Here is a 72,089-nt window from a genome sequence, read left to right on the forward strand (position 1 = left end):
AGTGCACGGGAGTCAAATTCGTGACATACGTTGTTGTCAAGTGATGTATCACAACTTTTTCCCCCTTCGCTAAACCGGGGGTGGGCATGGCCAGCGGGGGATGCATCCGGCCCACAGGCCACAAGTTTGACATCCTGATTTAGTGTCACAGTTTAGCATATGCAGATATTATTCTTAGAAATTAACATTCACAGTGATCATGCAGTCTAGACTCTCTAATTTCTGGTTCGTTTCTAATTGAAATCACCAAGATTAAAAACCTCCCTCAGATAAGCAAGACAGATGATAGCAAATCTTAATCCAAAGCAGGCAGAATTCTGCCTTGATAAACCCTTTATATTTAATTCTGAAAGGGGACTGTGACTTCAAGCCAGGGCCATGCTTAGTTCCTCCTTCTTTGCAGTTGTCAGAGTCTTGGGGGCTTTTTTTGGACACACAGGAAGTTGGGTTTTCATTTGAGCTCCGCTGAACATAACCCAAAACAATGACTCTGACAGTCTGACTCAGCCAGAAGGTCAATAACTCTGTGTACACAAGGAAGTGGTTTGTCCTGGGGAATTGGGCAAAAGAGCTGTTTAAACAATAAATCAGGGCACTTAAAGAGAACTATCTTGCTTCATACCAGGAATCTTCATTGTTTATAATTTAAGATTGAACATATGGTCCAAACGTCCCAATCTTTCTTTGCATTAATATTTTCTCCCTGACTTCTCAGGATTTGTTTAATCCTTGGGCCATTGGAATACCATTGGAATGATTAAATTCTTAATGGCAGCCAGCTATGTGAGGAACTGCTTTGACCCTGCTAATAAATAATTTGTGCTAAACTGTTGCACTAAAAACAAATGGCTTAACTTTTGCAAAACATCTGCTGGGATAGCAAAACAGAGGAAAGCCCAGGAGAGATTCTAACATGTGGATGCAGAGGTTACAGATCTCCAGATGTTGCTGAACTACAAAACTCTTCACTGCAATAGCCAGGAGTGAGGGATGCTGGGAATGATAATTGAATAGCTTTTGAAAAACCATCTTTTCCTCATCTTTGTTACTGGATATGTACTGAATCCTTTCCTTTATCTCTATCTCAATAAGGTCAATAGAAGCATGCTATTCCTGGTCCATTGTTGTATTGTTGGCCCTGACTATAAACTGAAGATCTTGTGCAGTTCACACGGAGAGGTTTTCATTTGTTTCCCTACCACATGTCTGGTATGTTTCTTCAACATTCCTGAGATGCCAGTGGCTCTATTCCCATTGGATGGAGTCTTCTGCTGCTGGCTTTAGTTTAGTTTAGTTTACTTTATTGTCATTGCACCTCATACAATGAAATCAAGCACCATCTTCAGCGCACATCATGACCATGATCATGAAAATAAACACAAACACACATCCTTCACCCTTCATACATTGAACTGGAAACCTCCCACACCACACCAACACTGCACTATACAGTAGAATTCAAAAGAGCTGCTGCCCTGGGATAGAAGCTTTTTTTTTCAGCCTATTTGTCCTTGTTTTTATTATTCTGTACCATCTGCCAGATGGTAATAGTTCAAATAAAGGGTTCCCAGGTTGAGATGGATCTTTGAGAATGTTTTGAACTTTCTTAAGGCAACCGAGGAGTTTTATTTCTCCTGAATTTCTCAGTCATCCCCCTCTCTTTGAAAACTCTGTTTGCTACCCAACTTATCCATCCACCCAAATTGCAGGCTATTACCCTGCAGTAACAGGGAGACATGGGATCAAATAAGAATACACTGATGCATTGACTTCTTTATGTGTTGTGGTGCTTGACCTAAGATCAAAATTGCTTGGATCAGCCCTATAATCTTTCTCATGAAAAGAAAGCAGCCATGGAATAGTTCTGTGAAATATAAAGAAAACTATAAAGAAATTTGTGCTTTGGCTCAGCAACATTAAAGCCCTTCATGGCATGGGTCCAGGCTATTTGAGGGCTGTCTCATCCCACTAGGATTGGCTCATGATCCAGTGTGGGATTCAAATTTTTTTACTACTGGTTCTGTGGGCGTGGCCATGCTCATCAAGGCACGCTCACAGAACCATTAGTAAAAATTGGCATGGTTCGGTTGGCATGGCAGGGGAAGGTTACTGTAAAATCCCCATTCCTTCTCTGCCCCACTAACCTGCTTTCCAGCTCTGTTCTCCTTTGCAGGTCAACAAAAGAAGACCCAGCCAATCAGCTGGGACTCAGGAGGCAGAGAACAGATAGGGGTGGGGCCAGTCAGAGGTAGTATTTGTGGGTTCTCCAAACTACTCAAAATTTCCACTACCAGTTCTCCAGAACTGGTCAGAATTGGCTCCCTCTGGTCTAGATACATTTTTATGACTGCAAGACACCCAGAGTTACTTTGTGGTAAGATGGGTGGCCAATAAATTTAATAGATGAGACGGGGGCCAAAGAGAGGTGGAGGGAAACAGAGAGATATGATAGATAGATGATAGATAGGGAAGCTGCAGGCAGGCAGGCAGGCAGACCCACCTGAAAGGGAGCTAAAAGAAGGGTGCACAAAGGAACCAAATATCAGCCCTACAAGGTAGACTGGATTGAGAAACCAATGCTACTAGATCAGAACTAGTATACAGCTATACTAACAGGATATTATAAGACTGAATGTTGTTCCCTCTCTCAAGTTATCTTTCTGTGAACTAGGGAGGGGCTTTTTAAAATATGTTTTCTCAGCTTAGTTTCTTGCCCCAGGTTCAAGCACCATTTGTCTGGCCATTGCTTTGTAGCAGGTTTTCTTCCTGCCCTTCAAGGCCACTCCTTATATCCTCTACACCAGGGGTGAAGAATGATGGCCCTTTTATGACTTGTGGACTTCAACTCTCAGAATTCCTGTCGGTTCAGGAATTCTGGGAGTTGAAGTACACAAGTCAAAAGGGCTGTTAGGAATGTAAGTCACCTAACAGTTGGATTGGAAAATATATAAACCAGGATAGACATTTTAATACTGTCTCTTTAAGAGAATGCTAAAATTGTAATTGGGGATGGTTCCTCAAACGGCCATAAGATGGAGCCAGAAACCTGGGTTGTTGTTGTCCTTTTCTGGAGAGTGTTACCATTCCTGCATTGACTGTTGCTGATCATCATTAGTCTTGGTTTGATGCGAGTCTTTTACTGAACTGTTTTTGATACTGGACTTTGATATTTGGATTATCCCTGGACTGAAAACTGACTGCTTTAACCGTGAATGACTTGGACTGTGTTTGGACTTTTCTTAACCATTGACTGGAAGTAAAAACCTACATTTTTACTATACAGTGTATCTGTGTGCTGGTTGTGTGTTATTCTTCACCACTATCACTACGTCTCCCTGTGTGCACTCATTATCCTAATGGGGAATTACCTCAACAAGGGCCATCATTTCCCCACCTCTGCTCTACACCAACCTACTCTCTTTGGTGTTGAATTTCAGCTGTACTAACTTAGAATTCTGGAAATCCTATGACACTTAAAAAGATAACAAAATGGGGGATGTTGTTGACTTCCGGTTTGAAAGGCTTCGGTGGTGGCAGGAATCTGCAATCGTGCGCGGTTCCTGCTGCGCTCGCCGCTGGCGTGCCCCTGATCCAGCTGGATTTGGGAGTTAATAGTCACCCTGTAGAGGTGACTGAAGATAGAGGAGGCCCAGCAGGGGTCCGGGGGGATCGCAACCCCCCTCCTCAGATGGTTTAACTCCTTTCTCCAAAAGCGGTGGAGCGGCAGTCAGCAATGGCCACCACAAAGAAACTTTCACCCGGACAAGACTGTGCAGGAGGAAGCTGAGAAAGTGAAAGTTTTGGGCTGAACCGGGATAACAAGTAACACCTAAATACCCTGGAAACTCAACTTTCTTAAAGATACATTGTTCCCTAAGAAGATCGTAAAAAGCGGTGGAAGAAAGTTTAAAAGGAACTTTTTTTTCCTCACTCTCCTTCCTTACAGAAATAGCAGAAGGAAATCAGAAAACCCATCCTGGCAATAGAAGGTAATCAAATTTGAAAATTAAAGCCAAGGGGGTATTAAAGATTTCTGAACATTGAAATCCAAAAATTTAAAAATTCTTTTTTTTTGTTATAAGTGGGAAGGGAGAGGTAAAGAATTGATTTTAAGACTTTGCTGGAGGAGACTGCTTGGAGCTTATAAGATCAGAGATAAACTGTAATAAGACTTCTAAAAAATACATTTTGGAACTTTGCAACTTTGCAATTGATTCTACCCCAAGTAGAGAAAGTATAAAAAGAAGAAAGTGCTAAATGAAACAGTTTGTGTTGATTTGGATTGCTTGGTGACTTTGGAACTTTTGGAAACTATTTTTTGAAAGACTAAAAACTTTTGGGTTGTTTAAAAAATCTCATAATGGCATTATCTGTTGAAGAATTGAAAATGGAATTTCAAAAGTTAAGAGAAGAGGAACAAGAAGGGAAGGGCTCTTCTGGATCTGTTTTTCACTTTTTGGAAATGGCAATTTTTACCTACCAAGAATTACAACAAGAAGAAAGCTGGGATGATGAAGAAGAAGCCATCTTTAATGAACAAATAACCTTAGTTGAGGAAGAAAAGGGACAGAGGGGAAAGAGAATGGAGATTTTAAGGCTTAAAAAAACAACCAAAAAAGGGAAAAATAAGGTGAAAAATCGATACAATGTCAGAAAGCAACAGAAAAGAGGAATACAACAGAGAGTGGAGATTAAGAGAGTGGAGATTAAGAGATGGGGGGGGGAAAAAGCTAGATTGGACAAGAAAGAAAGGGAACATGGGAAGAGAAGTTACAAAGACTTGAAACAAGATGTAAAAAAACCAGATCTTTTTCAGAGACAAAGGGTAAAATACAATTAAAAAAGGGATTCTGCAAAAGCACATAAGATTGTATTGTAGTATTCTTTTTGGAATAGAATTAGAAAATTGGAATATTATATGATTTAATAAAATATTAAAGGGGGTATGTAAAATGTTTAAGGTTTAATGATAGAGTTATGGATTTGTTATGGATTATTGTTTCAACTATATTATAAACTTATTATTTTCTTATTTTAAAATGTACGTAGAATGTACTAAGCAGAATCAAAATGGAAATTATATATTATCTTAAGTGTTAAATTTAGGGGAAAGATAGACCCCAGGAAGAGAAAGTTTAAATGAAATAGCTTGTGTTTACAGAACAGAGTGGAGACTAAGAGGGTGGAGACCAAGAGACAGGGGGGGTAAAAAGATTAGGATTACAAAAGAGACCCTGCAAAAGTACATAAGATTGTATTGTTGTATTTTTACTTGAAACAATGTTAGAAAACTGGATCTTCATATGATTTAACAAAATACCAAAGGGAATGTGTAAAAAGATTTAATGATAAAGTTTAATATACTATGGGTTATTGTTTCCATTATATTATAAACTTATTATTTTTCTATCTTAAAATGTACTAGATAGTTTTAGAATGTGCTAAGCAGAATCAGAATGAGAATTATATATTATTTTAAGTGTTAAATTTAGGGGAAAGATATAAAGGTGGCATACTTCAATTAGTGATCACAGGAGAAATATTGTGTTAACGAGAAAAGAAAAATAGATGATTGAAACAGAACGGACAAAAGATATTAGCATAATGATCTAAATCAAGATGAAATAAATAAAATAGAATTAAGAGAGTGAAAAGAGGGGACAAGCCATATAGAAAATATAGAATGTTAAATAAGATATGAAATGGTAAAGAAAGTGAGCATGAACTTGATTTAAGTCTGTACCAAAAGATGCAACCCGGGACTAGGCCGCTTTCCAAAAAGAAGTTTTATGTTTTTATGTTTTGTGTTTTGTTTGTGTATGTTGTTTATTGAAAATTAATAAAATTCATTTTTTTAAAAATGGTGGATGTTATCCTGAATGATCCTGAATATTTCCTCCTGAAGACTTGAGTTGTGAACCAGGGAGACAGTTTCTTGCATATGCTACAGGTAGTTTTCAAACTATGACCAGTCACTTAGTGACAAGTTGAAGTTATGACATATCCTTAAAAAAGGGACTTATGACCTGGATTTGATGTTTGCCTCACCCTGTGTTCATGTGACTGCATTTCTTCACTCAGCAATCAATCTGTATTTATGGGTATTTGCAGCATCCCACACAGTCACATGACTTTGGTTTTATATTTTTTATTATTATTATTATTTATTTTATTTTATCATTTTATTTACTTTATTTTATGTATGTATGTATGTATCTATGTATGTATGTATGTATGTGGATCTTTGGTTATTCGGGTTTTGTCCCGTGTAAAATTGGAAGTATTTTGGCAACGTTTCGACGAAATCTCATTCGTCATCTTCAGGCTTGTGTCTTTGGCTTTGTGCTTCTTGGCGTAATGTGAGCTTGCAGCTGTTTTTTCTTTTAACTTCCAGTGGGAGTGCGGCTTGACTGGGTGGGGGCTTGACTGTATTTTCACACACATACAAATACTCACGAAAACCTCAGAAAACAAATATGTAGATATATATATGTATGTATGCCGTTACTACACAGGAGGCTAATGGAAAAGAGATCAAAACACAAACGACCCAGGAGATTACAACATAGGACCCAGGATACCACAACAAAAGAACTCGCAAGCCCATCACACAACCCATTACCCAAGCCTTTAAAACACAAGAGGCTAATGGAAAAAAGATCACTACAAAACAAACGACCCAGGAGATTACAGCACAAGTTCCAGAATATCTCCACAACAAAACTCACAAGGCCATCACACAGCCCATTATACCAACATCAACTCCATCAACCAATCAAGAGGCATCAGTGCAGCCAACCAGCCCAGCACACCAGCCCCCAACACCAGTATTTATAGAGAGACGCCAGCTCTGATCAGACACTGCTTGCACTGGCACGAAGCTGAAAGCACCAGCCTGAGGATGGCGAGTGGGACCTCGCCAAAACGTCACCAAGATACTCTTAATCTTATACGGGAAAAGACCCGAACACACCAAGACCTACAGATATATGTATGTATGTATGTATGTATGTATGTATGTATGTATTTGTTTTCTTAAGTTTTCGCACGTATTTATATGTAAGGTATTCAACTTTGTTCGGGTATTTTCCCACATCATTATAATTGTGCTTTTAAAGTTGTAGCAACGTTTCGGCAGAATCTCATCTGCCATCATCAGGCTTCTGTATAGTGTTCGTCTGTGAGTCAGACTTTCACAGCCGTTTCAGTTTTAAATTTGGGGCTAGCCTACTGCTTTGCCAGAAAGGTTTTATCTTCATCCTGATTGGTTGGGAGTCTTGGTCTGTGTTTATTGGTCTTGGAGGTTGCTGTGTTCTGCTTGATTGGTGTTTCTAATATCTTCTCTCTGTTTTGTAGCTTTTTTTGTCTTGATTGGCTGCCAACATTGTGTTTTCTGTATTGGAGGCTTTTAGTGCGGCTTGGCTCCGAGTAAACGGACAGCTATCATTTATTAGGAAGCTAGGTTTCATTTGGGTTTCTGGTTGGGGTGTGTCTTCTATTAGTCTGTCTAATGTATGTGGCAGGGCATGATGCACAGGGGACTTCATATATGCCTTGGTTTTCCAGGTCAATTTTAATGATAGCTGTATTTGCTGCTAAACAACTGCTGTAAAAAGGACATAAATTAAGGCCCAGTCATGTGATGATCTGCTTTATAGCCATCATGGTTAAAGCTTGAAATTGTAACTCAATTGCAATGGACTACCTATAATTGTTCCTAATTCCACATCAATGCCTTGTATTTCAATTATAAAATGAGTTGCGATCTACCTGTGTAAGCAAACAATAAGAGAACGCCCATGGCAACAGTCTCCAAGACGCTTTGGTGTGCAGTGACATGTGTCAGCCTATTGCTGTAAATCTTCTGCAATTTACAGAAGGAAAGAAGTGAGATTCAAAATGAACACAAGGAAATTGTTTTTAGTTACTGGAAAAATGCTTATTTCCTTTGGCATCCTAAGCCTTATTTCAGGAATTATTGCCTTTTTTCCTGTTTTTTCGTATAAGCCAGGGTTTGTTGGATGGAGCATTCGCATTGCTTCTCCCATCTGGAGTGGATCTATGGTAGGCAGATTTGATAGATGTCTCAGAAAGAATGTTAATGTACTTATTTAAGTGACTGGTTTAGAGGATAACTTAGCATCTAAGTTATTAAAAGTTTATTATAGCAATGTATTTGGAAATACCTGACAAATGTTTGAAGCTTCAATATCATGGTTCTAGAATGCACTTTTCTAAAATACTAATATGCAACTGGGGTGATTAATTTCTAGTGAAAATATGCAACTAGGGTGATTAATTTCTAGTGAAAAAGTTACCCTAGGAACAAAAAGGAATGTGAAAGCCTTTTTCTTCTTTCTAAACCAGAGATGCACAAATTCTTGATAAGCTTGGTTGCAGTTTTCAGGGTCTTCAAAAAGCCGTTCCTAAATATAATTTGTAACATGATAGCAGAGAGAAATTATGAAATGTAAACCAAAGAGTAACTTCATTAATCATATTTATTTTTCATAATTATACACATCACATGAAATCAATTCCATTTTTTTTGCCCTGGCTTTATCAAACAAATGCTTTTAAACAGTATGGCTCAGATCAATTGTAGCTCAAGGCCAAGAGAAAGCATGCACTTCTTCTCTGAGGTACAGAGACTGTGCAAATATTTGAAATAGTAAAACAAAACCCATTAGATGAATACGTGTTTTACATGTGGATGTTTACTGGCTGAATCAGTGTAAACTACTTTAAAAAGATGGATAGAATGTGATAGAAATAAAACTGAGAATGTGAAATTACTCAACTTGTCGGACAAATCTAAAGAATCTGTAACATAATTTCTGATCCAGAAATTGTTAGTATTTCTGTCATTGAACTTAAAATTGCTTGTCAGTTTGTTTACCGATAGTCCTCTGTTAATGACCAGAATATCATTGGTAAACAAGGCAGTTGTAAAGCATAACTTCATGTGGACTGCATTGCTTCATGGCCGTTGTGTGGTTAAGCAAGGAAAATGTTAGTTAACTGAGTCCCAGGCGGCTCACAAGCAGATAAGTGGATTCACAAAGGCACAGGGTTAATAGTACAATGTGGTGCCTGTCAGCTATGGAATCCTTATTCATCACTGCCACATAGCTTGAGAAAGGGGGCAGGGGATGACATTAATTGAGTAGCTCTTAGTAGACAAAATAGAATTCTTTTGACAGTTCAAGGTCAAAGAGTGTGGTGCAGAAAGAATTAGAACTTACTTTGGGATTGGTTCGTGTAATGTGATGATGAGTAAAAAAGGGATGGTTTGTAGGTTGGGATATTGTGGGGAAGTCCGGGAAACTTTTAGTTTCAGAATTCCACAGATGTGCCAGGTGCTATTCTAAGAAAAGTATTTTTGAGATTATGCTTGTCTTGGAGTTGCTGACAGGAATGGATGTTCCCTGGAACACCGACATTGCCAGTGTTTCAGGGCTAAGGTACCAGGCTCAGTCTGTTTCATCTTTTGCATTGTAGATGAAATGGCTCTAGGGGAACTAAAGTTGGAATAACTCTCAAAAATCAAGAATCAAAGAGAGTTTTTGGATTTCTTTTTCTTAGAACTTCATTCTAGAACCTAGCAAGGATACGAACTTCCAAAAGTGCAAAACAATCTACTGTGTGTAAAGCTACCTGTTCTGACCCAGCTCCCCAAACACAACAAACCCTTTATAGTTGAAGCAATGATTCCTTTATTAGGAGCCCCAGCAGCCCCAGCAAAAAGTTTCTCTTTCACCTCAGGCTAACAAGTCTGTCTGGCAGCAGAGATGAATAGTTGTCTGCCACATCTATTCATCTCCATCCCCTGCTATCTCCAGAGCTAGGGTGGGGCTTTGCTAGCAGTGGTGGCTCTTCCTTCCCAAGGATCGACCCATGGATTCCCACTGCTCTCCTCTCCTCTGCCTTCGGTGCATCCATGCGTCAGGCACTGGACCCAACTGTTCCTCCTCTTCCTCATCAGCCACCTCCAGATCTGGGGGCTGTTGACTCTCCATCTGAGGGCTGACGGAGGCCCAGGCTCTACATCTGTCTCTCTCTCTTTCTCTCTCTGCCAACTCCATTCCCTCTTCCTCCCTGGAGCTCTCAGGTTTTCTGGATGCTGACCCTGACTCCCACACCTCCTCTTCCTCCTCTGATTCAGCCAACAGGCCACAACACTATCAATTTAATTCTGATATTCACAGTTATCTAGAAGAGGAACCTTACCTTATTGGGCCTGTGATTTTTCTAGATATCAGGATAAGATAGGCCTACCAAGAACTCTTGTGAAAACCATTTGTGCCATACTGATAGACCTCAACGTACAACCACAGTTGAGCCCAACATTTGTGTTGTTAAGTGAGTTTTGTTCCATTTTACAAGTTTTCTTGCCACAGTTGTTAAGCAAATCATCACAACAACTCCATTGTTAAGTGAATCTGGCTTCTCCGTTGACTTTGCATGACAAAAGTTTGCAAAGGATGATCACATGAGCTTGGGACAAAGCAACAGTCATAAGTATGAACCAGTTGCCTAGCATCTGAATTTTGATCACATGATCATGGGAATATTGCACAGGTCATGTGAAAAATAAGTCACTTTTTTCAGTGCCATTGTAACTTTGAATGGTCACTAAATGAGCTGTTGTAAGTTGAGGGCTACTTGTATTGTTTATTGACAGCGGAGATACTGATAATTGAGAATCAACAGTCAGTACTTTGATGCTCATGAAAAATATTTCGACTCTGTCTTTGGTAGTCTTGTAAAATTTAGCATCTATAATAGGGGATTCCAACTTGTGATCTTAGGGCCAAGTACATCCTGCTCCCACCGTCTTAAGTATGTCTCTCTTTATTTCTATAGAATGTTCCTGCCAAAATGTATTTTCAAGTTGACTGAACCGGAAAGCATTAAACACGCAGGGAAGCACCATAGAGGAAACATATTCTATAGATATTTTCCCCTGGTTTGTTCAGACTCTGTTTTGGCATTAAAATAGATATGGTAATCCTAATGGATGATATTCAGCAGGAGGAACAAGATATCTTTGTACAGCTTTGGATACACTGACCACAGTATCATTTTAGAGTACTCAATAAATTGGAGGTCAGAAGCTCAATTTTTCTAAGTACTCTCAGATAGACCATTTAAAGGTCAAGGGCTGCTCTATACCAACTTTTGAATTCGCTGAAAAAAGATGGTAGGGCTGTTATGTCTATAAGCTCATTTCTGAAGTGTTTCCCTTAATTTCTAGCAATTAGGAACTGTAATTGATTGGAAGCAAATTAAATTGACCTGCTATGACAGCTCCATAAGTAGATCATGAATTACTGATATTTTGCCTATATTATTTGTTTATGTAGGGATGAGGACTTTTTTTTTACAGGAGGAGATGAAGATGTGGTATTTTTTTCCAGAAACGAGGATGTAAGTACTATAGAAGTTATGGCTATTTTGTAGTCATAGGAAAAAAAAAACCCACTCTAGGAAATATTAAAATGAAACTCCAACATCATGTCTAGTTTGACTTAAGATGCTGAGTTTGGGCTTCCAAAGGGTTCTTGAATCTTTCTGATGTTCTGTATAGGTCAACATTCAAGAATATCATTGCCAACAGCTTCTAGGGAAGCCAAAGTGTTAGCCAAAGTGTTGCTGGGTTTTGTCTGCATTTTCTCTGCTGGTTTCCTGAGAAAATTTCTTCAAGAAAAGAATTTTGGAGAACGCTGTACTTTATTTCTTAGATTTAATTAATGATGAGGTGGTCAGAAGCTATGTCAATATTCTGCCGTTTAATCTCTCCCGATGTTCTTCCATCACCCATATTTCCATTAAAGGAAATTTTTCCATTTTCCAAGGAAAAAGAAGATATATTGAGAAAACTCTTCCAAGTCAGCTTTTTCTGGAGAAGTACTACTACATTTTTTCAAGGAAAAGTCCTACCAGCGAAAGGCCTTGGGGAAAGAAGAGAAGAAGAAAAGAAATTCAAAGTAGATCTTTTCTAGTTAATGGGTTTTTAACTGCTGTTTTGTTTTTGCTACAAAGACACACCTACTGCACATGTTTCCTAAGAAATTTGCTTCCTCAGGCAAAGGAGGATATGCTACCTCATCCCATATTTTATAATAGCCAGTTGAAATTTAGTTCAGTAGTTCTAATATGTTGGGCAGTATCTCCATTGTGCTTGAGAAATCAGACTGCTTAGGAACAGGACAGACAGTCTTCCAATTAGAGGTGGTATTCAGCAAGTTCTGACCATTTCTGGAGGACCAGGAGTGGAAGTAGTTCAGGATAGTTGAGTAGTTTGGAGAACTGGCAAATACCACCTCTGACTGGCCCCGCCCCCCTCTATTCTCTGCCTCCCGAGTCCCAGCTGATTGGCTGGGTCTTCTTTTGTTGCCCTGCACAGGAGAACGGAGCTGGAAAGCAGGTTAGTGGGGTGGGGAGGGAATGGGGATTTTGAAGTAACCTTCCCCTGCCATGCCCACCAAGCCATGCTATGCCCACATAGCCACACCCACAGAATCGGTAGTAAAAAAATTTGAATCCCACCACTGCTTCCAATACACAGGAAAACTTAGGAAAAATAGCCAAAGCATATTGACACCTGCTGGAACCAAGAACAATACAATAGCATTAACACTTAGACTTATATACTGCTTCACAGTGCTTTGCTGCCTTCTTTAACCAGTTTACATGGTAAGCACATTGCCCCCAACAATCTGGGCCCTCATTTTACCGAGCTCAGAAGGATGGAAGGCTGAGTCAACCTCGAGCCTGGTGAGATTCAATCTGCCAAATTGCAGACAGCTGGCAGTCAGCAGAAGTAGCCTGCAGTACTGCATTCTTACCACTGTGCCACCATCGAGTTACTTTAGAGTAGTTTAGAACAGTTTCTTTATTGCTGCTCGCCTATAGACAGAAATCTGGCCAGACCAAAGCATTTATTTGCATAACTCCTAGGTATACCCTGCTAGAGGAAGCCCTCCCCGCTTTGTTCTTTTCCTGCATAGCAGAGATTCCAGGCTTCTGTGCCTCTTTGCTCCCTGGGGAAAGATCCCCACACATTCCTGAATTATGAAATACATTCCACACACACCTGTGCATCTTCTGCACAAGATGCTTGCCTTAGATCACAGTATCAAACTCACTGCATCACCTTGCCAGCATGTGACGTATCATGACTATTTTTTCCCTTTGCAGAGCTGGGGTGGACATGGCCTGAGTGTGACTCATCCAGCCCTTGGGCTGCCAATTTGATATCCCTGCCTTAGATTGTCTAATACAGAAATGGGGAATGATGACCCCTTGATGACATGACTGGCTCAGGAATTCTGGGAGTTGAAGTCCACAAGTCATAAAAGGGCCATCGTTCCTCACCCTTGGTCTAATGGAATGATCCAGAATACTTGAGGCAGAAATCCATGAAATAAAGTTATGGCAGAATAATTAGGCAGCAATCGGGAAGGGAGGCAGGATATTTAGACAGGAGTGGGACAGGAAGGAAGGGGTGGGTGGATGTCTGACAAAAAGATGACAGGAACTTGAGAAGGAAAAATAGAACAGGTAAAGCGGGAAGAGGCATATAAGCAAGAAATCCATCATTTTAACAAGTCTGAATTTTCCGTATTGTTTTGAAATCTTCAGCCCTACTGCTGCTGACTTGTAGCTTAGAGTGTTTTGCAAAAGATGAAAAGGAAAACAGCAGAACCTGGAAAAAAGGAAAAACAAAAGAACAAGAAGAAAATTCCGCAGAACTATACTTTCGCAATTTTTGGGTGGAAAAGCAAGTGAGATTTCTTGCCATGACACTGAATGCAATGTGGAAACTGATAATCTAATAGCTTAAACTCTCCTCCTGGAGTTGGCCCAGCAGCCATGAAATAATCTCTGTTCTGTTTCTCTTTGTTCCCTCCACCACATGTGTAAATGAGGGAGTCTGGGTTGGAAAGGCAGACAGTGAAAAAAAGCTTCCCAAATGTTCTTATTCTGTTGCGTTATTTGTTCTGGCTAGAAACTCTGCAAGCATTTTTTTTACCTGATATATTTTGCCAACAGTCACTCATGACTCCAGATGTTTCTGCTTTTGTTCATGGGAACTTTTTCATGGTGTGGTAATGCCAAGATCATAATTTCAGGCTTTTATAAATTATCTACTCAAACTCTTATTTTAATGTTGCTGTAAAGACCACAGCAATGTGAACAACTGGATTTTTAGACTATTGGAATGAAGCATGGGAGGGGGTGGTGAGGTGGGGGCATTGGGCAGGGGGGCGGGGCAGGGTGAAAACCTAATCAAAAACTATAAGCCAAATCTATATTCATCTGAGTTCAAAAATATTATTGGGTAAATGAATTGAAGTTGGAACCAATGAATATTATATATAAGGGAATGTTACAGAAGGAGTGTTAATAAATTTACTAATCACACCCCTCACATTGGTTCAGGGGCCTTGGATGGAAGGAGGAGTCACCTATGTGTGAGTTGAGTGGTTCTATAAGTTTGATTAATAACATCAAGAAAATATTTAAGAAAATATAAATGGAACTCAATCTCTGGGAGTTTTTGTTTCCTCAGCACTTTTTGGAATGCTCAGGGAATCATACAGCATTAAAAGTCACATGAGCAATCAAGGAAGTGGCCATTTGAAAGAAACTTGCCTTTGGAAAGGCTCTCCTACTGTTGCTGTTACTGCAAAACACTATGTCAAGTGCAGGGAATCATGAACTGGAATACTGCTCCCTAAGCCACTGCAAAACCACTAGTGGTTTAGTGTTTAGTATGCAGTACTGCAGGCTAACTCTGCCCACAGTCTGGACTCCTGGGCTGCACAGAGTTTGTACCTATTTATAATGCTTAGGTAATATATACACTTGGCTTATTGCTTCCAGTTTTGGTTGCCACCATATAAAAAAGATATCTAGAACAGGAGTGTCAAACTTGATTTCATTAAGGGACACATCAGGGTTGTATTTGACCTCGGGAAGTTGAGTGGGCATTGCTGGGGTGGGTGTGGCCAGCTCAATGTCCTGCAGCCCTCTGCCAACAAAAATAAGTTCGATTTTTGTTGGCAAAGGGCTGCAGGAGGCTGTCACATCCAAAAACGGAGCTCACACATGGCCCTCCCGAGTTCCATTTTCACTGGCAAAGGCACCATGGGCCTTCTCTATTTCCAGGCCAGATCTAAGCACCCCATTGGCTGGATGCAGCCGGCGGGCCTTGAGTTTGACATCCCTGCTCTAGGAAGAGGGTGGAAAAGAGCAACAAAGATGATTAGGGGACTCGAGGCTAAAACAGGACTAGGGGTTACATGACAGCACTGTTCCAGTATCTAAGGGGCTGCCAAAAAGCAAAGGGGGGTCAGCCTATTCTCCAAAGAACCTCCAAAGGCAGGACTAGAAACAATGGATGGAAACTAATCAAGGAGAAAACCAATCTAGAACTAAGGAGGAATTTCCTAGAACATTTAATCAGTGGAAAGACTAGCCTCCAGAAATTGTGGATGTTCCAACACTGGAGGTTTTTAGAAAGAGATTGGACAACCATTTGCCTGAAATAATAGAGTTTCCTGCCTGAGGACCTCCAAAGGTCCCTTCCAATTCTGTTATATATATACATCTACATCTACACATACATACACATCTTAAAGAAAATAATATATGTAGCCAGTGTAGAACTGCGGAGTTCTTGATGTTCTCTGAGCTTGGTTATTTTCCTTGCAGATCTTTCATCTCTGAACTAGGTAACATCATCATTGCAAGTGAATGTAGGGTTTGCTCCCTGTTTATGTATTTGGTTGATTGCTTACTTGTACCCTATGACTATCATTAAGTGTTGTACCTTATGATTCTTGAAGAATGTATCTTTTCTTTGATGTATACTGAGAGCATTTTCAGCAAGACAAATTCCTTGTGTTTCCAATCACGCTTGGCCAATAAAGAATTATGTTCTATTCTATTCTATTCTATTCTATTCTATTCTATTCTATTCTATTCTATTCTATTCTACTCACAGTAACTTGCGCTGCCAGTTTTTGTGAGGATATGGTTTTCTCCCTGATAGTTCCTAGATTAGGGTATTATTTTCAGCTTGATTGTTTGCTTGGTGTTGATCCTTGCTTACCTGGGTGTAGGCTGCTGAAAAGGATGTGTTTTGGTATTTTTGTTTTCTTAGCTTTTTGTTATATCTTTGAGCAATATGTAAATATGGTTTATCTCTATGTATATCATTGATTTGTTTGAATGCCACATTTCTAAGAATTCCCTAATGTTTTTGAATTTAGCTTGTTCAACAGTTTCCCACTTGAAATTAGGATTGAGTCTGTTCATGTGTTTTGAGATTAAGGAGTTTTCATTGTGCCATTTCACTGCTGGAAGGTGACATGGATGTCTTCTGCTAGTCTTCTGCTAGTCTTCTGCTTAACATAGGGGCTCTTTCAGCCCTTACAGTTGTCTTATTTCATCTCAGGCCAGAAATTCAGAAACTAGAAAGAGCAATAGCAATAGCCCTTAGACTTATATACCACTTCACAGAGCTTTACAGCCCCCTCTAAGCAATTTACAGTGTTAGCCTATTGCCCCCAACAATCTAGGTCTTCATTTTACCCGCCTCGGAAGGATGGAAGGATGAGTCAGCTTTGAGCCTAGTGAGATTCGATCTGCCAAACTTCTGGCAGCTGGCTGTCAACAGAAATAGCCTACAGTACTGCATTCTAACCACTGTGCCACCATGACTCAAGAGGAAAATTATTAATTTAAATTTTAAAAGAATAAAACTTTAATAAGAAGATAAATTCATATTGATCTAGCCCAATGCCAGGCCACATTGATTGGCCCACATTATTTCCAACCAGCAAGTCGTTCTATGTGCATGTCAATCTCAGGGGACACTATTATGTTATACATGACTGCTGTTTTTTTTTTCTTGAGCTACTGGGTCTTTTAATTTACTTAAGATGGCTTAGATGGCTTTAGTTGATAGTGTGTGCTATGGTAATGCTGTGCAGTTGTAATAATCTGTTGGTTGTTTCTGAGATGTTTACGACAGGGGTCGCCAACCTTTTGGACCTCAGGGACCACCAAACTCATAATTTTAAATCCCAGGGACCACTAATATGAATTTTGACTGATGGTGGCTTGCTGACATTGGTGGGAGAGAGAGAGAGAGAGAGAGAGAGAGAGATCTGATCTAACCTCTCTTTCTCTTTCCCTCTCTCTCTCTCTCTCTCACACACACACACATATACACTCTCTCTCTCTCTCTCTTTCTCTCTCTCTCTCTCTCTCTCTCTCTCACACACACACACACACACACAGAGGCAGGGGTAGGATTCAAATTTCTTAACAACCAGTTCTGTGGGTGTGGCCTAATTTGTGGGTGTTGCTTGGTGGTCATGTGGCTGACTGGGCATGGCTTGTATGTAAATATTATAAATATTTATGTAAATATTGAATTTTTTATTAAAAAAGAGCAACTTTTACCCCAAATCAGGCAAAGCAGGCAGGCAGATTGAGTTGCTCACAGAATCACAGATTCATTCAGAGATCTATCTTTCTGCCATTGGCTACCTGAGTCTGCACTGCATAATTGAAGCTTCAGTCCTAAGGAAGGTTCAGCTCTGCTTAAAAGCAGAGCTGAAGATCTAAAGATTAGCTAGAAGGCAAGAAATCCAATGGTTTCCTGCTTTCTAGCTAATCTAAATCTCCCAGCACAGCAGAACAGCTGATGGTCAGGGGGAAAAAAAAAGGAAAAATAGCAACTTAGCAGGCAGGTTTGCCAGGTAAGGAGTGAGTGGGCGTGTTCCCCTGCAGCTTGGATTAATTGCTTTGGGGGGGTGCTCTGGGAGTGACATTTCTCTGCAGACCACCAACATTTTCTCATGGACCACCAGTGGGCATCAGCCCATCGGTTGGCGACCACTGATTTATGATACCTGGCAATGTTATCCTTTTCATAGCTTGTGTTGGTTGTGCTTTGGTGGTTTGTGTGGTCAGGCACTCTTTGATGAAAGTTGCATGGGTATCCATTTTGTTGGAAGATATTGTATAATTTCTTTTCCTTTGGGTGGAGAGCTATTATCTGTGTATTATCTATCTTTCTGTCTGTCTGTCTGTCTATCTATCTATCTATCTATCTATCTATCTATCTATCTATCTATCTATCTATCTATCTATCCACCTTTCTATCTATCTCCTTTGCATACATTATATCTTGGGGAGAGAACATGTATGCGTACAAAGTTATTTTGGATTATATTTCTACTTTCAGCTGAATCCATCAGAAGCTAGAACAGGTGCCCTTCTGAATCCTGATCCAAAATAATGCATGAAAATATATTGAAGCCAAGAAATGGATGTCAGTTTAAAGCTTAACACTCTTAGTAAATTCATGAATGGGATGAGATTTATACTGAGTACTTTCAGGCTGTCACTCATAGCAACTATGCAACAATTCCGGAGTTCAGCTATCATTAAAAAAAAAAAAACACACCTGCTGAACTGATTCAGTTATTTTATCTTTAATTATACATTGTGAACTCTTTATTCCAGAGAAGATGTAAGCAAATATTTCAAGTAGGTGAACATGACTTCGGGGAGAGGGAGATATTCAATACAAGCAAGACTTCATCCCTTTGTAATGAAATTCAATAAGCAATATCTGTCATTTCTGATTGCAGAAATAATACCACTGGCTTGAAAATAGAGTCCCCTTACTTCCTGGGAAGTGGATAAAAGAAAGTCCTTAAAGGTGTGATTTTTGTTTCTGTGTACAAAAATCCCTGATGGCAGAGATATTTCCAATCAGCAAGTCATTCTTCATGTCAGTCCCTGAGGGCAGTTCATTCCCCTTTTCTGGTAATGTAGACCATTGCAATGAATAAGGAAAAATAATATCCTCCCAGACTTTAGTCAATCAGTCACTTTTTTAATCCCATCTTGCTATCAGTCATCAGAGCCAAAATGCAAATAATGATGATTCTAAGGTTGTTCCCTGCTGTCTACAGGGACAATCATTCTTGGTCATTCTTGACATTTCATAAGTTGGACAACACCAAGTGGTTATCATGCCAAACTGATGTGCTGTTGCATAGCTACTTTATCGAAGTAGGAATAAATATGACATTAAGATTGCCTAGAATAGCAAATGGATATCTTCCCCCACTTTATTCTTTAAAATACTATAAGAGAAATGGATGACATGATCCATTTATCTTATAATATATATACACATATATTATAAGCACTAAGCTCCATATTTTCAAGTACGAAGATGAAAATACCGTGTGCTCCCTTTTCCCAGCCTGGCTAATGAACTGAGACTGCACTCCTAGAATTCAATAATCTGACTGGTACTTACTTCGGTAAGGTTGCTCTTGCTTTGAGAATTATATAAAAAGAACATCATTTATCAAAACAACGAGAAAATGTATACCGTATATCTGTGAGCTTTCCCTTACTGTATGGAGAAATGGACAAACACCTTATTACTATAGATAGCCTACGTAGGTTTTCATTGAAAATAGAGTACTCATTAGAAGTAGAGAAATTATTGTGTTGTATCCCCAACCTTCTTTCTAATAAATAATGGTAATTAGAGCTTTCAAATTCTTGTTCACTGAATTAGCTCTTTTCTATCTGGAGCACCAAAAAGGAAAATTAACAGGTAGGATCAAATTAAATAATAATTTTTCTTGTATTTGAACCATACTATGGGGGATAGAATAGAATAGGGCTGGAAGGGACCTTGGGAGTTTCCTAATCCAACTCCCTGTTCAACCAGGAGACCCTTATATCCGACAAGTGGCTGTCCAGTCTCCTCTTAGAAACCTCCAGTGATGAAGCACCCACAGTTTCTAAAGGCCACTCATTCCACTCTTTAATTGTTCTCACTGTTAGGGAGTTTCTCCTTACTCCCAGGTCACTTCTGTTCTTGATTCTTTCTCTCCATCCATCCATTGTTTCTTGTCTTGCTTTCCGGTGCTTTGGAAAATAAATTGGCCCTCTTTTCTTTGTGGAGAGCTTCTCAAATACTGGAATATCATGTCACCCCTAGTCCTTCTTTTTTCTAGACTAGCCTGCAACCATTCAAATCATGCAATCATTCTTCATATGTTTTAGTCTCCGGGCTTATGCTTTGCAATCACATCCATCCTGTTGGCAAATTAGTTGGCTAATTTTTACTATACCTTTCCATAATCATTGTTTCCAGCTTAACCACCTTCAGATGTATGCAAACTTCAGATAATCCCATTCCTTCATTCTTATTAAACCCATGATACAAAGACAGAGTGCTGTCTTTGGAGATACACCCAAACATTGGCTAGTCATTTTCAAATTTGTGTATATCTAGAAGGGCTATAAATTTGTTGTTACATCCCTAGAGCAAATTTTTATTAAACTGAGTGATTGCTGTTCCTGGTTTCCTGTTTCATTCTGTGTTTATTTTTCCATTTTGGGATTAGTAAAATCTCAAACTTAATGAATATTGAACATACTGAAAATTCATTTGCTCTCACTATTTTTCACTGATGCAGGAATTTAGAACTCAGACTAATAGAATTTATGAGTCAGATCTGCAGGAGGTATGTGGTGAAGGAGAAAATGCATTAATAAGCTATCACATGATTCCTTACCACAAGATATCTCATTGGAATAATCACTGAGAGTCATTATAGACTTCAAATACCATATCTAATCAATTATGGTTGAACAGGAACCTAGCTAAATCTGAGTACCAGAAAAAACATATAAGACTTTTTCATAAAATAAAAGAATTTTATACCAAACCCCAAAGATATTTTTTCAAAAGACAACTGGACTTTATTTTTTTTCCTTGAAAATGTTTTGCTTCTCATCCGAGCAGCTTCTTCAGTTCTGACTGAAAAAGCTTATTGGATGAGAAATGAAATGTTTTCAAGGAAAAACAAAGAAAGTTCAGTTGCCTCTTGAAAAAGCACCTTTGGGACAACCATGACCTGCATGACTGAGAGTCTCCATAGACATCAGTAGCAAATCCTTCCTGTGCTTGATGTACAAAGTTTTTCTGATATTTGCTTCCTTGTGCTATTTTTTTTAAAAAAAAGTCTGTTCTGCAAAATACTTCAGAAAGAACAAAGGGACTGTTAACGTTGTTCACTTTATGATATAAATTCATATGTTTTCCCCTCTGTCTACAGGCTGTTATTGCAGGTGTCCTTATTACTCTGGCTGAGAAACAATGGACCTCAAGATACTTGGTAAATTTATGTGGCTATTCCATGCGAGGTCACATTCTAGACAGAATTAAACTAGCATAGATACAAACTGGAAAAGCATGGGGTTTTTTTCTGCCTTAGGCTACAGATCATAGAAATAAAGAAAGATTTTCAGTATGCACAATTTAAACTATTCCACCAGGTTTACAAAACTGGGCAAGAGCTAGAGATATTTATTTCCTGACTTGAAAGAACCAATAAAAGCCACATCAAACAAATCAATTTATTTTAAACAAAATAAATATTTTGCTGCTTGTTTAATGCATAGGAAATGAATAAATGAGGTATATACATTTGGAGAATATCAACATGAAAGTTCATCCTTATAAGTTCCTTAGAATATGGGTTTGAGGGCATCTCTTTGTCCTCCCAAAGAAATGTAAGGGTTTTAAATTTTTATTTTAAAGAATGTATGTGTTCTCTCATTCATCCATTTTAATGACTATTTATTATTCTATAATATGTATGTATGTATTGTTAGGTATGTGTATGTATATTCACAGAGACACAGAAACTGCTCCATAAGATTCAAAAACATTGCTGAAAAAAATGTCCATTCAATTTTTTTGTAAGAAAAAGCCATAGTTAGAATATGGGACTGTCAGCATCATCAAGTATCTACCAAAGGCCATAAAAACTCCTGAGGTCCTTTTGCCAATTTTGGAGTCACATAGCCTACCATTCTTTCTCCTGCTTTCTGCTCTTGACTGTTTATGTGCTTTTTCTGATTTAATAATGAAAAAAGCAAGACAAAGAATCTATTAGTTAAAAAGAAGAAGATGGACCACTATATCAATACACTCCTTGGTCCATTCCAAGTCCAGTTTAAAGAACTTAAAGAAAATGAGATATTCCTTGCATCAAATAAGTAGCTAGCCAATGGACAGTACACTGAAATGACATTGGTCATCATCTCATATACCCAACAGAAATACCCAACACGGGTATGTCTATTAAAACCATACTTAGAAATGAAGTATGGTTTTAATGTGCAAATTCTATATAGCTCAGCATTCCCACATTTTTAAGTGATGTATTCTGTCCCTCATTTTGGAAGTGCTTTCTAAAAATGTTATTACCTTTCTCTGTGTCCCCAGGTATGGTTGAAAAAGTGAAGCTAGTGGCTGCAACAGTCTGATTAAACCTATAAGGGGTGTGTGTGTGTTGTGCATAGTTTCAATCACAATGTTACAGCCACAAGCTTCACTTTTTCATCCAAAGCCTGAGGAAACCCCTGTTTCTTTGAACAGTAATGCAAAATTTATATGAATGGACAGTAATAATACTGGTAAAAAAGACTTGGAATGGAGACTTTTGGGGGCCATCCTCCAAAATCTTCAGCCAACATAACAGGAAAACCATACTTGTGAAAATGTTCATGGCTTGATTGTCTGGTTTCTGACATACGTGAACATTACATAGAAAATTGTCCAATGCAATATTATTTTGGGAAGATGTGAAATGTGAAACCAAAAGATGATTTAGTTTTGAAGTTTATAGCCTGTGTTTGTGCCAATTTACACAACAATGGATCTTGCTTCTTGGCAACAGGTGTTTAAAATTGCAATTTAACTTTCTAAGTTGAATGTGTTTCTTTTGGTTTTTCGTAGCGTTTGTGATTCCAAAGGCATCAAAGAGCAAAACAAGATCGAGAGATACATGAAAACATTAGGCAAAAAGATTGCTTAGGAAACTTTAAAAAATAATATGACTATTTAGTCTATTATGTGATGGCCAAATGTGACAACAAACTTTTGTTTCTATTGCAGTGGGAGGCTGCTTTTGCCTTTAGCATCTTCAATGTCATCAGCTCTCCTCTTCAAGGCACTATTGCTATGGCATCTCTCCTTCTAGGTCCCTATTGCTATTATTCTTTTGCTGGGGTTTCAGGTACAAACTATCTCAGTTATGCCATTTCATCAGTTTTTCCTTACGGCAAGTTTGCTTCTTCGTGCAAAGATCCATTACATTATGAGTGGTATCACCTGGTGCTGCAAATGCTGGACTTCATCTCTGGCCTTGCCATTCTAAGTGCATCTTTGACAACTGTGGTCAAGCTCACAGCAAGACTCTTCCACTTTGGACATTTAAATGTGAGTATTAATCCAGAGCTGGAGTAGTTATTGCTTATTGCATTAGGATTCGTTCATATAGTGAGGGCTTTCTCCCAGATCCCATGGATCAATTAAAATCTTGTCCATTTTAACACATCCTTTTGAAAGGTGGCTTTTTGTCCTTTTCCCCGTGGCGTTTTGTTCTAGAACAGTGGTCGCCAACCAGTGGGCCGGGGACCACTGGTGGTCTGTGAGAAAATTTTGGTGGTCCACAGAGAAATGTCACCCCCCAAATCACCCCCCCCCCAAAGCAATTAATCCAGGCTGCATGGGAACACGAGGCTGCGCCACCCACATGGCCTGCGGGAACACAAGGCTTGCGTCATTTGAATTACAAACAACATGAGGTAGTGGGGGAAAGCGTGGAGTGAGGAACTTGCCCCAATCTCCCCAAGCACCTTGCCTGGCCACCGGGCTGCTTCTTTTTGCTTCTTTCTTCTTCTGCTTTTGGTTGCACGCAAGGAAAGCAGCAAAAGTCTTTCTTTCTTTCTCCCAAACTCTGCCAGAAATGAGTCTTTGGGACTCTGCAAGGCATCCTGCTCCAAGAGGCTGTGCCGGTGTGATAAGTCTCACAAAGACTCATTTCTGGTGGAATTTGGGGGAGAGAAAGAAAGACTTTTGCTGCTTGGTCTGCTTTCTTTGCATGAAGCCAAAATCTCTCTCTCTCTCCCTCTCTCCCCCTGCGAACAGAACTGGACATGGTATCCTGCGATCCCAAATAAAGATCGATCGATTGGTAGGAAAATGGGGTGGGGAATTTCCCTGCAGACTTTTTGGGGGATTTTCCCAGGGTCTCTGGTCCGCAGTATTTAAAATAATGAGTTTGGTGGTCCTGAGGTCCAAAAGGTTGGCAACCCCTGTTCTAGAATGTCTAGAAGATCATAAACTTAGCTACATTGAATTAAATTTGCTTGCTTAATTGCTCATGTATTCTTCTGTTTACTTTTCTCCCTTTTATATTAGTTAGTGTTGAAGTGTTAGTACCATTTTATAATGTCTTGGTAAGACCACACTTGAAATACTGCATCCAGTTTTGGTTGCCACCATATAAAACAGATGTTGAGACTCTAGAAAGAGTGCAGAGAAGAGCAACAAAGATGATTAGGGGAATGGAGGCCAAAAACACATGAAGAATAGTTGCAGGAATAGGTTTTTTCTAGTTTAATGAAAAGAAAGACTAGGGGGTGACAAGATAGCAGTATTATAATATTTGAGGAGTTGCCACAAAGAAAAGGGGATCAACTATTCTCTATCTGAAGGGAGGGCAAGAAGCAATGGATGGAAACTAATCAGGGAGAGAAGCAACCTAGAACTAAGGAGAAATTTCTTGAGCTGATTAGAATAATTAATCAGTGGAACAACTTGCCTCCAGAAGTTGTGGGTGCTCGAACACTAGAAGTTTTGAAGAAGAGATTGGACAACTATTTGTCTGAAATGGTATATGGTTTCCTATCTGAGCAGGGGGTTGGACTAGAAGACCTCCAAGGTCCCTTCCAACTCTGTTATTCGGTTATTTAAAGGATCCACCTGTTCCCAATAACCCGAGGCCATTGTGAATACTTTTATTTTATTTTTAATGATTTATTTTGTCAAGCATGTTTTAGATAACAGATATAAGTATAAACATGATAATGAATACATTAAATGGATATGAATAAAGGGGAACATTAGGACAAGGACGGTAGGCATGCTGATGCGCTTATGCACGTCCCCTACAGACCTCTTAGGAAAGGGGTGAGGTCAATAGTAGACAATCTGAGGTTAAAGTTTTTGGGGTTTGGGGAAGAAACCACAGAGTCAGGTAGAGTATTTCAGGCATTGACCACTCTGTTCCTGAAGTCGTATTTCCTGCAATCAGGTTTGGTGCAGTTTACCTTGAGTTTGTATCTATTATGTGCTTGTGTATTTCTGTAGTTGAAGCTGAAGTAGTCATTGACAGGTAGGACATTGCAATATATAATTTTATGTATTATGCTTAGGTCAGACCGAAGGCAGTGTAGTTCTAAGTTGTCTAAGGCTATTCTTTTTAAATAAAAGTTTTATTTAAGTTTTCACAAAACATACAAATACAAATAAAATATCTTTTTTTTTTTGAGAACAGCATGGCCCCGGGTTATCACTTCTCCATACAGACATAAACTCAATACATATTTATCTTATACATTCTAAGCCATATCTTATAACTATTTCCACATTTTTTTCAATAGCTTTTCCCTTTCTTTACTTCCTATAGCCTTATTTTAAATTATCTCATTCCTTTCTTAATTCAATTACATATCTTTTTCTAATTTTTAAAATCTTTCAAATCAATGTTTTTATACTTTCGTCTGTCCTGTTTACAATTTCATATTATCTTTTCTCATAAAACAAATTTTCCCCTGTAATTACTAGACTGGAGTGTAACACCTTTATATCTTTTTTCAAATCTTATTTAAAAATTTAAGTTACATCTTTACAGTTATAACATTCATTTTCTAATCTCTATTTTATAACACATACCTATTTTCAATCGAATTCTGCTTGGTACATTCCCTTAAAATAAACACTAAATTCTTTTTAAAAAGTATATATGTATATATATCTGTGTATATATGTATAATAATAGTAAATGGAATAATTCAAGTACAGCTCTGCCATTAATATTAATAACAATCTTTTACATTTCTATTTCTTTTAACAAATATTATCTAGTAATATCAGTTGTCTTTCACTTTAATCATCTATATTTCATATTTTACTTATTATTGTCTTTAAATAAAAAACCAAACAATAGTTATTAACAGTAGTCAATAAAGTTATTATTCTTATTCAAGTTCATCTTATCAACTGTTAAAAATCTTCCATGTTTCTTTTCAGTTTTTTTTAAATGTTCTTTTTAAATCATTGAGAGCCTTATTCTCTTTACAAACAAATATTCCACTACACATCAATAGAATTGTTTTCTATCACTTTAATCTTCTAACATATTATATAACAATGCTATCCCATACACCCTTCAGAATCCTCTCCTTAAGTTAAATTTTAACTATTGTCTCTGTGTCTTTTAAATAGGTTTATACCTTTAATTCTTGTACATTTTTCCTGTACCTCTATATCTTGTTTCTGTCTTTTGTAGCTTCTTTTCCTTTCCCTCTTCCCTCTTCTTCTCCCTCCCCTTTTTATTCCCTTTTCTATCTGATTCTCCCTTCTGTGATCCTCCCTTCTGCTTCTTCCTGATATTATGATTACTTTTCAAATTACTCTTTTTTTGGTTGTTGCTTCAGTGCTTAAGTTTTTAACTCCCTTTCCCCGCTTTCACTTTTTTACCCCACTTAAAATTGCTTGGTCATTAAAGATGGCTTCTTCGTCCTGCCCTTCTTGTCCTGCTAGCATTTCTTGTTGTTTTTCATAGTTCAAGATCTCCATTTCTAAAAATTGAAATACAAAGCCAAAAGATCCTCTTCCGTCTTGTGCATCTTCTTTTTGTTCTTTAAGTCTCATTTTTAACTCTTCAAGGAGTGATGCCATTTAAAAAAAAAAATTAAAAACCCCCAATTGATTTTATTTTATTTCCTTAGGATCCTTCATCCAAAGTTCCAGGAATCATCCAATAATCCAAAGCTGTTTCTTGCTTCTTTTCTCACGTTCTCTTTCCAGGGGCTTTGTTCTCTTGTAACAAAGTTTCAGCTACAATGTATCTTTTGCAAGCCTTGTTAAAATTCCACTATCATTTTTTTAAAAAAAATTCCAGGTGGTCTCCTCCATTTTCCAGATTCCCTCTTTTTCCTTTTTCTCTCCACTGCTTTCTTTCTTTTTTAAAAAAAAAAAGTTTTAAAATTATCCAACAATCTTTCATCCCTTTGACACTTTATTTTCAGCTAGAAATAGCCTATTAATGTCAAAGTGGATTAGTATCAATTTCTTATTTGAATCTCTTCTTCTTAATGTACCAAGTCAGTTAAAACTGTCGATGTTAGAGGAAAAAAAGCCAATTCCATTTCCTTTCCCTTTCTCTTTCGCAGCTTAAAATCTTTTTTAGAAATAGTATTAGTCTTTAAAATTCAGGTTCCAGGTACCTTTAATAGATGTTCTCCATTCAACCTGGTCAGTCAAACTTTCTCCTTTAAACTTCCTCCTACACAATCTTGTCCAGTTGGGTTCTTCTTTGAGGTGGCTATTTCTGACCACTGCTCCAACCGCCTTTGGGAAAGGGAGTGATGGCCAGCTGAGAAGGAGAGATGCAGCTCTCCTCAACCCCACTGATGGCTCCCCCTTCTTCACCACCTCTACAGGGTGGCTTCAACCCCAAATCCAGGCAGCTCAGGGCGCTCCAGCGGCAAGCATGGATCAAAACCGTGGACGATCACGATTTTGGTCCATCATTGAAGAAGCCCAAACCGGAAGTCCATCTAAGGCTAAAATTTCAAGTGTGGTGGCATAAGCTATTCTGTTGCAAATAGAGGAGCAGAGGAGTATCTCATCAGTGTCTATCTCATATACTATCTCATCAGTGTTTCTTAAAGTGACAAGATGCTGTTTCAAACTGAAACCTATTGACTCTCCTTGTACCTCATGATGTCATATGAGGAGTCAATGAGAGGTTCACTTGTTGGATCCACTGGGAGAAAAATTCTCAAATTTTTCCTTTACAATAGGTGGTGGCTTCCTTGTGCAGTGTCTAGCTAAGGTTCTTTCTTCTGACTCTTCTTTTGTACTCTTGTATTTTTTTCTTTTGCATCTATAGCTGAACCTACCTTAAATAAAATTTAAATTCTTAAAAAATATATATATTAAATTTTCACTGGAATTTGTCTTCCTGTAACTTAAATCTATTCCTTGTTTGGAACAAGACAGTCCATGCTTTCCTCTACATTAGACTCTTTAAGTCAGCTCTTAAACCTGAGTAATTATCTCCAGAGGGGTAATTTGGATATAACTTGGGAATAATGGAGAAGTTTGCAATTGATTGTTTGTGACTTAAAAATCCAGTTTGGAAATGATGTGGCTGAAAAGCTTCTTGCAAACAAGAGAGTCTGTATTTTTCTTTTGCGTGTGTTTGTGTGAGGGCAGTAGTGGTATTATTCATGACCAGGAACAGAGATCATTGACTCAAACAATTTAAGAACCACTACTTTAAAGGATTTGAGTGTTACTGTTATTCTGCTTCCCATCATACTGAGAAGCTAGACCAGGGGTGTCAAACTCAATTTCATTGAGGGCTGCATAAGGGTTGTGTTTGAGCTTGAAGGGGGTAGGGTGGGTGTGGCCAGCATGACATCACTTGTATCACAGGGCACTTGCGCTGGCCTGAGTGCTCTGCCAGTGAAAATGGGCTCCTGAGCTCTGTTTTCCGCTCCAACAGCCTCCTGCAATCCTCTGTCAGCAAAAATAGAGCTTGGGTGGGTGAGGCCACACACGACCCTCATGGCTCCATTTTTTATTTTTTTATTTATTTATTTTGTCAAGCAATTATAAGATAACAGGTATAAGTATAAACATAGTTATGAATACATGAAAAGGATACATACAAGAAAAATAAAAAGAAACAATAGGACAGGGATGGTAGGCACGTTGGTGTGCTTATGCATGCCCCCTACAGACCTCTTAGGAAAAGGGTGAGGTCAATAGTAGACAGTGTAAGGTTAAAGTTTTTGGGGTTTGAGGAAGAAACCACAGAGTCAGATAGAGTATTCCAGACATTGACCACTCTGTTGCTGAAATCGTATTTTCTGCACTCAAGTTTGGTGTGGTTTACCTTGAGTTTGTATCTGTTGTGTGCTCTTATATTATTATGGTTGAAGCTGAAGTATTCATTGCCAGGTAGGACATTGCAATATATAATTTTATGTACTATACTTAGATTGGATCGAAGGTGTCATAGTTCTAGGTTTTCTAGATCTAGAATTTCAAGTCTGGTGGCATAAGGTATTCTGCAATGAGTAGAGGAGTGGAGAACTCTTCTTGTGAAATATTTCTGGACTTTCTCAACTGTATTAATATCAGATACATAATGCAGGTTCCAGACTGATGACCTGTATTCACTAGCAAATGTTTTATATGCTCTAGTTAGTAGTGTGCTATTACCAGAGAAAAAGCTATGCAGGATTAGGTTAACAACTCTTAATGCCTTTTTGGCTATATAGTTACAGTAGGCTCTTAGATCATAAGAGATGAGTACTCCAAGATCCTTGACAGAGTTTGGATCATCAACAAGGTCTTGACTATTCAGCCTGTATTTATTTTCTGATTTATTTATTTTTTTGCCAATATGTAGGACAGAGCATTTATTTGTTGAGATTTGAAGTTGCCATTTGTTTGACCATTCTGATACATAGTCGAGGTCTTTTTGAAGGGTAGCAGTATTGTCTGTGGTGTTGAATAGCTTTAAATCGTCAGTGAAGAAAACACAGTTGCTCTTGATATGAGCACAGAGGTCATTTATGTCGAGTATGAACAGAGTTCGTCCTTGGGGGACACCACTATTGACAGGTACAGAATTTGATAGGACACTCCCAATTGTGACCATTTGTTGTCTGTTTGACAGGAATGCTTCTATCCAGTTATGCAGGTGTCCAGAGTTTTCACTACAGAATTTTCACTAGCAGGCTGATCCTTCAATATTTCCAGCACAGCCCTGCGGGCCAAATCTAAACAACTTGCAGAGCAGATCCAGCCCCCAGGCCTTGAGTTTGACATCTCTGAGCTAGACTATCAACCTCAGTCTCTCTCCCTGGAGAACCTCACTTCTTAGAATCTTAGACAACTGGGTACAGTAGTTAGGACAAAGTCTGCCTGATGAGTGCAAAGTACATCTAGCTCCATCAAGTTCTGTGTCATCTATGTCAATTTAATAAACTCTCACTCCATTTTTTCATCCAATTCCGTAATGAAAAGGTTGATGGGAATTGGGCTGAGCACCCTGAAGCCTACCTGATATACCACTCTAATTTGATGGAAAACTGGTGAATGACGATGCTTTGAGTAGCAGTTTCAAGCCATCTATGGACCTACTTAAGCCTTCCAGCCTACATGTAACCAGATTGCTAACCAGAAGCTTGCATGATGTTCTCTGATTTGCCTTGCTCCCTATTACTTTTTCTGAGGCTTTGCTGAATAAGGAAATAGTGTCATTTCAATGAATCCAGAAGACCTGGAAGTCACAAATTCAGAGTTAAACAGCTGGGTGTTGAAAATGAGGACAAGAAATCTGCAGTCTAAACTAGACAGTTGTTTATCCCTCTCAAGGGCCTTATTTATACAGTTCCAGAATTTTTGGCACTCTTCACAGGAGACCCGAAATGACCCTTTGCTATTATTGGGGAATGATTATTTTCCACCCCCACTTTCCTGCTTTTTGATCCAGAAAAAAATAAGATCAACCAGTTCCTTTGCTTCTTCTTTGGGCCTGTAATAGAAATATCAGCAGAACTACTCATAGGCTTAAAGGCAAAAGTAGAGTTAATGCCTTGAAAAGCAATATGCATTGAGTATGTGTGTGTATTTATTCATTAAACAGCATATGAATATGAATTTGAGAACATAGCTCTGGCAGCTGCAGGGTTATAGCACTACTTAATGTCCAACAGTTCCTATAGTAGGTTAGATTTAGATAAGATGATCTACTAGTAGTACTGTTTCTACCAAATTTAAATCAAGCATACAGGAACTGGACAATTTTTATTACAGGAGGGCTGGGCAGGTGAAAAGAAAATGTTCAGCATTTCAGTCCTCTCCTCTCCCTTTCCCTCTCTTCTCCTCTCCCCTACTTTCTCTCTCCCTCTCTTCTCCTCTCCCTTTCCCTCTTCTCCCCTCCCCTCCCCTCTCTTCTCTCTTCCCTCTCTTCTCCTCTCCTTCCTCTTCTCTTCTCTTCTCTTCTCTTCTCTTCTCTTCTCTTCTCTTCTCTTCTCTTCTCTTCTCTTCTCTCTCTCTTCCTTCTCTTCTCTTCTCTTCTCTTCTCTTCTCTTCTCTTCTCTCTCTCTTCTCTTCTCTCCTCTCTCTCCCTCTCCTCTCTTCTTCTCTCCTCTCCTCTCCCTTTCCCTCTCCCTCCCTTTCCCTCTCCTCTCCTCCTCTCCCCCCTCCTCCTCTCCAGTCTCTTGCTGCTTTTCTCTCAACAGAAATCAGAGCCTCACCAGGAGAGAACAAAAACCCTACAGAGAAGAGCATACATTAGTGTGTTGATAGGATTCTGATTTTAGCTTTGTTCTCACTATGGAGTAAGATCTCAAGCTCATCAGTCAGAGAGGAATGAGCAGGATAATAGTCTCGGAAGCCAATTGTATGTTCAGCACATCATGCTGAAGAATAAACTGTGGACTTCATAAAGCAAAGTAATCTCTGAAATTTATGTAAATCTATAACAGATAATTGAGGTTTTCTAATTCACATTGGTCTATCAGCAGCAACACTTAAAATAGATTTTATTTAGTAAATGTATTTATTAGATTTGTCATCCCCCCCATTCTCACCATAATGATACCTAAATAAGGTTGTTAAGAAATCTAGTTATTTGAAAACCAGAAGTGGGGTTGGGGTGACCTGCCATATTATAATTGTTTCTTTGAACTTTAGAAGATATCTTAATCTTTTATATCAATTAAATAAAATTTTGTTGTGTTTATAATTAACTAAATGCCTTATGCTGGTTGTGGGAGCAAAGTACTAAACATTTTGGAGCAACACAAATACATGACATTGTTTCTACCACATCCCTAGCCTGGGGCAGCTGACAGCCATCTTAAGTTGCTTCAGGTTGGAGGTGAGGTTTTCCTTATTCTTACAATACAAAATATTCCATCTAGGGCATCTCAGGGATGAATCATGGGATGATATGATTGAGCCCCACTTAGCCTGGTCATTCTGCTATGGAAACATCCCCTTTCCCACCCAGGGACTGGACATTGCACCTTCATGTTATTTTTGTCATCATTGGATTATCAGTCTCTCATAAAATCAACAGATTTGTCAGAAGGAGTCCTGTTCCTGTTTGTGTGCATCATAGCAATTGCAATAGGATTTTGACTTACATACCACTTTACAATGCTTTACAGCTAAGTGGTTTACATAGTCAGCATATTGACCCCAACAAATTGGGCCCTTATTTTACCCACCTCAGAAGGATGGAAGGCTGAGTCAACCTTGTTATGTATGTGAATATTTGTCTGATAGCAAAACTGCATGGGATATATAAAAATATAAAAATAAAGGACTTCATGCAGATTTTACTCCACTAACTTTAGATGACTTTAGGGGGCGGTGTTCATCTCTGTTTCAAGGCCATTGAGCCGGTGCTGTCTGAAGACATTTCCACAGTTTTCACAGCCTGCTGCTACCTTCCCACTGAAGTAGTACCTATTTATCTACTCACATTTGCATGCTTTCAAACTGGGTTGGCGGGAGCTGGGGCAAGAACAGGAGCTCACCCTGTCATATGGAGCTCAGGTCTCGAACCTGGGCTGCCGGCTTTCCAGCTGACTAATGGGACCTATATACACAAAAATATGGAATGGGGGAGAAATGAGGCTCTCTGCCAACCAAAAATAATTAATGGAGGAAACTGGAAGGAGGGAGAGAAAGGAAACAAAAATCCAGAGGCGTAATAGCACTGAGAGGGTCTTTGATTAGGTTCCTTTCTGCTTTATATTTCAAATCACAATTCATTCAGACTGGGGTGGGGAGGGGTTTGGGGTTGATATGAGTGTATTGATCTTCTGTAATAAGATCAATTGGAAGATCAATACTATGCCAGAAAAAACACACAATGAATGATGAAAAATTAAGGCTAAATAAGTAAATATTAAAAAGTAAAGCTTGGCACACATGCAAACCTGGTGCCATCAATCATTGCCCTGAAACTATGCTGCATTAAATTGTGTGAGGACAGCAACACTGACCATTGTTGAAACACCATAAAGATTGGGTGTGGGCAGTGCAACTTATTTCCCAACTCAAGGATGGCTGGAAAATACATTAATGTGATTGTGGGGAAAAGATTGAGGTCGTTGAGTCCTAACATAAAATGCTAAGCTCCCTTAGTGTTAAAACTGGTTAGCTTTACTTGGCCTGGTGTGTAATGCAACCCAGCCTGTTTGGTTAGAGTATACATCAAGATTTGGTACCTCCCAGGGAGTGTGGTTTGGGGGATTGTGTAATTGCAGCTGTTGCAATGGTAGAAAATTCTTCTGCAAGTTTTTCCCCTCTTTCAGTTGAAGGGAAGAAAAATATGCTTTTAAGAAAAGAAGTGAATTTTGAAGGAACGCTCTTGAACAGAGAAGGATGTTCTTGCCCCTTATTCAAGGACAAGACAACTGAAAAATGTGTTTGAGTGTTCTTTCTTCCATTGTACTATAATCAGCTTCTTTTAGGGTTAAATGGTAAGGGATTTATGCTTTCTGCAGCTTCTTTTAGGGTTAAATGGTAAGGGATTTATGCTTCCATTAAATCCCAAGGGAAGGCAGCATGATGACACAGCTCTTCAAGGTTTTTAAGCAGTGGTGTGACCAATAAGTATTAAGTCAGATTCCTGTCCTTGAGCAATAATCAGCGAATTTCTCTTTCCTCTGGATAAATTCAGAGAAATGCTCTCTTCCCTAGTCCCTCTGGCCACACATCTGGTGGAGAATTTGAAAAGGCCATTTGGATCCAGCTCTAAATTTGTCTGCCTTGCTCAGGCCAAATTCTAGCTGCATATTTCCAAAGTCAAGTTTGCAAAGTTGCCTTTGGTTATTTGGACCCTACAGTAAATGCTGGGTGTTAAATTGAGTTAACAAATCTCTGAAACCAAAATGCAGAGGACAGGATACATTTACAGAGCCCTTTACCAAGCCAGAAGAAAAGCAGCATAGCAATGGAAGGTTTGTGGAGCACTCATAAAAAGTCAACAAGTAGATATGGCCACTTACGAGAAGACAATACAACAGATGATAGCTGCTAGTTGATCCTGGCGGATCTCAGGAAAAAAACTAAGCAGAACCAGATCTTGTTAGCCATTGAATGATCCACATCATTGCAAGAGAACATCAGGAAATCATAGGAATGAAGGATAGATTGGAAGATTGAAAGAATTCTAGCTTTTTTAAAAAAAAATGCTGAGATTTTTTGTAGACTGTCAATTTACAGGTCTGCTTTGTCTTGTTTAGAATGTGGTGGGAACAAGTGAATTCCCCCCTCCCCCCCAAAAAAAACCCATTAAGTTTTAGACATCAACTATTTTTATTTTTGAAGAAAATGGATGGGCCCAGTGGTGGTATTCAAACATTTTTACTACTGGTTCTGTGGGTGTGGCTTGGTGGGTGTGGCAGGGAAAGGATCCTGTAAAATCTCTGTTGGATCCGGGATCGGGTCACAAAAGAGGCGAGACGCAAGTGAACATTCAGCTCTTTTTATTCAGCTCTAGGTATGGACAAAGTAACTGTGTAAAACTGCTTGGCTTTATACTGCCGGCCGGCGGCTCGGCGGCCAATGGCAGCGCTTGAATTTCCCGCGATCGGCTCGGCCAATCGCGGAGATTCGTGGCGCTCCAATCACGGCCCGGCAGTCAGCCAATCGGGCTTCAGTTCAGGCGGGCCAATCGGGTGCGGGTTTCTCTGCGAATGCTAATACAGAACACCCTCCCTCATGGTTTCGTCTGACGCTGTGTTGTGACGTAGTCGCGCAGGTAGGCGGGGCTACGGGTTTGCCTAGTTGACTTGCGCGTTCAGTCTGTGTGAGGTCGCTGGCCGGTTCGGACGGGCTCCGCGTCGCTCTCCACTCCGCTGATGGAACCGCCTGGTGAGGTGGGCCAGGCCTGACGCCGCAACTCCCGTCCGGGTCTCCTGGGTCGGTCGAGTTGTGGCCCTGGCTGCTCTCGCTCGGTCTTTCCGGGTTGGTGGAGCTGGCCTGGCTGTACCTCTCAGGTGAAGAACCCGTCTGCGACGCGTCGAGGTCTGTAGGTAAGTCTGGTTGGTTTGTTTGGTCGTTGCTGTCATTAGGTGGGTGGTGTCCAGCTTGCGCTGGGGTGTGTGTCCCGGTTGGTTCTGGTCTATTGTTGGCTTCTAGGTTGGTGGTTGAGGCTTCCCTTCCTCTCTCCTCTCTTGGGCAGTCGTTGTCGCTGGGTCGCTGGGGGTGTTGTAGGCTAGTCTGGACCGTAGCTGGTCGATGTGCCGCTTCCAGCTTCTTCCGTCTGTAGTTTGTAGCCTGTATGATCGGGGTCCCGTTACCTGCGTTATTTGTGCGGGCACCCAGAGAGGGTCTCCGTGAAGTTTTTTGCGTAGACGGCATCCCCGATGTTGAATGACCGGTACCGGCTGGAAGAGTCCGGGGGTCTTTCTGGGTTGTAGGTGGGGTGTAGGCGGTCTAATGGGGATCGTAGTTTCCTCCCCATCAGTAGTTCTGCCGGGCTCTTGTTCGTTGTTGTGCTCGGCGTGATGTGTTGAATGAACAGTAGTTTGTTTATTTTTTCTTGGATGTCGCCGGTTTCGATTTTCTGAATGGCCTTTTTGTGTATTGGACCATTCGTTCCGCCCTACCATTCGCCGCCGGATGAGCCGTCGAGGTTAGGGCGTGTCTGATGCCCCGCTCGGCCAGGTACTTCTCAAGCGGTATTGCCGTGAACTGGGGCCCGTTGTCCGACACTATGACGTCCGGTAACCCGTGCGTTGCGAAGAGTTTGTTGAGTTTGTCGATGACCGCCTCCGTTGTTGTTGTTCTCATGGTGCTTACTTCCAACCAGTTGGAGTAAGCGTCACGGTGATGAGGAATGTATACCCCTTGGTTGGTCAGGCGAAGTCTATGTGCAACCGCGACCATGGTCCTCTCGGGTTTCCCACTCCCGGATTGGAGCGGCGGGGGGTTGGCTCTTGACTCTTGGCACTTTCTGCACCAGCGACCCAAGTTTCTATTTGTTTGTCCATCCCTGGCCACCAAGCGTAGCTCCTGGCCAGGGCTTTCATCTTGACGATCCCGGGTGTCCCTCGTGCAGCAATGTCAACACTCTGTCTCGCAGTGCTTCCGGTATGACTACCCGGTCACCCCAGAAGAATGCAGCCCTTTTGTGAGAACAGCTCAGTTTGGCGGTTTCTGAAGGGTTTAAAATATTACGTTGCCTTCATCTTCTGGCCATCCCGCTCTACCCAGCTCAGTATCCGCGCCAGCCGTTTGTCTTTATTTGTTTCATGGGCAATGTCTGGCGCGGTTAAGAGCGGGCATGGCATGGTCTCGATCTGCAGAGTCGTCGTTGTGGGTGCTGGGTCGTCATCTACGTCCGGTAGTGGTGCCCGGCTTAGTGCGTCCGCGTGTGGGATTGCCTTACCGGGTCGGTGTGAGAGTTCGTAGGAGTATGCTGCAAGGAATTGGACCACCTTGTCATCCGGGCGATAGGATGTTTGGGGTGGCCTTGTTCCCTGCGAGTATTCGAGCAGGGGCTTGTGGTCCGTTATGATTGAGAAGTTCCTGCCGTAAAGGTATTCGTGGAATCTTTTAATTCCAGCGGCGATGGCGAGGCCTCTTTGTCTAGCTGACTGTAGTTTCTTTCCGGTTTTGCTAGTGTCCGGGAGAAGAAAGCGATGGGTGCTTCCGTCCCGTCAGGTAGGGTGTGGCTGAGGACTGCTCCTATACCGAAGGGTGAGGCGTCGCATGTCACTGAAAGCGGGAGGGTTTCGCTGTATTGAATTAAAACCGCGTCTGATGTTAGTAAGTCCTTGGTTCGCTGGAACGCAGTCTCTTCCCGCTTTCCCCAGGTCCAGGTGGCCGCCTTATCGAGTAGCGGTGTAGGGGTTCCGCCACGGTCGCCTTCTGGGGTAGGAAAACATTGTAAAAGTTAAGTAACCCCAGAAATGCTTGAAGCTCCGCCTTGTTGGTTGGTGTGGGGCTTCCTTGATGGCCCTGAGTTTCTTCCCGGTCGGGTGTATTCCGTGCCGGTCCAGAAGGTAGCCCAGGAATTCGACCCTCTCGGTGTGTAGTTGGCATTTGTCCCTTTTGACTTTAAGGCCGGCGTTTTTGAATTTGTTAAGTACGCCCTTAAACGGATCTCCAATTGTTCTCTGTCGGCGGCTGCGATCAGCACGTCGTCAAAGTATGGAACCACCCCTTTGATGCCCTGGAGGAGCCTCTCCATGAGGCTTTGGAAGATCCCGGGCGACGCTGACTCGAACTGGAGTCGGTTGCAGCGAAAAGCCCCCGGTGTGTGACAATCGTTTGCGCTTCTGCGGTCTCCGCGTCGACCGGCAGTTGCTGGTAGGCTTGTGCCAAGTCGAGTTTTGCGAAGACCGGCCTCCCCCAGTGAATGCAGGAGGTGCTGCACCACTGGGACGGGGTAGGCGCTTTGTTGTAGCGCGTGATTAAGGGTGGCCTTATAGTCCCCGCATATTCTAATAGAGCCGTCGGGCTTGATGGGGGTGACTATGGGCGTCTCCCAACGGGCATGGTCGATGGGTTCAAGCACCCCTGCGCGACGAGCTTGTCTAGTTGCTCGTCAATTTTTGGTTTGAGCGCAAAAGGCACTCGCCGGGGCTTAAGGCGGATGGGCGCGGACGTTGGGGTTAAGGTTGAACGATATAGGGGGCCCACGGTACTTGCCTAGCGAGTTGTCGAAGACTTCCTGGAAGTCCCTCACGAGGTCGCTTCCCAGTCGGTCGTGTCCGTGGTGGTGGATGCCGGTTACTTCGATGCCGAGCGGGGCAAACCATTGTAGGCTGAGCAGGCTGGGGCGGTCCCGGTCCACTATCGTGAGCGGCAGGATGTCAGTGTGGTTCTTGAATGTTACCTTGAAGTGCCCGATGCCAACTACAGGGATGCGATTTCCCTGATAGTCTTTCAGGATTAGCTTCTGGTCGTCCAGCTCGTTGCGGCGGATGGTCGGGACCAGGCGCTTGATTGTGCGCCATGATACCATTGAGAGGAAGGACCCGGAGTCCACCTCCATCTCGCAGGGCCTGTCCTCGATGCTCAGGGCCACGTGCACCTTCCGGGCGTCGGTGGTTGATGAGTGGCCGATGGCGACCGTCTGATGGGTTTCTTCGCGCCGCTGTGCCTCGCTGAGTCGTCGGCTCCGGTTGTCGCGGCTCCACCGGCTCTCCGCGGTCGGTCTCGGTGCCTGGGTGGGGTGCCGTCTCGTCGGCGTGGGCTGTCGCCTCGGCGGCGCGGGCTATAGCTCTTCTTGTTCCGGCACACCTTGGCGATGTGCCCCGCTTCTCAAATGCCTGCAAATGGCGTGAGGAAAGCGGCATTCGGAGCGGGGTGATCGCCGCCGCACCAGCGCACCGGAACCCGACTTACGACTCCGGTGGTCTCGGCGATCACGTTCGGTCTGCAACCGATGGATCTCTTCGTCCTCATCCTCGGTGTCTGGCGGGGATTCGAGGTCGCCATGGTGTGCGGTCGTTTCCGCTGGCTGGTGTCTCGGGGCTTCGCGGCGGCTGGGGATGCCTCATCGGTGGATGGCCGTTCCGGCGCGTTGGTTTGTCTCATCCGGGCTGCGGACTGGCGGGTGGCCTCGGCTGCGGTGGCCTCGGCGAGGGCATCGGCGAGGAGATGTTGCCCTTGGCCATCAGTCGGCTCTGCAACGCGGGATCTCGGAGTCCGAGGACGAGTCGGTCCCGGATCGCTTGGTCCAGTTCGGGAACTCACACGGTCCGCCCATGTTCCGCAGCTGGGCCACAAAATCGCTGATGGACTCGCCTTCGCGTTGGTCCCGGCGGTAGAAGTCATACCTGCGGATGAGGATCGGCACGGTGGGGCGTAATGGCGGCGCAGGATGGGCTCGAGATCAGCCCAATCCATCTCCTTAACGTCTGTGGGCCTTGCGAGTGCCTTGGCCATTTTAAACACTGCGGCCCGCAGTGCGTTAGGAATACTGCCCGCTTCCTCTGGCCGTTGGCGTCCTTGAGATTGCTGCATTCCAGAAACATCTGGAATCGATCAATATAGGATTCCCAGTCTTCGGTCGCTGGGTCGAAGGAGCGGGTGGTGCGGTACTGGCCATCTTGTAGATGCGGGTCACCGGTGCCACGTGCTAGTTGGTCCTCGCCTCACGATCCCATCCTCGTCGCCAGTGTTGGATCCGGGATCGGGTCACAAAAGAGGCGAGACGCAAGTGAACATTCAGCTCTTTTTATTCAGCTCTAGGTATGGACAAAGTAACTGTGTAAAACTGCTTGGCTTTATACTGCCGGCCGGCGGCTCGGCGGCCAATGGCAGCGCTTCGAATTTCCCGCGATCGGCTCGGCCAATCGCGGGAGATTCGTGGCGCTCCAATCACGGCCCGGCAGTCAGCCAATCGGGCTTCAGTTCAGGCGGGCCAATCGGGTGCGGGTTTCTCTGCGAATGCTAATACAGAACAATCTCCATTCCCATCTCACTCCAGGGGGAAGGTTACTGCAAAATCCCCATTCTCTCCCCAACCCACTAACCTGATTTCCAGCTCCGTTCTCCTGTGCAGGGCAACCAAAGAAGACCCAGCTGGGACTTGGGAGGCAGAGAATAGATGGGGGCAGAGCCAGTCAGAGGTGGTATTTGCCAGTTCCCCAAACTGCTCAAAATTTCCACTACCGGTTCTCCAAAACTGGTCAGAACCTGCTGAATACCACCTCTGAATGGGCCCCAAAAGTATGTGTAGAAATAAAGGTGATGCTGGGTGCAAATGTTTTGCTTTCCAGATATTTATTTCATTTTTAAGTATTAAAAATATGAAATGTAATCTTAACAATTGACCAACAAGCTTAACTTGGCCTTGCTGCTGCCCATGAATACCATGTTGGATAGTTCAATGTCAACATTTTCTGGATTGCTGGATCAAACTGAACACTCACATATTTAGTAGTACTATTTTAGACTCTTGAAAACTCGCTTGGTCACCATCATTAACGTGCCTAGTTCCTTTAAGAGAAGCTGCTGTGTAGAAGCAAGTTGAAGCTACACAGACTTGTGTCAATCCATCAGTGACACATTTTTGTTACTAGTTTTGGAACAGTAGTCAGTTTCAAAGTGAACATGAATGAGTAGTGTCAAGTGGCTCTCTCTCTCTATAAAAGATAACTATGTCATTTTTTAAAAAAAGTTTGTAGCTGTATCAAAGAGTTTCCAGTCTCCAAATGTACTCATTCCACTTTCTTTTTCACTGGGCAGATCCCTTCTTGAGTATTGGGTTCAGCTGGGGACACACACCATACTTTAACAAAGATTCAGAGAAACTGGAAGAGATTTGGAGAAAAGCACCAAAAATAATCAGAAGCCTGAAAATTAAGCTATTAATTAACTGATATTTCATATTTCTTAACTTCCTATCTCTTTTGGAGAGGAGCTCTGGGTGGTAAAGAAATGGAAAGACCATAATCTTGAGACTTGAAACAAGAACAATGAGAAGAAACTGGACAGGGCTGTTTATATAACTAAAACTATATTACAGAAAGGTTAAGACTTGTTCTCCACCATTACTGGATAATGGATAGGAAGGATCATGGGATTTAAGTTATAGGAAAGCAGATTGTGATTTAACCTTGGGGAAAACAGTCTTTACAGAAGAGTTCAATAGTGGAACCAAAGGTGGATTTATTTTTTTCTGAATGAGTTTAAAGGATATCCAAACTTGGATCTCAAAAATCAGGGGGGGAAAAACCAGTTTCCTTTTAATAAAATTGGTTGGATGCTATCAGACTCCTGATTTTTGACTAATCCAGTTCTTCTCCTAAAACTTGATTCTGGATGTCTGCTCAGAACAGGAGTTGGACCTCAAAGCCTCCATGGTTCCTTCCAATTCTGTTTCTTTGACTTAACGATGCAAATGTGAAACAGCCATTGGTCAAGATCAGTGTTTTCCTTGCCACAATCTGAATGAGAAATGAAAGATTCAGAACAATGTGTCCCAAACTTAGCAATTTCCAGGAGAGTGAACTTCAACTCCCAGAATTCCACAGCTAGCACAGACATTGAGAATACTAGGAGTAAAAGTCCACCCACCTAGAACTTGCTAGGATTGAGAATGATTGACCCAGAGGTTCTCAGTCAGCTAACATGGATCACCTTTTCTTTTTATCTCTTCTTCAAAAGTCCACTAACTTCCTCCACTAATTGTGATGTTCCAGCTTGTTTTCATTTAATTATTGGAAGGGAGGAGGGAGAGGGAGAGAATTACAGCTGTGAACAGAGACAGCAATATTGTAGGAGCTTTTCAGACTTGATAGCACCCAGTTTCTTTAAAATAAAAGGAGAAGAAAAGAACATTTGTTAAAACAAGCATCAGTCTCACTTTGAGGGATAAATGAATCCATGAAAAGGGAATGATGTACTATGCAATAAAAATATAATTTAGTAAAACAATGGATAGATTCATTAGCAAGCAAAGGAGAAAGAGAGAGAGAGGGAGGGAGGGGGGGGGGAGAAAGTTTCCACCTCTCAGAGTTTTTATCAGGGTATAATGATAAGAATTTAATAAGATTCTCTCTCCCAGGCTCTTTAGATTCCCAGGAAAGCAGGAAGCTAAAGGCCCTGGTAAATGGTACAAATAAATGGTTTTTTATTTTATTTTTTAAAAAACTATCTCCTTGAGGTCAAGCTGACCTTCTGAGGGTTTCAGGAATCATTTGGGTATCAGTTTTGGCAATAAAATGCAAATAGTTTGCCATTGTCCATATCCAAGCTCAGCATCTTCAGGAAAGGTCAAAAAAAGGCAATATGGCAGGTGTAGCAGCAAAAGGCAGCCTCACCCCTGTTGTAGTTACACTAACATTGACAATGCACATTGATAAAAGGGTGCATTTGTCATGAACACTGTCTTGTTTTTCATGATCCCCAACTCCACTGTGTACGCTTTTACAACTCTCTGATCTACCCCAAAGCCTGGTGGTCTCCCATCTGAGCACCAATCCATCCCAACCTGTTGTGCTCAGCCAAAATTAGGTAGTTGCTGTTATTTGTGATGAAAAGAACATGTTTACTGCAAATGGGAAAGTTCCTTTAGTGTTTCTGTCTGATCTTCTATTTTCCATATGCCTGTCATTGATATGTTTGAATAACCCACAAATGGCTTATCCTAAACTATAAATCATGATTTACCCACTTAGTGGTTGAGTTCACAGGATCCAAAACTTGCTTGTAGCAAGAATGGGCAGCCTATGACCTAAAGATTTGCAAACATTTGACCACCTGCAAACATTTAACGGCCACCAGATCACATTGCTAAACTTTGACACAAATTATAGGCAATTTCAACAGCATCATTCATTCATTCATCCATCCATTCATTCATTCATTCATTCATTCATTCAATTTTTATAGCCACCCATCTCAAATGAGTGACTCTGGGTGGTGAACAGTTGTAACAGTTTTGATTTTTAAAATGTAAGTAACAGTTGTCAGGTGGAGTGTATGTGTGATTATCTAAATCAGGGGTGCCCTGATTTTTAAGACTTGTGGTTGGGGAATTTTGGGAGTTGAAGTCGAAGATTGGACATCCCTGATCTAGAGTGAGGCCGATAAATTTCCCACAAATTGCTCCTTGCATAAGGGTGGGATTTTGCATTGGCAGCACAAGCACAGCAGTGGTGAGATTCTATTTTTTTTTTTTTTACTACCAATGTAGCTTGGTGGGCGTGGCAGGGGAAGGATATTGTAAAATCTCCAGTCAGAGTGGGTATTTAACAGTTCTCTGAACTACTCAAAATTTCTGCTACTGGTTCTCCAAAACTGGCCAGAACCTGCTGAATACCACCTCTGAAGCACAGGCACAAAAGGAGTCCTTTGGCTGATAGAGCTATGTATTTAATTCAAAATAAGTATCCCAACAGGGGTGTCCACAGGACACAGTCAAAAAAATCAAGATGATGGAGTTTTGATTGCCATTGTCTTGACTTTTTAAAAAATCATACCCTGCAGACACCCGTCTACCGAAATATGTTGCCGCTTCTAGTCTAGCCTGTACTTAATTGTGTGACTGAACAAATATTTCATGGTAGCCTTTTCTTTGTAGGGAGAAAGGAATTCATGATGATCTGGGACCTCCATACATCTGGATCGAGCTTCGTGGAGGAGCTTGAATGTTATCTTCACAACAGGAACAGCTTCCCACAAATCTCCAGTTAAATGATACAATAAATGTTTTAATTTAAATGCATAATCGTATAGGAATATAGACTCCTAAAAATCCAAATAGCCTTGTAAACCATTGTAAACCATTAGCTCCTCACACAGAAATATGCATATATTTTTGTCTATTTCAGTTGTATGAGAATTTGTTTACAAAATGGCCATCCAGATCCTCTTTAGAACATCTAGCAAAAGAAGATCTCCAGAGGCAGGTTTTGTCCCATTGTTGAACAGTTCTTATTGTTCAGACATTTTTTTCCTGATGCCCAACTGAAATGTACTTCTTTGTAAACAAATCATTGTTTCCTGTCCTGTTTTTATGAACAATAATGAATAATTCTATCCATCTTTTACATGACGGCCATTCAGATAAGATTACATCCATTTGTTCAAGTGACTAGAATGGCACTTAATGAGGAAGAATTATGACTTGCTTCAAAGTTGCATCAGTGGCAGCGTCTCATGCAATTGTGATTAAGTGTCTGGCAACTTGCTCACAATTTCAACTGTGCAGTGTCCCAGAGTCCTGTTGATTGCCATTTGGGACCTTCCTTCCCTGCTAGCTTCCCATAAGCAAAGTCAATGAGAAAGTCTGTGGGAGGTCCACATTGTAAGTGGCTCCTGCAAGTTGCACCTGCCATTTTTTCTTCCAAAGAATCCATGGGTAGTAGAGGGATCCTGCACTCCATAGTGCCTATCTATACTGCATAGAACCCACCTGTCAGCCCTGAAGCCATATTGGAGCATCTTCAGTCTTGCCACGGTGAGGTAAGTTGGAACTGTGGGAAAAGAAGGGGGACATAGACAGTGGTGGGATTCAAACATTTTTACTACCGTTCTGTGGGCATGACTTGGTGGGCGTGGCAGGGGAAGGATACTGTAAAATCCTCATTTTTACCCACCCCACGAGAAGGTTACTACAAAATCCCGTTGCCTCCCCACCCCACTAACCTGCTTTTCAGCTCTGCTTTCCTATGCAGGGCAACAAAAGAAGACCAAGCCAATCAGCTGGGACTCAGTAGGCAGAGAATAGATGGGGATGGGGTCAGTCGGAGGGGGTATTTGCCGGTTCTCCGAACTACTCAAAATTTCCATTACCGGTTCTCCAGTAGTGAATACCACCTCTGGGCATAGAGATAGCTGGGGACTTGCAGCCAAAATAAAGTTCTTTCTCTTGTGAACCAAAAATGTTCCCACCAGGTGCTGGGGAGGTGTGGGCTGACACCAACTGAAGTTGGGACAGTGACCTGATTGGACCATGTGATGGGTTTGGGGACTGGGGGAAAGAACTTTGGGTTTTGATTTGGGTGGGGAAAATCTTCAGTCTTTCAGAGTCAGGTTTTCACCAGCTGTGCCAATATGACATGCCTAATAAATTCGTGCTTTGAGGAAACCCCAGACCTCAGAGTTTTGATTGAATCGGGTCTGTTACTTGGAACTCTGACACCCACATCTTTACACCACCCTTTCATACCCACCCATAACATCCACTTGTGTCTGCCTCCGAAGGCCATCTGCTGAGAAACTAGTGAACTTCCTTGTGCAGTTGTTGGCCACTCTGAGAACAGACTGCAGGACGACATGGACTACTGATCTGGACTAGTAATGTATTGGTTATATTCTTCTGAAAACAAATCAAGTTTCTGCAAATTTTTGTCCTCCAGACTAAACTCATCTGATGCCTTCAACCATTCTTCACATGGTTTTCCTTTCAGCTCCCATATCATCTTGATTGCCCTTCTCTCACTGAGCTCTACGTTGTTCAATATCTTTATTAAGCTGTGTGCCCAGAAGTGGGCACATTGTTTTGAATGTAGTCTAATGAAGGATAGAGAGGAACAATTATTTCTCTTTGATGTACATATCAATGACCTATTTTTCACTGTATTATAGCAGCAGTCTTCTGTAATTCTATTAAACGCCAAAAAATGATATAATGAGAGAATTCATTTTGGACTTTTCAATGGTGACTCAATTGCCATTACTAAGGGAAACCCTGTCCTTGAATGTCTCTTTTTCCTGGAAAAGTTCAGAATAATTGCCTATTCAATTTCTCTGCTGTTGAATTTGGTGAAGAATTCCAGAAGGCAATTTGCAGTCAGCTTTTTATATGTATGGAGTAGGATTTAGAGAGTTTCCTACACAAAGAGTGTTCTGAGTAGAGTTGGACTTAGTATGTTGACTTTTTCTTCAACCACAGCCATTCATGGATTGCACCTCTGAACAGCCTCTGTTTGATTGGCTTATGTATGCTGGGAGAAGTGAACCAGACAGAGACATGAAAGATCTGAAAAGCTTCACATGTGCAGGGAGCACAGGATTCAGGACTCTGGATCATGAAATAATCTTGAGATTACTTTACAAATCCTACTAGCACCTTGGTGGATGCTGCCGCACTTCCACAGGAATTAATGTCCTGCAACTCTTCAGCTTTCCATACAGGTATCAACAGTTCTAGATCTGCAAACTAAATTTGCAGAAAAATATGTGTATGAAACTTATAAATCAATGATGTTCAACTACTGTGTTGGGTGAAGTGATGCACCTGGCATTTCAAAGTTCTTCTAAGGTCTGAATACCAAAAAAGTCAGGCAGAGTTTGGTTAAATAAGCAGTCAGGATCACAACAAAATCTAATTTTAATTTTAAATTTCATGAAATGCAGTTCAAAAGTTTATTCTTGATAGATTTAATATTTTCCTCTGTTGCCATATTCAAAATAATAACCTAGACCCATGAAGATTTTAAAGCAATTGTGTACTGTGCATTTGATCTGTGGCCTCAGGTAGATCTTTTGAGTAATAATGAATGTTATTGTAAATATATGTTACATTTGTGTGTGCCTTGTTGTTATATATGGAGAATATTTATGACCTGATTTGACAAACTCATTTATAATGTGATTTCTTTAGATATGACTTAGCAGGCACACGAACCCCTCCTTCTTAACACTAACAATGTTATCTAGTTTGGTAATGAAACTTCTGCAAGAAAACCACCAAGTTCAAAATGCACCCACAATTTTTAATGGTGTTTTTTGGAAGGTTTGGGAACCAAGACTGTAGCCATAAAGATCCAATTGTCAAAAATGACTGGCAAAATTGCTAAGTTTGGATGCCACAATGTTGTATATTTGAGAGTAAGTAGGGGTTTTTTAGGATGAGGAAGAGACTAGTTTCTTTCTCAGAGTCCTTTTGGTGTGATTAGGATGGGAATTGTAACAAGAGAACTTTGAGAAACAATCAACCCTAAAACTCTCCTTGTTCTGTTCCCACTGCATGTTAGTTTGTGTGCAGCTCGACATGCAGCTAAGCCCACCTATTCTCCAATGAAACAGACCATGTGAGTAAATCTGAATGCTTTATTGAAAGAACAGGATATGGTGAAATTGGGGAAAGTAGGGATACATACAATGAGAACCAAATACAAGATAAACAGTATTAAGCTACTGCTGAACATAAAAATAAATACAAGCAATTTAAATCTCACCAGCAATGCTCTGTGTGGGATGTGGGTGTGTCCTTGGATGACCATGTGTTTCTGCCTTCTCCAAATGCTAAAGGAAACAGAGTTGGCTTCCCAGAGTGCACTTCATTTGAGAGTGCGGGCTGATGGGTAAAATGGGTTGGGTCAGCTTCAAAACCATATACTTGGGGCATATTTGTCTCTCTGGGCACTAGATGGGGCTAGAGGGCAACAACAGTATATAAAGTTATATGGTATGGCATGACACTCCTCCCAAAATAAAAATAGGCCAAAAAGTCAGGCTTGTCCCTTCCCAGGGATGTTATTGTGTCGGCAGGCAGGCATCTGCAAATTTGTGAAAGAGCAGGAATCTGCATTACAGCATATGATTCCTCAGAGGTAATGGGTAGTCCATCTTTGATTTCTAGCTTGAATCCAGTGAAACCATGGCTAAATTCAGGTAAACCGTAGCTAAATAAACACTGGATAGAATAGAATCCAATGTCTGGTTTGTTCCTCATAACTATTCTCCATTCTGGTGTCCATAATGCACTAGATTACAATCATACCCAGCCAACATGGCTTTGGACATAAACTGATAGGAAGAACTAATTGGAAAAGCTATTTTTTCTGTGACTTGGAATAAAAAGCTATCATCTATGGTGTTTTTTCCCTGGAAGTTTTTTTTTTTCCCTTCCAAAATATGATTTATAAATTGAAGTGTGTATATGTATTTATGTATAAGCATATATGTCCTTCTTAGAAAAAGCCCAAGTCTGAGACTTAATTTTCCTGGCTAATACAGTGGTTAGGCTGTTGGTAGCGATAGCTAAGAAACCCATTTGTACAGAGTACAGCACCCCAATCCTCTGGGCCTAAAACCTCCACTACTTCTTTCGCCCAGTTACAGCAAGTGAATAGTTAATTCCAATCTCAAAGACTTCCAGTAAATCCTGTTAATGTAGAATGCTTGACTCCTATTCAAATATACACTCTGTTAGGAACACGGTGAGATAAAGGTTCAGCCAACCAGTCAGTAGGAACTGAAGAATCTTCCTCTTTTTTTTTTTTTTAACCTATCCACCCCATGTTGCAAGTACAGTTCAATTTAAATGTACGGTCTGACCTTTTCAAGATCACAGGCTGTTGCTTTGGAAAGACAAAGATCAAAGGTCCAAAATGTTTGCAAGGGCAGAAACTCTTCTTTTTACTGTTTGCTCAACCTAACTCATTTCTTTTGGAACTGGTTGACACCGGCAGGTTAGATTCCATGTGCCTGAATAAAGTTTTCCACTGAGCAGCATTGACAGGGAGACGCAACCTCTGTAAAATCACACAGGGGAGTTCTCTTGTGTTCCTGCAAAAATGTGCACAGCTATAGAAACTGTATATTAATCATGGCTATGCGGTGTGCTTTTGACCAATTCCAAAATAATGCTTTGGAGTACATGAACTTATCTGCCTGCAACTCTTTACACTGGGATTGTACTATTTCCTAGGATTGCATAGAGATTGTTTTACAAATGTTCCCAAGCTGGTTTAACGAGCTGCTGATAGATAGTATTTCATGCTACTTTATGTTCCAAAGCTCTTCTTTGGAACACAGTCCTAAAACCTTAATATTATAAGTCTCCTTAATGTGTGACCTTCTAAAATGCATTTAAGATCATCAAAGATAGGCCAGGATAGAACAAAATTAAAAAGCTTTATGTTCTGGACTAGCAGGCTTGTAGCCTGCAAATCTGATTGGCCCGCTGAAAGCCGATCGTGATTGGTCGCCATAGACTGATGCGATTGGCCAGTAAATGGGCTGCCGCGATTGGCCCTGCCAAGAGCGGCAAACTCAAATCGCCTTCATTGGCTGCCTAGCCGCAGCCAGACCTATATAAGGGGCTGCTGCGGCTGGGGTTAGTTGCTCAGATCTGAAGTCACAAATAAAGAGCTGTTGTTGCTATCTGAGTCTTGCTTCTGTTCTTGAACCGTCTTCCCAGATTTAACACTTTAGGCCAGCCTTCTTCAACCAAGTATTTTCTAGATAAACTGGGGATATATCTCCTCTAATTTGCAGCCAATATGGCTTCTTAGTTTGGAAGAATAAGAATTATGTCCGACAATATATAATTATTGCTTAGGGTACATTTTACCAAGTCTTGAAAACTGACCTTCTTAGGCTGATTCATATATAATTGAAGTACTGTGCTTCTTACCAGTAATGGTTTAATATCACAAATCATGGCATATTCAACTATCTATGCCTTAAAATACCTTAGTTTAGCATTATGTCTATACTGACATTGGAGTGAGTACTATTTCCAACCCTTATTTTACTTACTGTAGTCTTGAAACTTCATTTTTCCATTTGATCAACTATTACTGTACCAGGAAGTCAAGCCCATTTTCCTTTATTAATTTTTAACCCTGCCACCTTTCCATATTGTTCTATTTATTTCATCAAGATAGGTGTCGTTTCCAGGGGATCTTCCACTATAAAGGCCATATTGTCAGCAAATGCTTGAAGTTTGTACTTCTCTTTTTTAACTTTTAACTCCCGATCTCTTGAATTTGTTGGGTTTGTACCAGTAGTGTCTCTTCTGCTAATATATAAAGTAGGGGAGCCAAGGGACATCCTTGTCTTACACCCTTATTTCTCCTTAATATTATCTGTGTTTTTCCAATTTATTAATATTTTTGCGGTTTGGGTATTATATATTGTTTTAATGAATCCTATAAAAATTTCGCCAAATTTCATGCCTGTCAGTTGTTTAATAAGAAAATTCCAATTCAAATTGTCAAACGCCTTATGAGAATTTAAAAACATCAGTGCCATTTTTTTTAGTTGTATGTACTTCATAGAATTCTAAAAAATCCACAATTATTCTTGTATTTGTCTTTATTTGTCTATATGGCAGAAACCCATTCTGGTCAGTATAAATAATCTTACTTAATATTTTCTTTAATCTTTCTGCCAATATTGTGGCCAAAATCTTGTAATCTATGTTTAAAAGTGATATTGGCCTATAATTTTGAATTTTTTGTGGGTCTGATTGCTCTTTGTGAATAAGGGTTATATATGCTTCGGTCCATGACTTTGGTATATTAGCACTATTCAAGGCTTCATTATATAGGTCTGTCATTAATTCCTCCAATAACTCTTGAAACTCCTTATAGAATTCAGACGAAATTCCATTCGGGCCTGGGGTTTTATTTAGTTTTGGGGCTCCAATTGCCTTTCTAATTTCTTTTGTGGATATTTTGTAATTTAAAATACATTTGTCTTCATCCGTAATTTCCGGTAAATTTTTTTCCTTCAAATATTGGTTAATAAGTTCTTCTGGTACTTCTTCTTGATTGTATAGATTTGTAAAAAAGTCCTTAGCAATATCTTTCTTTTCCTTAGCCTGAGTACATACTTTCCCTTCTTGGTCTTGGAAAGCTACAATCGTTCTTTTTCCTTGTTCTTTTTTATTTTATGGGCTAACCATCTCCCTGGCTTATTTGCATTTTCAAAATAATTTTGTTTTACTAATTTAACTTTTCAGGCCAGGACTTCCTGTATACTTAAATTTATGTTATGTTTTACCAAATCTATTTCTATACTAGTGCTTGATTATTCAGATCAATCTGTCTACTTAGTTCTAAATCTTTAAGTTTCTCTCTCCACACATTTTGTTGTTGTCTTTCTTCTTTATTCTTTTTAATACTATAGCCAATAGTTAAACCTCTCACGTAAGCTTTTGTTGTGTCCCAGAGATTTTGAAGGGACGTATGTTCTTTCTTATTTATTTCAAGAAATATTTTCAATTCTTTTCTCACCATTTCAATATATTAGTTATCTTTTAATATACTGTTATTAAATATCCATCTTCCAATCATTCTCTTTCCTTTCCACTTAATTTGAATAGGGTTATGATCAGCCCATACATTTGGCAAAATCTCTATATTTTCAAGGTTTTCCATTAAGCCTGGGTCCATCCAAATCTGATCTATACTAGACCAAGAGTGATGGGGATTAGAAAGAAAGTATATTGCTTTTTGGTTGGATATACTTCTCTCCACACATCCTTCAAATTTAATTCCCTCACCATGTTATTAAAAGAAGATGGGAATAGTCTCCTTTTATTTTATTTTTTTATTTTTTTGGAACTTTTATAGTCTTTGTCCTCATCTGAAACAGCATTTAAATCTCCTACATACATACATTTGTATATTCATTTTCTATTATCTTATGATGGAGTTTATTATAAAATTCTTTTTGATTTATATTCGGGGCATATACTGTAAGTAACAAAGTCTTTTTCTGGTTTAATATTATTTCTATAAAAAACATTCTTCCATCGTCATCCTTATATGCTTGCTTGTGTTGCAGCCAATCTTTTATATATACTACGATACCTCTTTTTCTTTGATTTGAAAGAGCTCAATACATTTTTCCCAAATTAGTATCCTTTAGGAGGTCTGCCTGTTTATCTATGATGTGTACTTCTTGTATACAAGTTATGTCTACATTTTGTTTTTTAAGTTTTTCAAATGACTGTTTTCTTTTTAATGTTGAGTTTAAACCATTGATATTAACTGAGAATAAGGTGATTTCTCTGTTCATGTTACTGTCTGTGTAGAGCATTTTTTGTTTCTTTCCTTGTTCTGGGTTCTCTTGTACTTGGTCAGTTGTCCTCATCTTCTCTAAGTTTCTGAGATTCTGACTCTGGTGCAAGTTCTTTCTCTTCGGAGAGTTGTTCTTCCTGACTTCTTGTATTTAAATCTTCTCCACTTTCACGTTCTTCCTCAGGTCCCAGATATTTTTCGTGAAATTGTCGGGCTTTCTCTATTGTATCAATTTTATATTTTTTATCCTGCCATGCTACTAGGAGCCCTTCTGGGGTGAGCCATCTGAACGATATACCATTCTTAATTAACTGAGATGACAAAAACTGGTAGCCCCTTCTTTGCTCCTTAACTCTCCTGGGCATTTGCTTCAATGTTACCACTTCATGATCTTTATATATTAGTGGCTCATCTCTGGTCTTGCCATATAGCCTGTCTCGTATTGTCTTTCTCGCGAATCAGATGTGGACTACTCGGGGTAGTCTGTGTCTTCGGACGTAATGCGTGTATACTCTGTAAACCTCATCGGTGTCATTCTCAATTTCCTGTTGGTCTTTGTAGGGCTTTTGCTATCAAGTTTGGCATTATTTCACGTAGATCTTCCTTTTTATCTTCAACAACATTCTGGAATCTCAAATAAAACGATGCTTTTTCTAGTTCTATATGCACCACAGAATCCCAAAGTTCACAATATAAAACTTTCCAATTTTGTTCCAATTCCTCTAATCTCTTTTCCACCACCTCAGTTCTTGCCTCTACTGTGTTTAATTTTTGTTCATTTTTTTGTCATTGTCTCCTGCATCTTTCTGATTTTACTATCCAAATTGTGTATCTCGTTCTTCATTCCTCCTATTTTCGTTCTCATTTCTAATTTCATGTCTTCGTGATTCCTTGCTATCAGTTCATGGGTTTTTACATCATTTCCTGCATCACGGCAAGTGTTGAGCCCATTTTCCTTGTGACAGCTAAATGTCTCTGCTTTTGTTGTTGTCTACTAACATTTGTCAACTTTTCTCATTTTTGTGGACTTATCAACACCCTATTTTTTTCTCTTTCTAAATATACTCCCATCCCAAATCTTAACATTTTTTGCAAACTTCAGCTCAGATTGCACTCTTCCTAAGAGTCTTTGATTGGACTTACATCTGGTGATTTGTTTCTCTGTTTTCCATACACATCCCCATTCTATTTGTATTCATTGGAATTCCTCCTTCTGTAGCTGTCACTGCTCTTTTCAAATATGACCACTTTCCCTTGCTTCCTTGAATAGATTACCACCCTGCCTTTAGTATCTTGCTTTTAAGAATCAACCCATTCGCTTTGTTAGGGTCTGTATTGGGGCAACAAGGCATGGCATTTAGATATTTTTCCAGAACACAATTGCTTTTGGTAGGCACTGGACAAACCATGAAGAGTAACCCCTACTGTTTCCTCTATTTATAAAGTGAGCACAGGGCATGCACCTTTTAATATCAGGATGAGTTGAATGGGATCAAGAGCAGGGGTGGGATACGACAGGGTTAACTACCAGTTCAGGATTTACGAGCTTCCCTGCAGGCTGTGAGCCACACACATGTAAATCGTCATCAGCAGCTTCCTGCAGAGAAGCAGCCTTTGAAACAGCCCTTTTTTCCTGCTTTTCTAACTGTAGCTGTGCCTCATCCGGCAGTTGAAGTTGAAAAATCAGGAAATAAAGATCATGTAAGAGCCCAGGTGGGTGGGTGGGCAAAAACATCAGCAGATATAGAACCGGTTCTATGCCTGCTGCTCTTCAGAGCTACCGGTTCTTCAGAGCTGGATAAAACCGGTAGAAACCCACCCCTGATCAAGAGCCATTTCTGGATGGAAAGTTCTTATTTTTTCTTACATTCAAGAATTGCAGGTTGCTGACTAGTAAAGTCAATGGAGGGAATTGACATTCAAAGTCTATTCTGTCAAATTGGAAGGAGATTAAGAAGAAAATGCTTGCATAAGTCTTGCAATGGTTTCACTTTTATTGTATTTCCTATTTTGGTTGAAATATAAGGGGTAAAAGGTGAACATTTGGTAGTTTCTCATGAAATTTTAACAGTGATGAAACAAGATGGAACACAAAATAGGAATGCTGGGGTATATTGGATCATTGGCCATGTATTACCATGCTCCAAAGAAGGACATACTACAAAGACCATGAGTCTTTTTGTGTCTAATTTCTGCCTGGCACCATCCACTCATCTTTCTTCCATTCTTTCTTTTTACCCACAAGGATAAAGATACTTCAGTCTGTTCCTTTCACTTTTGTGGTTCTTGTGCAATCAGTAATCAATAATCCCTTTATGGTAAGGGAAACTATGGGATTTTTGTCTCCTGCAATCCCCTTTTCTAGGCCAATGTTTTTCTGGGCTGGAGAATTCCAGACATCCATCCACGCATCTTAAAGTTACCATGGTTGAAAAATACTTCTCCAATCAATCAGAAAATACAACCTCACTCTATTCTGGCCAATTTCACAATGCCTGAGCTTGGTTTACATGGCCTACAGTATCAGTTTTGAATATCTCTCCGAGTAATATCCCACATGTTTAGATAGAACCTCAGCTTTGAAATAATGTTTCATAGAGAAAACACAATTGCCCAACAAGACTGGGTCATAAGTGAAGTACGGATGGATTTTTGAGGGAAAGTATTATCAGAAGACTGGTTGTGTACTCTGATTGCCATCAACACACTGATGGGCTATAACACTATATAAATCTGCCTTTGATTCTTTTTCTCGTGGAATAGTCATACCCATGAGTTCAGCTTTCCTGAGGTCTATGTTTTTGTAAAAATAATTCAAATATATGGTCAACTACCATTTGAGTCATTCAGTCTTTTCATTCCATCCACCACTCCAGCTCTCTTGATAAGGTAGAACACAAAACATAGAATAACAGAATTGGAAGGGACCTTGGAAGTCTTCTCATCCCAGCCCCTGCTCAAGACTAAACCATTTCAGTCAAATGGCTGTCCACTCTCTCCTTGAAATGGCTTGCCCCAGTGATGGGGCAGCCACAACTTCTGAGGGCAAGCCATTCCGCGGGTTTATTGTTCTCACTGTTAGGAAATCTCTGCTTAGTTCCAGGTTGCTTCTCTCCTTGGTTCTTTCTCTCCATCCATCCATTGTTTCTTGTCCTCCATTGTTTCTTGTTTATGCTTATATTTGAACTTAAGTGAATTACTCAAGGCTCAGTTCAGAATGGTCACAAGAAATAACTGATATATGACTATTTCTAAAATACCTTACCTCATTCATTCGTCTCTCTTTTAATACTCCCTAAATAATTATTTTCTTTCAGACCATTTTGTCTGTATTCCAGCATTCACCACTATCCTGTGTTAACAAACATTGTACACAAATGTTCCACACAATTGTAAGCACCAAAACCAAAGCAAATTGCTGCATTAAAACCTCTATTTCAACCCCTTTTCTCCTTGGGACACCTGCTAATGATTTATTATAGACAATCTAGTTCCTGTCTTGATTTGACATCAAGTTTCTCTTTCTAATTTCCTGTTAAATCCTAAGAATTAATTCTTTCTCTCATCTTTTGCCTGCAGGGCAATTTTTGTAAAAAAAAAAAAATGAACCAAATGAAAACTGGTCATGTTCCATTCCATTTCTTGGTCATGTGCATGTACACACACACTGATACATGTGGGGTATTTTTTTTAAATGCACCAAAAGTAAAGAAAAAAGAAATGAGTATATGGTGGGTGGGAGGAAGAAGAAGGGGGAGATGTGAGCAGCAGCAACAGCTGTCATTAGTCCTGGGGGGTGGGGGGGAGATTCCTTTCCAACCATCAAAGGTTTTAAAACTGCTGTTAATGGCAACACTTTCCTAAAACAAAACAGAAAAATCCCTTTGAAGAAGATGACAGCTGAGGGAAGAAGGCTCAAGTGGGTTGTAACATGCAGTAGTGATCAGAGGAAGGGAAGAAGAAGAGAAGGAGAAAGAGAAGGAGGAGACATTAACTATGGCACACTCTTCAACATACCACAGCTCTGCCTAGCATTTGGAGCAAACCTGCTCCAATTCAAGAGAAAAAGACTTGCAGCTACAGTGACTTCACTTCACCAAAAATAGCCTCTAGCCATCAGCTTCTATGGCCAACTGTTTTGCAGATCAAAGGAAAGCCCAGTTAACCTCTTGAGATAGTTACTGCGAATGAAATATTTATATGACCAGCTTCCAGTGAGCTAAGATAGAGCTTTATATTCTATTTTAGTGCTATTGTTATCATAGCTGAAAAAAATGGGATTAATGGCTTGATGGCAGAAATAGTCAGTTGTTAACACCTTGCCACCACTGAGGGTGATTTGCAATGCAACTATTGTGGCCTCAGTCCATTTCATAAGGAAAAATAAGATTTTTTTTAAAAAAGAAAGATTTTACCTGTGCTGATTGGCAGTTGCAATAACAACAACCATCTTTTTAGGAAGGTCTATTAGACTTTTTTTAAATTCTGGCACAATGAGGTGAAGCTTCATTTCAAGACCCATGATCTGATCCTAGAAGGAAGCAGTACTAAACCACTTCTGTTTCTGTTGTGAAGAAAATAATATGGGTGTGTTCGGGTAACTACCAAAAATCAAATTCAGCTTTGCTTTTTAAATAAGTAAGGGCTTGAAGTCACCTCATGTGACTTGCCTGCTATTGATTTTGTGTGATGTGCCAAGTGGGCACTGAATAAATCATGGTTTTTTTAGAACATTAAACCATAGTTATCAGTTCATTTGCTGATACCCTTCATATTATTTCAAAAGGTCATGATCATGAACTGTTATTTAATCAAGAATAAATGAATAGCTTATCAGCATGCAAGAACCAAGCCTGTACCTTATCAACAGATGTAAACAAGGTTGTGTGGTTTGTGATATTCTGACTTATCCCTGCTTGTTTTTCTCTCTCACCGAAGTCTCTAATCTGCCTATGGTGTTATAAGTCAAGGCCAACTAGAAAAATTTGGGGGTAACCAAGTGATATTTGAAGGGGGAAAAACAGCCATTATTCCCCAGCTTGTTTGCAAGAATCACTGTCCTGTTTGGGGCTTTGAAAATAAACCATGTCTAAATATGATAGAGGGGATCTGAATATGAAAATATTTGACCCTTTGTTTGTCCCTGGTTGTTTATTGTAATATATACTGGCTAAGCGACAACCAGTTCAAGTGGTAGGTAACTCCCTATCCAACTTCATTTCTTTACCTCATGAGTCTATTCATCCATTGTTTCTCTTGACATTTTGCTTTATACTTGCTTCTTCCCCAAATGGTGTAAAACACATAAATGCTTTCAGATCATTGCATCATTTTATCCTTGCAATTGGTCTTATTCTGAATTTTGTTACATGCTCCATTGCTTTCCACCCTGCTGTTTGACCTATCCTGGTTTTATCATGGCTGCTTTATAGTTCTCGTTCTACAGTTATGTTGCTTTTTTATATTTTTAATTTTATTAACGTTCTCCAGAGAACCTCATTGGTTGGGTGGGCTAAGCATTCAATCAATCAATCAATCAAAAGTAATCAGCTGTACATGAAGCCTTCCTTCTAAAGTGTTTGAGAGTATCAAACGGTGAAAAATATAACAGCTGGACTGTCCTTCTATCAGTGCTTGAGAATCTGAATTAACTATATATAATTTGTTTTGAAATCAACTAATGGTACATCTCTGCACTTATCCACCCCACAAACTGTTTAGGGCATTTTATGTAAATTATATAGTGTGTATGGGGAGAAAAAGAAAACTGTAGAGAATGTGATTAGAGAAAGTAGGAAATGGTTAAGGTTAAAATCAGCAAATAAACACAGAGTAATTTTGAGGGAAATAAAAATAATGTTCGGAAATATGTGAAAAGGGATAAATATGGATATTTCAGCAAAATGCAAAATAAATATATGAAATAATTTGTGATGGAACTAAGATGAGGGGATTTTTTAGAGTTTTAGAGAATTGTGTAGGAACTATCATATGCGTCTAAGGTGGGTTGAAACAAATTAATGTTATGTTCCCTCGCAAATTCATCATTAATGGGAGCAAACATGACAGGTTGTTGATATCCTTTTGCATTATGAAATTTGTGTTATGAAAAGCAACTGAAGAGAAGAATTTCATGCATTTAAATAATGCTGTGTAATAATCTTTCTTCCTTTCTGGAAGAGATTCCCCCACCCTCTTCATACCTTCTTCAGGTTTTGCCCAAGGATTTCTTTTAAAGAAACCTTTCATGTTTTGCAGGATGAACCTGGATAGGACTTATTTGAAAGTATAATTGTACAGAATGTTATTCAAAATCTCAGAAGATCTGAACCCTCATTTATACATACTCAGGGGTGCGCTGTTCAGTCAAACCCGTACCTAACTGGTAGCTAATTTTATGGCCTGATCAGTGAACTGCAAATCCCACCCATGGCTGGCCCCATCCACTCGTTCCCTCCCAGGAGTCTCCACACGGCCCGTTTTGGATCCCAGGTAAGGGCAAGGCCCATGCAGAAGCTCAGGGAAGGTGAAAAATGGACCTCCCAAAGGCTCTGGAAGGCTGGAAATGGGCCCGTTTCTGGCCTCCAGAGAGCCTCCGGAACCCGGGGAGACCATTTTCACCCACCTGGAGGCTTGAAGAAAGCCTCCGGAGCCTGGGGAGAGTGAAAACACCTCCCCTCAACATGATGCAGGAGGCCAACTAAGCCACACCCACCATGGCCATGCCCACGCCCACCCAGCAACTGGGGGTTGCTAAAATTTTTGAAACCCACACCTGTACGTACTACACATCTTGGCTGCATAGACCTGGTGAAATGCTGCAAAATTAATTGCAATATCACAATTCAAACCCTGCGATGCTTCTACTCTAGTTATGATGCCACATGCAAGAATGAAGGGGGCTGGAGTTTGCATTAAGAGACCAGGTGTCTCTGATAAAAAAAAAATTCCTGATGGCTAGGTTTGGCCCTTTGGAACTGAAAAATAATGAGACAATATGACCTTTCTCTGATGAAGCTCACCAAAATTCTCTCTTTCAACTTTGAAAGTAAATGCTCAATCAAACTGAATGAGAGCTGGCAGAGGAAAAACAGGAGAATTGATATTTATAGTCAAGAAAAAGAATCACTGGAACAGCTTGCCTCCAGAAGTTGTGGGTGCTCCAACACTGGAGGTTTTTAAAAAGAGACTGGACAATCATTTGTCTGAAACTATATATAGACTTTCCGGCTTGAGCAGACTAGACTAGAAGACTAGACTGGACTAGAAGACCCTCAAGGTCCCTTCCAACTCTGTTATTCTGTCAGAATATTAGGGATTGAGAAGACAGTTCCATATAGTGTCATTCAGAAGGTTCTCAGATCTGCCCATAAAGCTGATTTGTTTAAATGAGTGCTTCCCAAACCTAGGTAAAGTACTCAGAATTGGGTAAAAGTGCACAAAAGAACCTATTACCCAGTCACAACACTGGCCAAAAATATTTTATCTACAGTGGATAAAAAGGACTTCCTGATAAGTAGTTTTGAATAATGAAGGACAACATTCGCGAGGCCTTGGATTTAAACTTTTTTGGAAACTTTTTTTGATTTAAACTTTTTTTCTGAGGACAAACTACATGCATTCTGAGTTTGACAGCAAGGTCAGATGTGGTATTCAGCCAGTTCTGACAGGTTGTGGAGAACCGGTAGTGGAAATTTTGAGTAGTTTCAGAGAACCAGTAAATACCACCTCTGGTTGGCCTCGCCCCCATCTATTTGCTGCCCTCTGAGTCCCAGCTGATCAGAGTCCCGGCTGATCAGCTGGGTCTTCTTTTGTTGCCCCGCACAGGAGAATTGAGCTGGAAATCAGGTTAGTGGGGTGGGGAGGGAATTGGAATTTTCCAGTATCCTTCCCCTGCCACATCCATCAAGCCATGCCCACAGAACCGGTAGTAAAAATAATTGAATACCACCACTGAGCAAGGTGTACAGTATAGACTGGGTACTTAGAATAGAATAGAATAGAATAGAATAGAATAGAATGGAATGGAATGGAATGGAATAGAATAGAATAGAATAGAATAGAATAGAATAGAATAGAATAGAATAGAATAGAATAGAATTCTTTATTGGCCAAGTGTGATTGGACACACAAGGAATTTGTCTTGGTGCAAATAATCTAGTATACATAAAAGAAAAGATACATTCGTCAAGAATCAAGGATTATAAGGTACAACACTTAATAATAGTCATAGGGTGCAAAAAGCAATCAAATCAAACTAGGAAACAGGCAATATAGATCGTAAAGATACAAGCGACAAAGTTACAGTCATACAGTCACAAGTGGGAGGGGATGGGTAATAAGGAGTGATGAGAAGGTTAATAGTAATAGTAGCGCAGACTTTGTAAATAGTTGGACAGAGTTGAGGGAATTATTTGTTTAGCAGAGTGATGGCATTTGGGAAAAAACTGTCCTTGTGTCTAGTTTTTCTGGAATTCAGTGCTCTATAGTGTTGTTTTGAAGGAAGGAGTTGGATCAGTTTATGTCCAGGATGTAAGGGGTCTGTAAATATTTTCACAGCCCTCTTTTTGACTCATGCAGTATACAGGTCCTCGATGGAAGGGAGGTTGGTAGTAATTGTTTTTCTTCTGCAGTCCTGATTATCCTCTGAAGTCTCTGTCTATCCGGTTGGGTTGCAGAACCAAACCAGACAGTTATAGAGGTGCAGACGATAGACTCAGTAATTCCTCTGTAGAACTGTATCAGCAGCTCCTTGGACAGTTTGAGCTTTCTGAGTTGGCACAGAAAGAACATTCTTTGTTGTGCTTTATTTGATGATATTTTTGATGTTAAGTGTCCATTTTAGGTCATGTGATATAATAGAACCTAGAAATTTGAAGATCTCTACTGTTGATACTGTGTTGTCTAGTATTGTAAAAGGTGGTAGTATGCGAGGGTTTCTTCTAAAGTCTACCACCATTTCTACGGTTTTGAGTGTGTTCAGTTCCAGATTGTTCCTGTTACACCATGAGGCAAATTGTACAACCTCCTGCCTGTATGCAGATTCACCATTGTCTCAAATGAGACCAATCACTGTTGTGTCATCTGCAGACTTCAGTATTTTAACAGATGGATCATTAGAGATGCAGTCATTGGTATGTAGGGAGAAGAGAAGTGGAGATAGCGCATAGCCTTGGGGGGCCCCTGTGCTGATTGTACAGGTATCGAATGTGATTCCACCTAGCTTCACCTGCTGCTTCCTGCCTGTTAGGAAGCTTATGATCCACTTACAAGTGTGTTCAGGTTCTGCTAGCTGGTTTAATTTAATTACAAGAATGTCTGGAATGATGGTATTGAATGCTGAACTGAAGTCTACAAAGAGGACCCTTGCATAGGTATTTGGAGACTCAAGGTGTTGCAGGATGTAGTGCAGAGCCATATTAACAGCATCATCTGTTGATCTACTTGCTCAGTATGCAAACTGCATGGGATCTAACAGCTGATCCATGATGGTTTTCAGGTGGGACAGCACAACCCTTTCAAAGATTTTCATAACTACAGATGTTAGGGCAACTGGTCTGTAGTCATTTAGTTTCTTGATGGAGGGCTTCTTTGGAACTAGGATGATAGTAGAGTTTGAAGCAAGAGCAACATAGTACATCTCTAGGTATTTATTGAAGATTCGTGTGAAGATGGGGGCTAATTGGTCAGCACAGACTTTTAAGAAAGAAGGAGTTATTTTGTGTGGCCCTGGTACTTTTCCTGGCTTTTGTCTGTGAAATAGATCTTGCACTTCTTTTTCTGTGATCACCAGAGATTGTGAACCCAATGGATTGGGGTCAATTGTAGGAGGCTTGGCTGTTGTTGGTGTGTTCGAGATGTGTGTTGTGGAGATAGGTGGCTGTAGTTTCCTTTCAAATCTTCAGTAAAACACATTCAGGTCATCTGCTAGTTGTTGATTTCCTTCTGCCTGGGAAGGAGATTTGCTGTAGCTAGTGATGTTTTTAAGAGTTTTCCACGTGTTTGCTGGTTCATTTGTTGACAACTGATTCCTTAACTTTTCAGAGTAGTTTCTTTTTGCTGCTCTGATCTCTCTTGTTAATATGTTTCTGGCCTGATTGTACAGCATTCTGTCACCTTTTCTGTAAGCTTCTTCTTTCGAATGACAAAGCTGTTTAAGTTTAGCTGTGAACCACGGGTTTATTGTTACTATATATTTGCAGGTTCCTTGTTGCTACACATAAGTCTTCGCAGAAGCTGATGTATGATGTTACAGTATCTATGAGCTCATCTAGGTCTGCAGAAGTATCTTCAAAAACATTCTAATCAGTGCAATCAAGGCAAGCCTAGAGCTTCAGCTTTGCCTCATCAGACCAAGTCCTCACTGATTTAATTGTTGGTTTCATGGTTTTAAGTCTTTGTCTGTAGGCAGATGCAAGGGGAATCATGCAGTGATCAGAATGTCCCACAGCTGCTTTGTAGTAAAGATCTATAAGCATCTTTTACTGTTGCATAGCAGTGGTCTAAACTTTATTTTTGCCCCTGGTGGGACAGTTTACATGCTGGAAATATTTTGGGAGCTCTTTCCTTAAATTTGCTTGATTGAAATCTCCTAAAATGATGGGAAGGGAATCTGGGTGTTTGGCTTCGGCCTTTATAATTTGATCAGCTAGAGTTGTAATGCCTTGTTTACACAAGCTTGTGGAGAAATGAGGAGAACTCATGTGCAGAATAAAATGGCTTGCAGTTGATATGTAAAGTCTCTAAATTTTCATTACAAAATTTAATATAATATCCTGAGACCAGCTGATATATGTGTGTGTGTGTGTTTTCTTAAGTTTTTGCGGGTATCTATATGCATGGTATTCAGCTTTGTTCAGGTATTTTCCCACGTCATTATAGTTGTGCTTTTAAAGTTGTAGCAACATTTCGGCAGAATCTCATCTGCCATCATCAGGCTTCTGTATTGTGTTGTGAGTCTGTGAGTCAGGCTTTCAGAAACGACTGTGAAAGCCTGACTCACAGATGAACACAATACACAAGCCTGATGATGGCAGATGAGATTCTGCCGAAATGTTGCTACAACTTTAAAAGCACAACTATAATGACGTGGGAAAATACCCGAACAAAGCTGAATAACACACACACACACACACACACACACACACACGTCATTATACTTGTGTGAACATTTATAGAATGAACATTTATAGAAAGGATTACAGAAAACAGGTGAAGTTTAAAAATCACTTGAGTTCTACAGATGAGGAGAAATGAAAGGATCCAAATAAAGGGAATTCAAGAGAAATGTAGCTCCTTTCCTTAATCAGTAATGGTAAATTTTCTCATGGCAAGGGAAATGGATTCAGAACTTGCTGGTTTACAGAATTCCTCTTTTGTTGTTGCAAAGATCAATATTTTGTTCTTAATATATTTTTGTTGTTGCAAAGATTAAAGGGGAAACAAATACTCTTCCAATTATATTGCAAATCATTCAGAGACCTGCCATTATCTAATCCCAAATTAGCCCCTTGAAAAAGAAAAGCGAATGTACTTCAACTGTCTTTAAAGCAGCATACCGAGGTCAAGCTAAACCCTCAGGTTGTTCTCTTTAAATGTAACTTGTTATCCTTTATTTTGCTTAGAGGCAGAACGGAGTTAAAATTCCACTCCCAATCCTGAGTCTGGGTTTCATTTCCCAGTTTTGAGCTTTCTGGTTTTTGATAACTTCCTATCTCACTCTGAAAGCAAGACTTAAATTGTTTTAACTTCTGCCCTCAAAATGACATTATAGAGCAGGGCTTGGCAAACTCGTGGCCCACGGCCCAGATGCGTCACGCGCTGGCCACCCCCACCCCCAGTTTAGCGAAGGGGGAAAGATTACGATATATCACATGATAATCCCATGACAATGCAAGTTTGACACCCCTGTTATAGAACATTGCACACCAGAACAACTAGACACAAGGACAGATTTTCCCCCTGCATGCCGTCACTTTGCTCAACAACTAATTCCCACAACACTGTCAAAATATTTACTATGACTGTATTACTATTCTTCTTCTCATCCTTCCTATTACCTATCTCCTTTTCGACTTAGGTCCAGGGGTGGGATTCAGATTTCTTAACAACTGGTTCTGTGGGTGTGGCCTAATTTATGGGTGTGGCTTGGTGGTCATGTGACTGGGTGGACGTGGCTTGTATGTAAATATAAATATTTATGTAAATATTGATTTTTTTATTAAAAAAGAGCAACTTTTAAACAATGATTGCAATGGCTGGGAATTTCAGGAAGCTGCATATTCATTTATTATAATATCTATGCCACTTATTCATCGGACAGGCAATTTCACTTCACTTTTTTCTTAATTACTGCAAAAAACATATTCCAGGGCTCTTTATTCTGTAAAGCCATGTAATACAAACTTTACCTTTTGTGTGTGCCTTCAAGTCAATCCCGACAGCTTCCTGGAAACATCCCTGCAGTTTTCTTGGCAAGATTTCAGAAAGAATTTGCCACTGTCTTCTTCCTAGGGCTAGGGAAACAGTGAGTGGCCCAAGGTCACCCAGCTGGCTTTGGGCCTAAGGTGGGACTAGGCACTAGGGTAAGGTTGGACTACAATTCAGCCTCCTTGTTTCCAGCCTGATGCCTTAACCACTACACCAAAGTGGCTCCTAAGGAATGTATCTGGAGCTTAAACACACAGATAATTTCTTAATATGAAACAACCTGGGGCATATGTTTCTAAAATCTACTTTACATTGGATTCCACAATCTGAAAACCTATCAATATCCATGGCAATGGTGAGGGGGGAAGGAAAAATAGAAAAAAAGAAACAAGTTTTATATGACTCTCATATAGATATAAGATTACTTTAATGATGAACAGAAATAGTTTGTAATTTTTCAATTTATAAAACAAAGTTTAATCCCAAATTCTATATTTTTGTGCCTGTCAGACAAGTCAACAGGTTTCTAAGCACCAGGTTATAACAAACATGACCAGGTAATATAAGAGAGAGAAAGCATTAAAGAAAAATAACCTTGGAATTCATGTATCAAGAGAACTCTTACATATGCTATCCTCTTTTATATCAATAATGCAGGATAGATGTTCTAAGAAAAGACAATATAACTCAATTTAAAAAGAATACAAAATAAGAATAAAAAAATGAAACATAAACCTTGAGCAATATAACAAGCAAGCCATGCTGCTGCTCCTGAGGGGAATATTCAACCTATATATTTTATATAATAACCCTTAATGCTTGTCGGAAACAGAAGGGCATCATGAGCATGCTAACCCCAACGATGCTGTTCACAATGTTCATGATCAGGCCCCAGTTGGAACCCAAAGGCGCCGAAGAAGCCATCGCCCGCTCTCCCTCGCGTCCTTTCCATCTTGCCACCTTCCTCTTGGCTTCAACCACACACGTCCTCATTCCCCTGCTCTGTTGGCGCTTCCAGGATGCGAAACCAGAGAGGGGGACCTTGCCCTCAGAGGACTGAAGCCAAGAGGGAGGCGGCAAGTGGCGGGGAGGAGGAGGTGGAGGAGGTAAGTTGCCATAGTAACTCCTCTTAACACCAGCAGTTGCTGCCTACCAGGCTGTGGCAGAATGGGACCACCGCTTTCTTATGCTGCTGCTGCTAGCAATAGTCAGGAAAACGACCTGACCATCACTCCCACTGGGTCGCCAGGGAAGACCAAGGTGAAGGCTAAGAATTCCATGTAGATGGAGCGATGCAAAGCATGCGGCCTTTAGTACCCTCCACCCCAGCCCTCCCAATGCATCTCTGTGTACAGCAACAGCTGGGGTGGTGGGTACTCATGGCCCTGCTGCTTTAAGCACCTCCATGTGCTTAAAGAAGGGCCATGAGCACCCACACACACCTGTCCCAGCCCTCCCAAATCATCTCCGCAGGTGGCAGAGGCAGTGGACGTGGCTGCCTCCTGTTTGATGGCACTGTTTATGGGCGGCGGCCAGGTTCGCCACCTGCTACATGGAGCTGGGAGACCACTGCATGGCGGCTTAGCTGGCCAGCTGAGCCCGGGGATGTTGGGGGTGAAGCTAGGTAGGCTGGGCGAGGACCAGGGAGCCCCAGGGACAGTGGGGGAAGGGCAGGCTGTGACCTGTGAGCAGGCAGATCGGCTCTGGGCTGCTTCTTTCACCTGCTCTTGCTGGGAGAGCCTCTCCCGGAAGAGCAAAAAGCTTACAAGGCCCCTCCCTTCGGGCAATGGCTCCTGGGCAGCAGAGAGAAATGGGATTCAAGTGGGCTGCTTCTCTGCTGCCCAGGAGTGAAAAGCAGGCAGCAATGGTTGGCCTGGCCGACAAAAGCAAACTGCAGGCATGTCGCGCATGTGCACGATGTTGCACATGTGCAATAGGGACTGACTGGGCAGGGAGCAGAGAAATGGATGGAGAGGGGCGGGGTCAGCCAGGGGGCCATTTTACTGGTTATCCAAACTACCGGGAGCCCTAACATCCGGTTCTATAGAACCGGACCAAACCGGTAGAATCCCACTCCTGCTTAGGTCTGTAACCTTGTTGCTTGTATTGTTACGATTTATATTGTTTTATTTACTTTCCTAGTATGATTCTGATTGCTTATTTAGTATCCTATGGCTATCACTAAGTATTATCTTCTGATTCATGATGAATGTATTTATGATGACTAGGATTGTGATTTGTCACTTATATCTTTTATGTACACTAAGAGCTTATCCACCAAAGACAATTTCCTTGTGTCTCCAGTCACACTTGTACAATAAAGAATTCTATTCTATTCTATTCTATTCTATTCTATTCTATTCTATTCTATTCTATTCTATTCTATTCTATTCACAGGAAGCAATGGTTTCTTCTTCACTAGGCCAATAAAGAATTCTATTCTATTAAAATGAAACATCCTAAAGGAATTTCCAGTCTTTTTACCAGTCATCTTAAAACACAAATATGCAAGCTGTGGCTTGAAGGATTTGTGTAGCTACTCAGTTCTTGGTAAGTTAAAAAACCTAACCTCTCTTTTGTGGGGACTTAAAGACCCTAAAAACAAATGTCTTTTATACAGATTGTTAATGTTGACTTTGTGCTTTTTTATAAGCTGCTAAAAGATCTTATTGGTAACCTTTTTAGTCAGTTGAAAGCGTGCAATAATAAGCCAAAGACCACAAAGGAGTGCCATTTTGTCCCTGGTAATGTCAGGATCAATATACAGTAGGAAAACAAGACGTACTGGTGGGTGTTCAGGGGGACAGGAAAGACTAAATGGTAGGAAAGTGTATGCTGTATATGTTATGCAATTTTACCCTGTGTGTGACCCTTCGCTTAACATTTTTGTTTTTGAAGTTGCAAATTAATTGGACCCCAGTTAGAATTAATCTTCTGCCTTCCGCCCCAAGGCTTTGCTTGCTATAAGTTACATAAACAGATATGGAGTTAGCACACTTTTAAATGTCTTAATTGTGGAAAATTAATTAAGGGACTTTGCCCTGTGGGCTGTTTGAAGTTGAGCAGTATGATTGACCAAGGGATAATTTCCAACTAATATTGGTTTAGCATCCTGTTGGATTGCTTCCTGTGACTCACGATGGTGGCACCAGAGCAATATAAAAGCTGGCACAATGCCTTTCAACATCAATCTGCCTTTATGGGGAAAAAAGGAAGTCTTAAAACTTCTTATTTGCCAATTTGTAGCATGAAATCAGAGAGCCTATTTCAAACATTTAACACACATAAACAAACACAGTGTTCTGCTTTAGAATACTGTTAGCAGCCAGGCCAATGTTTTTTTGCTTTAAGATGAGCCCATTACTTAAAATAACACAACAGTTTGGAAACAAACACAGTTTTACTTGCACAATCTTTATTGGGAAAGCATCAGGCTATAGACCTGGAAGTTATTGGAAGTTGGTTCTAATGAGAAAAAAAAAGGGTTGAATACTAACCAAGGAGCACTTTCATTGTAAGATTTGTTTGTAGGGTCTATTTGCGTCCCCTATATATGTTACTAGCTCGATACCCATATTTCGGGTACAAAACTATGTGTTTGAGCTTAGTTTTTTGGGAAAAAAATAAGAAAAAAAAATCTGCCTCTGCCTACCAGCATCTATCGGTATTCATCTGGCTAGCATCCTGTCAGTGTGTGAGAAAGTTGAGGGCTGTTTGGAAACTGAAAGAGTATTTGCAGGAGACAGCAAGGAGCCTGGGTGTGGCTTAGCTCAACTCTTCTGTACTAAAGATGCTTGGTGCTGTGAAACTGAAACTGAAATTCCTCTCCTCTGCTTCTGTTTTGCAGTTGGAAGTGATTTCTTTTCAGGTGGGGAGGGGGAGCAGAGCTCCTTAGCATCAGAGGATGTTAATAATAATATATGAAATACTAAAGCTCTGATGGTCATTTCAAAAAATCCTTTCATAGTGAGTACCTAGAAGCCAAGAGAAACATACATGGCAAATTTCAAGTTTGTAGGCTTTATGGTTCTGGAGATTTTTTTATGATGCGTGAGTGGTACTTCGCTTTTATATATATAGAAGATTAGGAAAGATTTCAGAGTGACTTCCTATGTAATCAAGGCAATAGTTTTACAGGAACGAAACAGAGGGATTTTCCTGCATAAATATTTAGTGGGGCTGTTCAAAATAATTCTCAGACAGAGATCCCCAACCTTCACGGCTCGGTGAACTGATGGGGATGGTGTCAGTGGGGAGGGGAGAAGGGATGGTTGTGTGCAAACAGTGAGTATGTGTACTTGCAGACGAATTTCTATTTGTACTAGTGGCGCTGCTTGTACATAGTTTTACGTGCTCACCCGCTTGCCCACTGCTTCCGTGGCCCAGTTCCTAATGGATCGCAGCCCAGTACCAAATAATTCCCTCAACACTGTTCAACTATTTACAAAGTGTACACTACTATTACTATTAATCTTCTCATCACTCCTTATCACCCATCCCCTCCCACTTGTGATTGTAGGACTGTAACTTTGTCGCTTGTATCCTTACGATTTATGTTGACTGTTTCCTAGTATGATTTGATTGTTGATTGTACTATGACTATCATTAAGTGTTGTACATTATGATTCTTGATTCTTAACGAATGTACCTTTTCTTTATACTGAGAATATTTACACCAAGACAAATTCCTTGTGTGTCCAATCACACTTGGCCAATAAAGTATTCTATTCTATTCTATTCTATTCTATTCTATTCTATTCTATTCTATTCTATTCTATTCTATTCTATTCTAGGATGCTTCTCTCCCTGGTTAGTTTCCATCTATTGCTTCTGGTCCTGTCTTGTGGTGCTTTGGAGAACAGCTCATTTATACATGCACCGGTCTTACTCAGGAAGTTTTAAATGACTATAGCTCAAGGGTCTTCAAACTTGGCAAGTTTAAGATTTGTGGATTTCAACTCCCAGAATTCCTGAGCTAACATGATTGGAGGAGGGATTCTGGGAGTTGAAGTCCACAAGTCTTAAAGTTGCCAAGTTTGGAGACCTCTGCCACTTGTTCTCAAATGATAGAACTACATACCTTCAACACCATCTTGCAGGCCAACATTTTAGATGAGGCATAGAACTTAGAACCCAGTCTTAGGAACTAGTAAGGCAAGAATATCTGCCTATAGGAAATACACAACACATCAAAGGAAAATGCCAGCTATGTTGCAATTTCCAAGAACCTGGAACAGAATCCGAAGTAAGTTGACCCAGCTCTCCTAAAGAAATGGCATCTTCTGGTTAATCAGTTCCAGAACTAATTTCTGAGTGGAAGAAATATTTTTAATGACTGTTGGCTCTTTCCTTATTACTGACTCAGCTTTTCCTCAGATTCTGGGATTTGTATTTGGCATTCTAAAAATAGTTCCTCCAGGTTCTTGATGCAGCTTACTTTCTCTGATGTAAAAGTAATGAGAATTCTACACTGTACTCTAAGCCCCTGGACTCTCATACTGCTGCCAGCCGTTTCTTAAGCCAACTTCAGAAATTCCATTCCAGATTGAAATACATTAACAATCTGGATAGGCTGATGCTAAGTCTGGATTACAGCCATCATAAGACCTGGTCTGGTCACCCCACCACCACCTCTTGTCTTCCTCATCCATGCTGAGAAAGCAAGTCTCAATGGATGACTTCTGGGTGGACTGATCTAGCACCACCTGACTCTTTTTTTAAAAAAAGGATTATTCATTCACAGCCTTCTCACATTACCTCCTTTGACATTTTATTTATTTTTTATTTATTTTATTTTGTCAAGCGATTATAAGATAACGGGTATAAGTATAAACATAGTTATGAATAAATGAAATGGATACATATAAGAAAAAAAAACAATAGGACAGGGATGGTAGGATTGTTGGTGCGCTTATGCACGCCCCCTACATTACATTACATTACCATGCCATCTTCCCTTTTTCCTTCTTATGATACAATCATAACTCCAATGCTACAATCTTCAAAAGTATAGGAAACAGGTGGTCCTTTCATCCTTACCTTCCTTTGTAGGTCTTCACTAACTTTGTATAATGAAAGAATTGATAGTCTCTAAAGGTAAAGGTTGCCCTCGCACAAACATGCTAGTACTTTCCAGCTCTAGGGGTGGTTCTCATCTCCGTTACAAAGCCAAAGAGCCAGTGCTGTCCAAAGATGTCTCCATGGTCATGTGGCTGGCATGATTAAATGCCGAAGACACACAGAACGCTGTTCCCTTCCCACCAAAGTGGTCCCTATTTTTCTACTTGCATTTTCAGATGCTTTCGAACTGCTAGGTTGGCAGAAGCTGGAACAAGTAACGAGAGCTCACTCCATTATGCGGCGCTAGGGAATTTAACCACCGAACTGCTGACTTTTTTGATCAACAAGCTCAGTGTCTTAGCCACTGAGTCATTGTGTCCCTATAGTCTTTAGAAAATAGCAATATTTCCTAGATAGTATACTGTAATATTGATAGTAATAGTAATATTGATAATCTCTAGAAAATGGTAATATTCCTATCATGCACTACAAAAAAAAATAATAATAAAGGGAGTGGAAGGGAATCTTTGCAGAGCTGTGGGCAGAGGGGAAACGTGCTTCATGCAGCCTGGTCAAAAATGGAAAGGGTACCTACTAGAAGGTGAAAGGACAGAATGGAGCATGAACTACTAGGGCTGAGATACAAGTTGTCCTTATTTACTGACCATTCAGCAAGCATTCAAACGTATGATAGTGCTGGAAAAAGGAGACTTAAGACCAATCCTCAAAGTTCCAGCCATTGTACCATCCCCATAATCACATACTTGTGATCTGGGTGCTTGGCAACCACTTATTTTTTTTTGGCTCACACTTATTTTTTTTTAATCCCACCTTTGTTATTCTTATAAATGACTCAAGGTGGTGAACATCACTAATACTCCTTTCTTTAAAATGAAAATAGTATCTTTCCTTCATAAATGCATCTTGGATTTTTTGACTAAGATCATCTTTGGCAGGACTTCCAAAGAAGTGAATGAAATTTATCTTCTGGATCTGGCCTGCTTAGCTCCAGAGATGGAATAACAGCAAGTCACCACTAGAGAAATTCCCTAACATTGTTTCCAGTTCTTAGTTGGTTTCATGGGGGGGAAATGCATTTGAAGATGGGAATTGCAGTGAAAGTGGAGGTTTTGAACTTTTTTAGTTACAAAGGCGGACAAGAGATCTGGGTGACTATCCTGTTTTTCATTGCACCATGATCTTACCTGCCATCTTTATCCGCCCTGGCTTCCCAGGTGTCTGTTTAATCCCAAGGGAAGGGCATCATGAAGCTTCCTCTCAGCTAGACTCCTCCTTTTGGAATTTTTCCTTCTTCTGGAAAACTGGGGTGCAATCATCTAACCCCATTATTTGCCAGGGTGTTTGGTGAAAGATTTGCAAAGAGTACTGCTCCCAACCTTAGAATTTTCTGGACCACTGGATTCTCCCCACTCAGGCCATCAGCAGGGAATGTGATGGCTCAGTGGTTAAAGACATTGAGCTTGTCAGCTAGAGCATCCCAGGTTCAAGACCAAGCACCATGTGAAAGGGTGAGCTCCTGTTCATTGTTCCAGCTCTAGCAGTTCGATATCATGCAAATGTAAGTAGATAAATAGGTACCATTTTGATGGGAAAGTAAGTACACCGTGCACCTTGGTGTAGTCACAGTGGTCACATGAACCTGGAAATACCTTCGGGCAATGCTGGCTCCCTCAGCCAAGAAATTAAGATGGACACTGCTCCCTAGACAGGGGAAATCTTTACCTTTACCTTTAGGCCATCAACTGAGTTTATATATGGAAGACCTCAGGTAATGCCCAAACAATCCTGCTTTCTGTCAGCAAGCATTGTACATTACAGGACCTTAATTGGCTGATGGTGTGTATCACTGAAACATGGATATTTGGTTAGTTAGATGTTTTCTTTTTATCCAACTGTGTGAGAATTTTAGTTGATAATGCATTTTTATTTTCCCAATAGCCAGACTTTTATCCTTTGCAGAAATTCATGTTAACATAGTCCATGACTTGTCCTTGAAGCTTATGTGAAGAGCTGTGATATTGCTCTATAAAGCATTCATTAATTTCAGCCACATATAACTATGCATCATCCAGCCAACAAGAGAACAGCTGCCTGTTAGAGTGCCTCCTTAGAAG

General features: G+C 40.4%; 1 protein-coding gene and 1 long non-coding RNA gene across 2 annotated transcripts; one reads left to right on the forward strand and one right to left on the reverse strand.

Moving 5' to 3' along the window:
• Positions 1-7,829: 7,829 nt before the first annotated feature.
• Positions 7,830-45,482, forward strand: TMEM212 (transmembrane protein 212). The gene is made up of 4 exons (XM_087933458.1): positions 7,830-8,064; positions 21,177-21,236; positions 23,024-23,347; positions 43,284-45,482. The coding sequence occupies exons 1-4, from the start codon at positions 7,900-7,902 to the stop codon at positions 43,299-43,301; spliced, it is 567 nt and encodes a 188-aa protein (XP_087789584.1). The 5' UTR covers positions 7,830-7,899; the 3' UTR covers positions 43,302-45,482.
• Positions 40,487-46,988, reverse strand: LOC148125896 (uncharacterized). Its single transcript, XR_015743626.1, has 4 exons — positions 46,888-46,988; positions 44,118-44,178; positions 41,339-41,509; positions 40,487-40,509 (listed from the first exon to the last, which is right to left on the reverse strand). It is a non-coding gene; the product is annotated as an uncharacterized LOC148125896 (long non-coding RNA).
• Between the last annotated feature and the right edge of the window lie 25,101 nt (positions 46,989-72,089).

Source organism: Pseudonaja textilis, chromosome 4, assembly GCF_049901715.1.
Source record: "Pseudonaja textilis isolate UNSWEBS1 chromosome 4, rPseTex1.2, whole genome shotgun sequence".
In the NCBI taxonomy this organism is placed as follows: Eukaryota; Metazoa; Chordata; class Lepidosauria; order Squamata; family Elapidae; genus Pseudonaja; species Pseudonaja textilis.

Coding starts and splice junctions, on each gene's coding strand:
- TMEM212 (XM_087933458.1), top strand. CDS start 7,900: ATGAACACAAGGAAATTGTTTTTAGTTACTGGAAAAATGCTTATTTCC. Junction 8,065..21,176: donor CCATCTGGAGTGGATCTATG/GTAGGCAGATTT, acceptor CTCTGTCTACAG/GCTGTTATTGCAGGTGTCCT. Junction 21,237..23,023: donor AATGGACCTCAAGATACTTG/GTAAATTTATGT, acceptor TTTCTATTGCAG/TGGGAGGCTGCTTTTGCCTT.